General features: G+C 41.4%; 3 protein-coding genes and 1 long non-coding RNA gene across 6 annotated transcripts; 1 reads left to right on the top strand and 3 right to left on the bottom strand.

Moving 5' to 3' along the window:
• Nucleotides 1-35,866: 35,866 nt before the first annotated feature.
• Nucleotides 35,867-50,931, bottom strand: LOC115673940 (transcription factor MYB1-like). Its single transcript, XM_056320056.1, has 3 exons — nt 50,671-50,931; nt 49,364-49,493; nt 35,867-36,264 (listed from the first exon to the last, which is right to left on the bottom strand). The coding sequence occupies exons 1-3, from the start codon at nt 50,870-50,872 to the stop codon at nt 35,895-35,897; spliced, it is 702 nt and encodes a 233-aa protein (XP_056176031.1). The 5' UTR covers nt 50,873-50,931; the 3' UTR covers nt 35,867-35,894.
• A 2,760-nt stretch (nt 50,932-53,691) lies between these two features.
• Nucleotides 53,692-56,829, top strand: LOC115673904 (ethylene response sensor 1-like). 3 transcript variants are annotated; one of them, XM_056320058.1, is made up of 4 exons: nt 53,692-53,777; nt 55,132-55,542; nt 55,839-55,966; nt 56,497-56,829. In XM_056320058.1, exons 2-4 carry the CDS (start codon nt 55,381-55,383, stop codon nt 56,645-56,647), a joined length of 441 nt encoding a protein of 146 aa, XP_056176033.1. In that variant the 5' UTR covers nt 53,692-53,777; nt 55,132-55,380; the 3' UTR covers nt 56,648-56,829. The 3 variants fall into 3 exon arrangements, with proteins under 3 accessions (XP_056176033.1, XP_030452028.1, XP_056176032.1); XM_030596168.2 differs by having other exon boundaries at nt 56,409-56,829; XM_056320057.1 differs by lacking the exon at nt 53,692-53,777 and adding an exon at nt 54,018-54,672 and having other exon boundaries at nt 56,409-56,829.
• A 1,301-nt stretch (nt 56,830-58,130) lies between these two features.
• Nucleotides 58,131-58,752, bottom strand: LOC115673906 (uncharacterized). The gene is made up of 3 exons (XR_004004885.2): nt 58,621-58,752; nt 58,462-58,514; nt 58,131-58,381 (listed from the first exon to the last, which is right to left on the bottom strand). It is a non-coding gene; the product is annotated as an uncharacterized LOC115673906 (long non-coding RNA).
• Nucleotides 58,753-64,263: 5,511 nt separating this feature from the next.
• LOC115673905 (transcription factor MYB114-like) lies at nt 64,264-68,533 on the bottom strand. Its single transcript, XM_056320059.1, has 3 exons — nt 68,250-68,533; nt 66,825-66,954; nt 64,264-64,764 (listed from the first exon to the last, which is right to left on the bottom strand). The coding sequence occupies exons 1-3, from the start codon at nt 68,371-68,373 to the stop codon at nt 64,560-64,562; spliced, it is 459 nt and encodes a 152-aa protein (XP_056176034.1). The 5' UTR covers nt 68,374-68,533; the 3' UTR covers nt 64,264-64,559.
• Nucleotides 68,534-71,608: the final 3,075 nt, after the last annotated feature.

Here is a 71,608-nt window from a genome sequence, read left to right as displayed (position 1 = left end):
CGGAGTATTGATCTTTCAATAGCCTTGATTCGAAGAGTCCCCCTTGCTAAGCCATTGACCAAGCCCACATTACGGTCCTAACAAAGACCTCTAAAATTGGTAAGGTCGTACCGCGTGCGAGAGTACTCAGACCCTTGTCGACATGATGATGGTGAGATAGAGTGATTCTCATAAATCAGTTTTTTTTTTAATGAGAGTGAGTGAAAGCCCTTTCTAACTGAATGTCTCATTTAGTATTATTGAGAAATCCACGTTATGAGTGAAAATTGTCTTGATTGATGATTCTCCCTAGTGGAAATTTGGTGATGTAAATACGGTGAAACCATTATGCACGGACCTCAATTGGATTGATAAAAACTCTAATGAACTTTGAAATGTGTGTCCTGGAATAGCCTAGGTTGTCTATCTCCTTGATGAATGCATGCATGTTTGCTCTAATTGTGTCTGACAGGTAATGTTTCCATGAAGACCAAGTGAATATCCGACGTTCGAGTTGTTTCAAAGCCTCGAGATTCGTCCAGAAATTCTTGAATTTTCCTTCTACAAGGAATCGACCAAGCGTGCTCTCGTAGCCTAGAGTTCCTTTCATTGACAAGGTGTGCTTCTGTAGCCCGGAGTCCTTTTCATAGACACGGCGTGCTTCCGTAGCCTGGAGTCCTTTCATCAACACGGCGTGCTTCCATAGCCCGAAATCCTTTCATCGACACGGTGTGCTTTCGTAGCCCAGAGTCCTTTCACCGAAAAGGCGTGCTTCCGTAGCCCGGAGTCCTTTCATAGATATGGCATGCTTCCGTAGCCCATAGTCTCTTCCATCGACACGGTATGCTTCCGTAGCCCGGAGTCTTTTCGTAGACACGGCGTGCTTCCATAGCCCGGAGTTTTTTCATTGACATGGCGTGCTTCTGTAGCCCGAAGTCCCTCTTAATCGACACGGTGTGCTTCCGTAGCCCGGAGTCCCTCTTAATCGACCTGGCGTGCTCTCATAGCCTGGAGTCCCACTGACACGGCGTGCTCTCGTAGCCCGGAGTCCCTTCATCAACCTGGCGTGCTTCTGGAGCCCGAAGTCTCTTTACATCGATATGACGTGCTTCCATAGCCCGGAGTCCTTCCTACTTTCAAACAACAACATGAGACGTATCCTCATGAGTCAGAGATATTATCAGTTGTGTTGCAGTCGCTCGGCGTCTTTGACAACGTCCAGGCGCCTATCGATCCAGCCTTCCCAAATATCTCATCCGAGTGCCTGAGGAGAAATCCAGGTATATCATCCGAGTATCCGAGGAGAAATCCGGATATCTCACCATATTTCTCAATTGAGTGCCTGAGGAGAAATCTAGGTATCTCGTCCGAGTATCCGAGGAGAAATCTAGATATCTCACCATATTTCTTACCCGAGTGCCTGAGGAGAAATCCAGGTGTCTCATTCGAGTATTCGAGGAGAAATCCAGATATCTCACCATATTTCTCAACCGAGTCCCTGAGGAAAAATCCAAGTATCTCGTCCAAGTATCCGAGGAGAAATCTGGATATCTCACCCTATCTCTCAACCGAGTGCCTGAGGAAAAATCCAAGTATCTCATCCGAGTATCCGAGGAGAAATCCGGATATCTCACCATATTCCTCAACCGAATGCCCGAGGAGAAATCCAGGTATTTCATCCAAGTATCCGAGGAGAAATTCGGATATCTCACCATATTTCTTACCCGAGTACCTGAGGAGAAAACCAGGTGTCTCATCCGAGTATTCGAGGCGAAATTCGAGTATCTCACAATGTCCCTTTTCAGAACTCCTGAGGCAAAATCCAGGTAATTGAAGTCCTATCGGAAGTCCTTGATCCTGTCAAGTATGCGATTGTCCCGTACCTCGCGTTAACTCTACTACTCCATAGGTAAGTAGCTCAAGGTACGTTTCTCATTTTTGCCAGCATGCATCACATTCATTGCATCAACACTGTCAAAATTTAGGTATCATTTAGTCTTTGAATGCAACCTCTTCGAGCTCACCTTCAAAGAGGGGCAGCTGTTGACACCTAAATTTTGACTAATCATTTAGCGATTAATTGCATAGAAAATTAAGGATTAAATTTTAACCCCTAAACAAAAATATCAAAATCGCATAGCATATAGTTTAGGATCATATAGTTTAATTGCATTCAACATCGGACCGGCGTCCATGAGTAAATTGAAAATCCATTGCATAAATCAAGCTCGAGTACCGAACAAAGCTCGTCTCGCTCGGAAGACGGGGGCCGAAAATCACAAGTCTAAAAGGCCTTGGTTGTCTTAATTTGAGCTTAAATCAGCCCATCAAACTTAATTAGAGAAAAGCCCAAATTAATTCGGCCCATTTGGAATTAAATAAAATTAAAGCATAAAAGCTTAAGCCTAAGCCCATTAGGACTAGGAAGTCCGGCCAATTAACTTAGGGTTGCGATATAAATATGTGATTATACCCTTCAATCAAGAGGGCTCTTATAATTTTCAGAACACAATTCCTAAGAGTACGAGAGAGTTAGAGCGAAAAAGAGAGAGAGAGAGAGCTTGGCCTGATCCTCCACGGCCAAGCCCCCATCCTTTCGCAGCCAGACCTGTGACCGCACCCCCCAACAACTCGTCGCTGTTTTCCTCTCGCTAGACCACCAACAATCCCGGTGAGTTCCTCAACTCAGTCCCTGAAGGTTGCTGATTTCCCGCTGACGTTACCGCGGTTTCGCGGTACGCTATCCAACCCGGTCTCTATCAACACCAGCGAGACATTCAAGAGCCGAGAGTTCCAGCACCTGCTCAAAGAGAAAATTCAAAAGAAAATAGCACAGAGAGAGGGTCAAGTGGTGAAAATATGGTGAAAAGGTAGGACTTTAACCACCGCTTGAAGAGAAGAATCCTTGCTGAGACCAATAGGTGGCCTTGAGGAGAAAAAGAAACATTCGGCAAGCCCAGCTCCAACGAAGCACCATCGTTTGCATTGATTCGGTGACGTCCTCAGCAAGCTCTCCGTTGCGTCCTTTGTATTTTTATCGTGATTTGCACCCGCTTTGCTGGTGCCAGACGAGCCATCCTCACTGTCGACGCCGCCACTGCTGTGCCAAGCCAACGTCCTTGTCGTTGCTGTACCGCCCACGACAAGCCGAGCTGCTGCCGCTCGACCTGCCGAATCGACACCGTTCGGCCCGCCGAATCGACGCCGTTCGGCCCGCCGAATCGACGCCGTTCGGCCCGCCGAACCGACGCCGCTGCCGTTGGAGTGTCCGTGAGTCCAGATTAGCCGAGCTGCCACATCCGCAAGCCACCACCATTGCCGCCGGTCCACCCGCTGTCGGTCATCCCGATCCGCAATCCCGATCCACGAGTTCAAATTTGGAAATATCCCGAAATTAGGTAAGAACGTTATCCGATACTTTCAAAATATTTGGTTTCCTAGTTTTTCGATATTTCAAATATTTTGGTGAATATTTTGGTGGATAGCTAGATATTTTAGGATAATTTTGTGATATCCGCAACATTCGAAAATACCCAAAATTAGGAATTATTCCTAATTTGGCAACGTATCTGGACGACTATCCGATCTTATCCCTAAGGTACAATATGCGGCGATACGGAAAAATCGTTATCTTATCCATAATCACTTGGATGCGATAACAGATTTTATCTGTTTTCCAAATTCGAACAATCGGTTTTCCGTTGATATCTATAGCCCTATAGATATGACCGTTAGTTTGATTTCCTTTCCTAATCCAAACTTGATAAGAAGAATCTTGCGGATTGCGTGGATTGTTTGAGTGCGGTTGTTATCTTTATTTGATTGCTTTCTTTTTTAAATAAAGAAAATCCAAAAATATGTTAGTTAGAATTTAAATTAAAATTTTGCATGCTTAAAGAATCCTAAATATATCCAAGAGAGTAAGATAATTATTTGATTTAAATTGGGATTTAGAGTAGCATATTTCCTAGTTTAAATTAGAAATTGTTTTAATCTTTGTGGATTATGTAGGATATTTAGATTTCGAATTTCCATAAAAATCCCAAAAAAAATGAGTTACTTTAGGACAGATTAAGATAGATTGCATGTTAATTTAGACATTTTTTTTATTCCGAATTTTATGAAAAATACAAAAAATAAATCATTTGTCCGTCATTAGAATTAGGTTACGTCATCGCATGACATATAGTTCGCATGCTAGGTTGCATTAATCGCATGTCATTTTTGCACGTCATTGCATATAGGTTAGTTTGCATTTTAATAAAGCGCAAACCCTAAAGAACACCTTGAGTGCCTTACTTTGTTAATTAGAAATCATATTAGGATTATCTGTGTGATTTTCTACTAACAATGCAGATGCTTGCGTTGCATTAAGGTACGTCATTTTCCTAATCTTGCAATCTATTTATTGCTTTCTTGGGTGTTAAATTGGTGGTTTGCGCACCCGTATGAACACCTCACATGTTAGTGATTAGGTAATAAAATGGATCCGGACTGCCTGCATAAATATTTTTGAAAAGAAAAGGTACCGAAAGGGTGTTAGAGTAGATCTATCGTAACCAAGTCCCCGAGCTTAGAATCTCTGGTTCGTAGGAATAAAACATATCTCACTATGTTTTATTTAGGTTTCTAATCGACCTACCACAAATAGATTAGTGGCGACTCCAAGCATGAAAACTTTTGTCTGTTAAAAACTTAAACCCTAAGTTGCGAATTGGTAGGGCTTGGGAGGGCTCGACTTAGGCTTAGTCTTAATAATCAATTAGCCTGAGAAATTTAGGTCGCGACAGCAAATTAACCTAAACCAAAATCCTAACGATCGCGTTCTTCGAAACCAACGAGTGGACCTCACAGTTTCATGACACCAAGTCGCCACGATTCGATTAGTTCTTAAACGTGATTTTTAATCGCAGGTCGATACGCATAAAACCCTAAAAGCCACCCGTTAGTTCGAGACGCCCTGAAATTACTATTCACGAACTTTGGTCACGAATTGGACTTCGAAATAGGACGTCGATTATCTAAGAATTCCGACGACAAAATATTTTGGACGTCGTCTCATCGCGGTTAGTTTAACTTAGCGATCGTCTCGAGATTAATCGGAATCGGAGATTAAGTGCGCGAATCGGACATTTCCTTGGTACCCAATTTAATGCTCATCCTTAGGCTTGTATAGTATTTAAATTTGGTCTCTCCCTCCCCCTCTTAACCTAGATTAGTGTGCACTTTAGTCTTAATGTGCATTTGTGGATAAGAAGACAAGTTTGAGATTTTGTGAGCCCTCCCCTTGACTTTCTAGCCACCATCACCTCACTCTCTCTCTTCTTGTCTTTCCACCTCTCCATCAAGGTGTCATTCAAGCCATCCCCTCTAGCTTCCTAGCTTGCTTTTCCAAGACACCAAGCTTCTTGAGGAAGCTTCACCAAATGCTAGACCTCTCTCTCTCTCTCTCTCTCTCTCTCTCTCTCTCTCTCTCTCTCTCTCTCTCTCTCTCTCTCTCTCTCTCTCGCCATTCTCCTCTTCCCCCCCCCCCCCCCCACCCTCTCACACCATTCTCCCCCTCTCCTCCCTCTTGCTCCACCTTGCCGCCGCCGACCAGCCACCTTGTTGCTGCCGACCACCTCCTTTGCTGCCGACCAGCCCTTGCCGCCGCCGGAACTAGCCCTTGCCATGAGCCCTAGGAGGAGTTTTGTGGATTTTTCCTTGCTTAGACTTTTGGTAAGTCTTCCCTAAACTCATGTTAGGACTTTAGGCAACTTTTAGACATGTTTAGATGGTGAAATGAGGTGATTTAGAGGCTATTTCATGGCTGTGGATAGTTGATTAGGTGGCTGGAAATGTTGGTTTGTGTGTTGGTTGTTGTTGGATGTGTTCCCGGATTTCGTCCCTGCTGTGTCGCCGAGTTTTACTATTTTAACCGAGATTTGTGTGAGCCGAATATGGGGTTTTGTCCCTCATAGAAGTTGCTCAAAACATCTTGTAGTACAACATAAATTAATTTGGGAATTTTTGGAAGTCATTTGGGGCCATTCGGAAGTCCATCTTTGGACCGAAAATATTCTGCTGGAAACACTGTCCCTCCGACCTTCGGGTCTGTTCGAATTTTTATAAATTTTTCCAGACCTAATTTCATAATACTTCCTTCACAAAACTTGTTGGATACATCTGTGGCTATGACATATAAAAATTTCAAAGCTTTCTAACGAGGTTTGGGTACTGATTGAAACGTATTTTGAGGGTCGGATGGCTTGTCAGGATGGATTGTTTTCTGTCTGGATTGTGGTGGCACAAATAGATGTTTACTGTTGGAAATGGGTTTTGTGTCCTTCATGGAAAATGTTCATCAAGATATTGTCTAGGACATATCCAAATTTCAGAATTTTTGGAGATGAATTACCATTTTTTTAAAGGAATCCCAGAACGGCGCGTCAACCCAGTTTTATCCGAATTTTGTTAAATTTGGTCTTCCCTTTTTCCTTGGGGGCCGAATGCTTGCCGCCTTTGGTAATGAGTTTGGTGCTTGAACATGAGTGTTCTATGGTGATTTGGGGAATGAGTTGAATGCCATGTGGTTGTTTGGGCTTTTGGTGATTGATTGTTAAGTGCCGAAGTTGGATCATAAGGATCTCGGCTCTATGTGAGTGCATGGGGAATTCGTATATTAATGAGTCATGTATACTTGCTGAGAATGACCCGTGAGCCGTATATATGCGGGGGGTCTGGATAGTGGAGTGATCCGTGAGCCGTATATATATGCGGGGGATCCGAACAGTGGAATAGCCCGTGAGCCGTGAGAATGTGGGGGGTCCTGTCTATTACGTTGTGATTGATGTGATCCGTAAGCCGTATATATGTGGGAGATCCGGACAGTGGAATAGCCCGTGAGCCGTGAGAATGTGGAGGGTCCTGTCTATTATATTGTGACTAGTATGCTATGGCCCGAGCGCTAAGGCGCATAGTGAGGGTTGGATAGCGTGATTTGAGAACTTGAGGGATTGTGCCACGTGGGAGTTGTAGAATTGATTTTTATGCTTTAGTACGAAGCCTTGCCTTGATGCGTGTGGTTGTGAATTGGAGATTGTTTTGTACTTGAGTCGAGGTAATTGATGTTGTGCCGTGGTTTTACTAACTCTCTAGCCGTACCGAGGTTCATAGATAGAATTACATGATTTAAGTGTCTGGACGTGCTTTTGCCCTAGCGTAGGTTTGGCTTACTGAGATTCGTTCTCACCCCGTCGTGGGATTTACCATTTTCAGACCCTAGACCTTAGGCATGCCACCCATATGTTTTGGAGTGCCGCTGGATTTTGACACGGTGGAAACCGAGTACCCCCGTTCGAGGGTAGGACGTATATCAAGAAAGGGACTATAGTATAGGTTAATGAAGGGGAGCCGCATCTGAGCTTGCACTTCTACAAAGCGTGGTTCTACCGAGGCGAGGATGGAATTGACGTTGGACCCCTGCAAGGTTTTGAGGTGCCAACTTGCATGAACCCAGGGTAGGTCGTACCTCCGAATCCGGATGGTGTAGTGATCAACCCTCCCCGTTACGCTCTGGTGAGCCAGCCGCCTCTGCCAGTTCCCGTCATGGACGCTCAAGTCATGGAGCCTGTTGCCGCCGAGGAAGATCCCGAAGAAGATCCCGAGGAAGACCCTGAGGAGGATCCAGAGGAGCTCGATGTCTAGATGCATTAGTAGCATTTGTTTTATTTTGCTAGCCTCGTAGGGTGTCAAGTGTAGTCTTGAACTAGTAACCCTCTCCCCTCCGTCGACCTATGTTGCTGTATTTTCCTTAGTCGTACGCTTTTGTGTTTGACTGGCTTTGATTATGTTATGAATTCCTTTCGTCATCTTGTGTATCTCTTCTGCATGGTGTTGTTTCCGCTTCCGCATGCATTCGTTATTAAGCGCTCGAGTAGTGTGCCGTAGTTCCTGAGTTCGAGATTATATTGGGACGGCAAAGACGGGGTGTTATCGCGCTCGTATGGTTCGGGGCGTGACATCCCATTTGATATACCAAATCAACGGAGATGTCACGCCCCGAACCATACGAGCTCGATAACACCCCTTCTTTGCCGTCCCAATATAATTTCGAACCCAGGAACTACGGCACACTACTCGAGCGCTTAATAACGAATGCATGCAAAAGCGGAAACAACACCATGCAAAAGAGATACACAAGATGACGAAAGGAATTCATAACATTATCAAAGCCAGTCAAATACAAAAGACGTACGACTAAGGAAAATACAGCGACATAGGTCGACGGAGGGGAGAGGGTTACTAGTTCAAGACTACACTTGACACCCTACGAGGTTAGCAAAATAAAACAAATGCTACTAATGCATCTAGACATCGAGCTCCTCTAGATCCTCCTCAGGGTCTTCCTCGGGATCTTCTTTGGGATCTTCATCGGGATCTTCCTCGGCAGCAGCAGGCTCCATGACTTGAGTGTCCATGACGGGAACTGGCAGAGGTGGCTGGCTCACCAGAGCGTAACGGGGAGGGTTGATCACTACACCATCCGGAGTCGGGGGTACAGCCCGACCTGGGTTCACGCAAGTTGGCACCTCAAAACCTTGCAGGGGTCCAACGTCAATTCCATCCTCGCCTCGGTAGAACCACACTTCGTAGAACTGCAAGCTCAGATGCAGCTCCCCTTCATTAACTCATACTATAGTTCCTTTCTTGATATACGTCCTACCCTCGAACGGGGGTACTCGGTTTCCACCGTGTCAAAATCAAGCAGCATTCCAAAACGTATGGGTGGCATGCCTAAGGTCTAGGGTCTAAAAATGGTAAATCCCACGACGAGGTGAGAACGAATCTCAATAAGCCAAACCTAAACCTACGCTAGGGCAAAAGCACGTCCAGACACTTAAATCATGTAATTCTATCTATGAACCTCGGTACGGCTAGAGAGTTAGTAAAACCATGGCACAACATCAATTACCTCGACTCAAGTACAAAGCAGTCTCCAATTCACAACCACACGCATCAAGGCAAGGCTTCTTACTAAAGCATAAAAATCAATTCTACAACTCCCACGTGGCACAATCCCTCAAGTTCTCAAATCATGCTATCCAACCCTCACTGCACGCCTTAGCGCTCGGGCCATAGTATACTAGTCACAATATAATAGACAGGACCCCCCGCATTCTCACGGCTCACGGGCTATTCCACTGTCCAGATCCCCCGCATATATACGGCTCACGGATCACACCAATCACAACGTAATAGACAGGACCCCCTGCATTCTCATGGGTCACGGGCTATTCCACTGTCCGGATCCCCCGCATATATATATATACGGCTCACGGATCACTCCACTACCCAGACCCCCTGCATATATACAGCTCACGGGTCATTCTCAGCAAGTATACGTGACTCATTAATATACGAATTCCCCATGCACTCACATAGAGCCGAGATCCTTATGATCCAACTTCGGCACTTAACAATCAACCACCAAAAGCCCAAACAACCACATGGCATTCAACTCAGTCCCCAAATCACCATAGAACACTCATGTTCAAGCACCAAACTCATTACCAAAGGCAGCAAGCATTCGGCCCCCAAGGAAAAAGGGAAGACCGAATTTAACAAAATTCGGATAAAACTGGGTTGACGCGCCGTTCTGGAATTCCTTTAAAAACAAATGGTAATTCAACTCTAAAAATTCTGAAATTCGGATATGTCCTAGACAATATCCTGATGAACATTTTCCATGAGGACACAAAACCCATTTCCAACAGTAAACACCTCTTTTTGCCACCACAATCAAGACAGAAAACAATCCATTCTGACAAGCCATCCAACCCCCAAAATACATTTCAATCAGTACCCAAACCTCGTTTGAAAGCTTTGAAATTTTTATATGTTATAGCCACGGATGTCTCCAACAAGTTTTGTGAAGGAAGTATTTTGAAATTAGGTCTGGAAAAATTTATAAAAATTCAAACAGACCCGAAGGTCGGAGGGACAGTGTTTCCGGCAAAATATTTTCGGTCCAAAGATGGACTTCCGAATGGCCCCAAATGACTTCCAAAAATTTTCCAAATTAATTTATGTTGTACTACAAGATGTTTTGAGCAATGTCCATGAAGGAAAAAACCCCAGATTCGGCTCACACAGGTCTCGGTAAAAATAGCAAAACTCGGCGACACAGCAGAGACGAAATCCGGGAACACATCCAACACACAAACCAACATTTCCAGCCACCTAATCAACTATCCACAGCCACGAAATAGCCTCTAAATTACCTCATTTCACCATCTAAACATGTCTAAAAGTTGCCTAAAGTCCTAACATGAGTTTAGGGAAGACTTACCAAACGTCTAAGCAAGGAAAAATCCACAAAACTCCTCCTAGGGCTCACGGAAAGGGCTGGTTCCGGCAGCGGCAAGGGCTGGTCAACGGCAAAGGAGGTGGTCGGCGGCAACAAGGTGGCTGGTCAGCGGCGGCAAGGTGGAGCAAGAGGGAGGAGAGGGGGAGAATGGCGTGAGAGGAGGAGGGGAAAGAGGAGAATGGCGTGAGAGAGAGGGAGAGTGAATGAGAGGGAGAGAGAGGTCTAGCATTTGATGAAACTTCGTCAAGAAACTTGGTGTCTTGGAAAAGCAAGCTAGGAAGCTAGAGGGGATGGCTTGAATGACACCTTGATGGAGAGGTGGAAAGACAAGAAGAGAGAGAGAGTGAGGTGATGGTGGCTAGAAAGTCAAGGGGAGGGCCCACAAAATCTCAAACTTGTCTTCTTATCCACAAATGCACATTAAGACTAAAGTGCACACTAATCTAGGTTAAGAGGGGGAGGGAGAGACCAAATTTAAATACTATACAAGCCTAAGGATGAGCATTAAATTGGGTACCAAGGAAATATATGATTCGCGCACTTAATATCCAATTCCGATTAATCTCGAGACGATCGCTGAGTTAAACTAACTGCGATGAGACGACGTCCAAAATATTTCGTCGTTGGAATTCTTAGATAATCGACGTCCTATTTTGACGTCCAATTCGTGACCAAAGTTCGTGAATAGTAATTTCAGGGCGTCTCGAACTAACGGGCGGCTTTTAGGGTTTTACGCGTATCGACCCGCGATTAAAAATCACGTCTAAGAACTAATCGAATCATGGCTGTCGCGACCTCCCCGAACCGGCCCCGCCGCCTAAGGGGTTAGGCTAATGGATTACTAAGTTAAACCTAGCTCGAGCTCTCCCAAGCCCATACCAATTCGCGACTTAAGTTTAAGTTGTTAACATGCCAATCAATTTCATCTAGGAGTCACCACTAATCGATTTTTGGTGGATCGATTAGACACCCAAGTAAAGCACGGGAGAAATTATTTACTTCTACAAACCAGAGATTCAATGGGTAGGGGGACTTGATTACACTAATTGACTAATTAGTGCCCTTTCGGTACCTAATCTTGTTCAATCCACCACCTAACGTGTTCACACTAATCGGGAGTCTCAAAATTCCATTCCTAACTAAGCTAAGGGAAGCAACAATTAATATCAAAACCTAACATGCATAATTGACCACATGCGAAGTTAAGTTAAACACACAATTCAAAGTGTATGAATCAAGCAACATGCAAAAAATGACACTAATCATGCAAAAAGGGCAAGAAAAGCCAATTCCAAAGCCCAAATAACTTTTTTTAATTTTCGAAATTCTTTTTTAAAAATTAAAAAAATTAAAAAAATTTTAATATTAAAATAATAAATAATATAAAAATCGGATCTGGTCGGATCTCCACTTCCGACCCGGATCGGGACGGACCCGGACGCGCCAGCCCGGGTCCACGACCGGACTGGGTTCATTTATTGAGCCCGGTCTGGCAAAAAAAATAAATAAATAAAGAAAAAGGAGCCCAGCCCGAATTTTTTTTAAAAAAAAAAGAACAAAAGCCCAGCCCACTATAAATAAAAACCTAAACAACACTTCAGCCCAAATCCCAATTTCGGCCCATCCGCGAAAGGCCCAAGACCTAAAAAAAAAAAACCTAAAACCAAGCCCAACACCAAACAAAAAACCTATTCTAATCTTGAACTAAAAAGCCCAAAATCACATAAAAACTAATAGCCCTAAAAACTTAAGACCGGCCCGACTCGCAAACCCTACCAGGTCACGACCCGTGCACCCGACCTGGCCACCAGCCGCCGACCCGACTCGCCCTAGCCTCCACGCCCGAGCCTCCCTTGCTCCGAGGCATTTCACCTTCCGCGGCCGCACGTTGGCCTGAGCCGAGCACCGCCCGAGCTGCTGCCGCCTTCGGCTGGAAGCTCGGCCGACCATCACCTCGCCGGCCAATCCCTGGCCCCTTCGTCGCCGACCAACTTCCGGCTACTAGGTCACCAACCAAACACGAATAGCATGGAACGGTGGAAATAAGCTCAGGACGAAGACACGAACCACATCAAAGCAAGCAAACATAGGGATTGATACAGTGGGGGAATGTGAAACACGCCGTGAGGGTGGTGGGTCAATGCACACTCGAAACCACGACGAATCAAGAACGAACGCAAGGAAAGTTCATTTGGACATTTCATCGAACAGGTTTGGTGCATTTCAAAACGGAATGCTTCTGGCGCGATGTGAGACCCGTTTTTGGCTGAGGTTCATGACAAAAGACGCGTAGAGAATAGGGAGTAAGCATGAGGGCATCACGGGTCGGAACTCACGCGAGCCGGACGGCCGCGAGCTCCGGCCAGTGAACCCGTGAAACAGAGCACGGGAACAAGAACAAGGGGAGCAGATCCGATTGAAGGTATTGCAAAAATAGAAGTTTTCCGGCGCGATGGAGGCTCGAACAGATCAGGATTCTCAACACACGACACGCGAAGAAGCAGAAGCTAGCACGGGGACAGCACGGGCCGGAACTCGCGCGAGCTGGACGGCCGCGAGCTCCGGCCAGTGAGTCCAAAACATGGCACAAAGAAAAACAGGGGCGGCGGTTCTTTGCGGCACTCCTTACCCGACTCGGCGGTGGCGATTGGAGGACGAACACAGTAGATCGGGCTACATCCGCATGCCTCGCACACCTACGAGTCGGGATCCTCGGGAAACCGACCCCGAATCAAACCAGACGAGACCCGAAGATATCTCGGGGACGTGACCTATCGCTTGAAGTGAGGTGCGTGTCGAAGCTTCGTCGGCCACGGTGGAGGTGTAGCTGTCGCCGACTGGAGGCTTTCCAACCTCACTCTCTCGCTCCCCTACTCTCTGGAACTCTCTCGGACCTCTCTCGCTCCCCCGGAACTCCCCCTTCTCGCTCGGATCCTCCCACTTTTAATGCCCAGAGAAGGAGGAGGCTCCCCTCCTCTCCGCCTCCCCCGGCGACGCTCACCCTCCATTTCTAGCTCGGGGAGCCATGGATCGCTGTGCATTCCCCCATTTCGTCAAGCGTCGCGGCTCGGTCCCTACTCTCGGGACCAAACCAGACCCGTTTTCGGCTAAAACGGTTGCAGGACTCCCTTGATGCAGGTCGGAAGCGCTGCGCCGTCCTCGATGCGCCCACCTCCTGCTGCTTTGTCGTTTCTGGATGTCCGCTTCCTCTTCCATGTTTCTGCCGCATTTTGGCCTCTGCGCTCGCATCCCGTCGCTTCTTCCGCTTCCGAAAGCGTTGAAGGTCTTGGGGAAGAAAGAGGTCAAGGCGCGGCTGGTCTCGTGGGGAAGAGAAAGTGGGTCGGCGTTGAATAACGATCGCCTCGTCTTTTCTTCCCTTTTTTAAAAAAAATATTTTTTAATTTAATTTAATTTAATTTAATTTAATTTATGATAGTGGTGCTACGCTGGCCAGCATTGAATAATGATGGTCCCCCCCTTTTTTCGAAATTTTTTTTAAATAATTTTTTTTAATTTTTTAATTTAATTTTTTAATTTTTTTTAAATTAAACAAGGAAAGCATGTTCTAATATGCCTTATTAATGTAAATGCACCTAAAGTCTATATGCCAATTAATTTAATGAAAATATTTATGTTTAGGGGTTAAAAATTAATCCCTAATTTTCTATGCAATTAAACCCTAAATGATTAGGTAAAATTTATGTGTCAACAGCTGCCCCTCTTTGAAGGGGAGTTCAAAGAAGTTCCATTCAAAGACAAAAGACACCTAAATTTCGTTGGTGAAGGGCATGGGATGGTGCATGAGAGATGATTGGATTTTTTTTTTGATACCTGCCATACCGTGTAAGAATGGGCTTTTGGCTAAAGAAATAAACTCTGGGCTACGAAAGCTCGCCAGGTCAATAAGGTATTATGGGCTGCAAAAGCACACTGTGCAAAGAAAAAGGACTTTGGGCTACAAAAGCTTGACAGGTCAAAGGGTGTTCCGGGCTGCAAAAGCTCACCGTGCAAAAAAAAAAAGACTCTGGGCTGCGAAAGCTCGCCAGGAGGAAGGGGTGCTCCGGGCTGCAGAAGCTCACCGTGCAAAGAAAAGGACTCTGGGCTGCGAAAGCTCGCCAGGTGGAAGGGGTGCTCCGGGCTGCAGAAACTCACCGTGCAAAGAAAAAGGACTCTGGGCTGCGAAAGCTCGCCAGGTCGAAGGGGTGTTCCGGGCTGCAAAAGCTCACCGTGCAAAGAAAAAGACTCTGGGCTGCGAAAGCTCGCTAGGAGGAAAGGGTGCTCCGGGCTGCAAAAGCTCACCGTGCAAAGAAAAGGACTTTGGGCTGCGAAAGCTCGCCAGGTGGAAGGGGTGCTCCGGGCTGCAGAAGCTCACCGTGCAAAGAAAAGGACTCTGGGCTGCGAAAGCTCGCCAGGTCGAAGGGGTGTTCTCACCGTGCAAAGAAAAAGACTTTGGGCTGCGAAAACTCACCAGGTCGAAGCGGTGCTCCGGGCTGCAGAAGCTCACCGTGCAAAGAAAAAGACTCTGGGCTGCGAAAGCTCACCAGGTCGAAGGGGTGGTCCGGGCTGCAGAAGCTCACCGTGCAAAGAAAAAAACTCTAGGCTGCGAAAGCTCGCCAGGTGGAAGGGGTGCTCCGGGCTGCAGAAGCTCACCGTGCAAAGAAAAAGACTTTGGGCTGCGAAAGCTCGCCAGGTCGAAGGGGTGCTCCAGGCTGCAGAAGCTCACCGTGCAAAGAAAAAGACTCTGTATTGACATTTAGGGACAAACCCTGTAAACGTCGGAAATTCCACCTAAGGATTAAAACTCTATAAGCAGCTAGGATCCCGCCTAGGGACTAAAACCCTATGAACGGCAATAGGAACAACAGCTCGAAGGAACAACTAGGGACTAAAACCCTGGAAGTACGCCTAGGGACTAAAACCCTATGAACGGCAAATTGCACTCAAGATTTTGAAATACCTAATGTTTTTCACTCAGGATTTTAATGCCTAAGGTTTTCACTTAGGACTGTATGTGCCTAAGGTTTTTCACTCAGGACTTTATGTTATAAAAAAGATGGTTTAAAGATAGACCTGTGAACCTTTTGAAATCAGGGTTTAAGAGAAGACCCGGAACCTTTTGAAATCAGGGTTTCGGAAAAAACCCAGAACCTTTTGAAATCGAGGTTTAAGGGAAGACCCAGAACCTTTTGAAATCGGGGTTTCAGGAAAAGATCCAGAAGCTTTTGAAATCGTGGTTTAAGGGAAGACCCGGAATCTTTTGAAATCAGGGTTTAAGGAAAGACCTGGAACCTTTTGAAATCGGGGTTTTAGGAAAAATCCGGAACCTTTTGAAATCGGGGTTTAAGGAAGACCCAGAACCTTGTGAAATTAGGGTTTAAGGAAAAGATCCATAAGCTTTTGAAATCGGGGTTTAAGGAAAGACCCGGAACCTTTTGAAATCGAGGTTTAAGGAAAGACCCGGAACATTTTGAAATCGGGGTTTTAGGAAAAACCCTGAACCTTTTGAAATCGGGGTTTAAGGAAAGACCCGGAACCTTTTGAAATCGGGGTTTTAGAAAAAACCCGGAACCTTTTGAAATCGGGGTTTAAGGAAGACCCAGAACCTTTTGAAATCGGGGTTTTAGGAAAAACCCAGAACCTTTTGAAATCGGTGTTTAAGGAAGACCCAGAACCTTGTGAAATTAGGGTTTCAGGAAAGACCCAGAACCTTTTGAAATCGGGGTTTAAGGTAAGACCCGAAACCTTTTGAAATCGGGGTTTAAAGAAAGACCCAGAACTTTTAAAATCGGAGTGTTATGCAATAAATGCATAAACCTTTGCATTGCGTGGTTTAAGGACAAACGCACAAACCTTCAGAAAGCATGATCTCACATAGGGAAGACTTCTCATGTAAGAATGGTTTCGGGCTGTTAGAGCTCACCATATCTGTCGAATATTGAGGAAATTCCGAGGAGGCATCTGCACATCTAACAGGACGTGTTATAACAAGTGCTCTGGTAGTGAATGCGTACCAGGCAAGATAACGTCATGAGAGGCCATATCAAAATGGTATCATCAATGAGAAAGCATTGATTGCATGAGCAATTCAAGCTAGTTTCGATTGTTTGGAAAATATTTTGCATCATTCAACATAACAGGATTGCCATCAGGCTTGAAAAGTGTCATTAATCATCAAATTCCTTTAGGAGAAAGTCTTTTGTCAAAATGATCTTAACTCATGAAAGGGGCTTGTAAAACATGCCAAACAAGAGCTCTATAATCGGAAAAGGGCTTCTCACATACTCTCAAGAAGGCTGCTTGATCCCATCCATTAATGTGGGAAATAGTCTGATCACTCAATATACCTCACATGACCGCTGTCGAGGGTTTTGAGAATCATTCGTAATAAGTACACATTGACCGATCTAAGAGGTCTTTTAAAGGACCGTAATGTAGGTTTGGTCACGGTTTCAACAATGGATGAGCATTATCGACTAAGTAATGAAATAATTGTCAATCAGCATCTCTATCAGGTTTACAAGTCAAGAAACCTTAAGATGAGATAAGATAACTTTGCCCCTACTTCTTCAAGCGATAGCTTGTTTGGGAATCCAAATTTCTCCTTAGACCATCCCAATCCGAAGAGACTTTGGAGAAGGTTATAACATTGGTTTGGGTAAAGGCTTGAAAGGCTCAGAAATTTTCAAAAGGGATTTAAAAGTTGGTGATCACCATGGCATCATTACCATATCATCCAATCTTTTCGAGGACACTTGCCTTTTGAAATCCAATTTGTCTCGAAAGTCCATTGACTAATCATTTCAATACAAGAGCTTCACTCTTTTCTCTAATGACTTTTGCATTTGCAATGATTTTCTTTTCATGCAGGCATTTTGCTTTTGACACTTTTTCCTCACAAAAGAATTCTTCTCTTGATGCTACTTTTTCTCTCTCTTTTTTTCTTTTTTTAATGGGCATTGGCCTTGCTTTTACTAGGCACACTGCTTTTTCATGCCCCCTAATTTTCATTTGACTTTTGCTCTTTTGATTTTTTTTTGAGCTTTTAGGACTTTCGAGATGTTTTTCACATTGTCTCACGAGTATCCATTGTCTTGATAAATCACATGCTTTGTCCCAGTATAGGGAGATAATCACCACTTGGGCTTTAGAAATGAATATTCAGGCTCAACTTGGCTGAACAAAGGGTATGAGTGTTTGGGTAGAGAAATGAATGTTCTTCTTCATTTTGGGATGTTTCGAGCTTCCACAAGGATTCACCTGAAGTTACCACAAAAAGATTGATACCAGTGAGAGCAAAGAAATTTTTCTCATCTTTTCACCAAATGATGTTAACCAAATCTCCAAATTTGTCCCAATTGTGGGGTGGTTCTTGACAGTGGTATTTTGAGAATTCTTCACATTTAAAGGCTCAAATGGGCTTAACTATGATCACCTGTAGTGTATAGAATATAAGAAGGAAATGCTTCTTTTCATTTCGATCTGTATACTATTCACGAATGAATCTCTCGTCCTTAAACAACACAAGTTTCTCTTTTTCGCTCCTCTCAAAGTATTTACAGGACGTGTTTGGGAATGGTTTGCCTTTCCTCATCTTAAGTGTTTCTCACTTGGCATAATTAACATCTCCCTTTCATTTCGTTGAGATCATCATGAATTGATCAATCTCCACAGGGAATTTTGATTCAAAATGAATGATTTGTCAAGCATAAAGGCAATTTTTGGATGAAACGACATTCCAAACTTTTGCGCAAATTTGCTCTTTTAATTCCCACTTCAGCGCTTGTTGTTTCTAAAAAACATCAAAGATTTTTTATGCCATGAAAATTCTCCATTTGACTTCGCTTTGATTCTAGGAAGAAGGATACTTACCTGCGGTACGGCGACCTGGTAACTCTATAAAGAATAAGAAAGAATGTGTTAGTTAAAGACCCTTTAAGGATTGAAAAATTGGGAACGATACAACATTACCCCTCGTTTGCATTTGTCCTTCAGATCTTTGATGTTTCCCTTCATTTGAATTTGCATTCTTAAGTGTTTGACAACTCCTTTCATTTGAATTCACTTCCTTGTATGTTTGGCAACTCCCTTCATCTGCTTTCTTCATCTTGACTTTTCGGCACTGTTTCGATATTTGATGGCATTGTCCCTTGGATGCTTTGCCCCATCTATTGCATGTTTCCTTGGTAGGAGGTGTCGCCTCCGCGGTCAATGTGCGCCTTTGTCTAAGAGAGATGAGACATGTTAGTTCGATCCTAAAATTGAATTGAACTAATTTAGGAACGATACACCCTTTTTGTGTTGAATCGAATGACTCCACTTTATCATGCATCATGGGTGAGGGTTACTGTCCTTTCAGTGACATGCCCTGTTTATCACCTTGCAAAAAGGAAATGAAATATGTTATCTCTATTCTCGATTGAACTTAATTTAGGAACGATACATCCTTTTGTGCTAAATTGGATGGTTTTGTCACGATTTGTTGACGGGAGGCGTTGCCCCTATGATCAGATACACTCCCCTTCAATGTGTGTTGCCTCATCATGCTTGCTTGGTGGGGGAAAGGAAAGATTTTGCTCCTTAGTCAAATCCTTCACATTGAGTTAGATGACTTCACCATATTCAACTCCATTACGTTTGGCATGCAGTCCTTAATCCATCTCCCTTATCCTCTGTTTTGGCTAAATTATCTCCCAATTAAATGCTCTCTTTTTTGTGGGGGTAAATTGGCATTGCAATGACTTATCATGTTTGCTTGCAGAACTCCACTCATTTTTCATCATTCCTGCATATAGAAAGGAGAGTATCACATCTATCATGACTCCAATTAACATGAGGAACAAATCATGACATGAATTAAAATGAGGAACAAGATACGCCCTTTTATGGTTGGGCGATTGCCTGTCGTTTCTGTTCTACTGGAGTGATACACCTTCTCATTTGCTTGAAAGTCAGTTGCGCCATTAGAGTCCTTCAATTGTCATCTCACGCTTTGGTATTACCCACTTTGCAATTATCTACTTCATTAGAATCCATCAAAACTCCTTGTAAAGAGTGTTGAAGAAATTGTATAGCAATTGAAGAGAATGGACACTGGTTTCTTTTTCCAACTGGAGTTGAAGACTTGCTACCGCTCTCATTCAGTTGATCAAACAAGACTTCAAGTGCATAGCTTTAGCCTTTGGTCTGGGTCTAGAATCAGTTGTCAGCTTAGATAAACCAGCCAGAATTGGGAGCTGATAGCGCTCTGTCACATCAAGGTCATTCTGCCTCCTTCGGATACGCGCCATATCGTAATAATTGATCTCTCAAAGCTTTTGCATGGTGAAAACATGAGCTGGTGTTTATTTTAGTTCCTTAGCTAACACGCCACAAACAACATTAAAGAATTCTACAGCAGTGTCGCTAGGTAGCTTGATGCTATTTACGAATACTCGCTCGGCAGACTTCTCGGCCAAATCTCTAAAGGACCAAAGAACTGCATCCTTAGAAATATGATTGGACCCATCCATTACAGTTGCGGCTATTGATGGTATTGATGTTATGGTTTCAAGCCAAGAGGTACATTCACGAACTGCATTCCAAATTTCATGAAGAGAATGAGTCGCATGGAGCGAGCAATGTCTGCAATGTTTCTATATTCTCATTATGCATATCCTTTGGTGCGTGCAAGAAGGTATATCTAACCAGGGCGGTTAGGGACGCGTCTCGCACTATATCCATTGCAAGATCAAGAATAACCCAGATTTGTTATCCCTTTCCTCTATTGTAACTGAGAAAGCTACAAACAGAGGCCCTCCTATGGTTTCAACCAACTGGCTTCACGAGTTAAATTTTTTAGAGGAGTAAATCTCTCCCTTTTTATTGCAAAACATCATCGAGATTGTTCTGTTCTTTTGACTCCTTGCGTGCTTTAGACAAAACAATCGCCAATTTCAATTGATTTCACCATACGCCTTGCAAATCATCTTTTATACAAATGAGCACACAAGTGGAGACTCCCTATTTTGAGAGACTTGGTGGCATGTTTCCAACTCGTTCGTGGGCAACCTTCACTCTTTGCCCATTCACTTCATCAAGAAGTATTTCTCTTAACCTGTTTTGACAAAAATGGATGAACGAGTCAGTTGTTGCACAAAGAGTTCTTATTGGAACGATTACAGAGTTACCATCTCACGATGTCCTTTTGCAAATCAACCTGCAAAATTGGCCAGGTGAAGAGATACAATTTTATGCGAGTCATTCTTGAACTCAATTTCAAAACATTTTGAAGGTAAGGCATAAAAGCCTAACTCGATGACTCAATTGGAAATACTGCAATTACTTTCAAAGAACAATGCTCTGAATTAGAACCTCATTACTCAAAGACGTGAGTTGCGTGATTTACAAAAATATCGATTGGGTTCACAATTAAAACCCAAATCAGAAAACATTGGTTCCCAATAAGAATAAAAACAAGGATAAAGTTTGAAAAACTCTTGAATAGAGGAGTGCAAACAAACAATTCCCGTTCTAACTCTAAAGTACACTTCCTTGCATGATTAAGCAAGAGAATTCCAAGGGATGATCGTTGCGCATAACCTGTGAAAGGAAGACAATGTCAGTATGTGATGGAAGAAGTGATCTCTCACTGATGCCGCCTCTTATGACGAAAGCAAGGCGACAATACTTGCCCCCACGGTTCCTATTTGTGGGCATTCGGTATTTCACCAAGATTTCATCGTAAAAGGAGATATCATTAAAAGATCAAATTGCGGTCATCAATCGAACGCCCCTTTTATTACAAAAGCTTCATCGCAAAATGCGTCATATCAAATTTGAAAGACTGATTTGCGATTTCATTTTTGCAAACATGAGGTGATTCCTATTTTAAGAAATTAATACACAAAAGTGATTTTAATTTTGATTCTGAAATGTGAACAAGAAAGAATTTTGTTGAAAATGTGATTTTAATTTTATGCCCCAAAATACAATCTTGACTTGGAAGAATTTCTATACAAAATGTGATTTTAAGCCCATCATTGAAAATTTAGACAAGATTATCTGTTTTGTAGGGCCAAATCGGAGATATTAGAGATTTATACTCAAGGATCACTGTCAAGAGTGATTGCCTGAAATTTTCAATCATAAGCTTAGATCACTTAGGGTATTCGATTGATTTCCACGAATTTCAAAAATGAAAGTTTGAACCAAAAGTGAACAAGTAAAGAGAGAAACTATACTTACATTGGATGACAAACTTTTAATCACATAAACATGCGAATGTAACGTGTGGCTGATTCCTACTCTAGACGGCTTAACAAAGTGAAGCTAAGAGGGTGATTTGACCGTTGCAGTCTCGCGTTGGTGTCAGGTCCTCTTAACTCTGGCTTAGTCGAAAGAGATATCCTATAGTCACGCGGTCTCGCGGACAAGGATAAACACTTACGACACCAAGAAAGAATTTTTCGGGGAAAAGAAAGGCAACCTCTACATCGCAGTCTCGCGTTCGAGGTTGTATCTTTCTTAACACCATCCTAACGTATCCTATCGCAGCCCAGGTCCGGCAGCATGGTTGTGTGTGCAATAGTATAGTGCTAAAACATCTAAAGCATGCACAATAGTTTATAAGCAAACAATACTCAGGCATCCGAAAAAATAAACATTCATTCCCCAAATCCCAAACCTGCAAAACAAGGGATCAATGGTAAGAACATTCACGTTAGGGATGTATTTGAACAAGATAAACGGCCTAAGTCCACTAAGAAGTCCCCAGCGGAGTCGCCAAGCTGTCGCGACCTCCCCGAACCGGCCCCGCCGCCTAAGGGGTTAGGCTAATGGATTACTAAGTTAAACCTAGCTCGAGCTCTCCCAAGCCCATACCAATTCGCGACTTAAGTTTAAGTTATTAACATGCCAATCAATTTCATTTAGGAGTCTCCACTAATCGATTTTTGGTGGGTCGATTAGACACCCAAGTAAAGCACGGGAGAAATGATTTACTTCTACGAACCAGAGATTCAATGGGTACGGGGACTTGATTACACTAATTGACTAATTAGTGCCCTTTCGGTACCTAATCTTGTTCAATCCACCACCTAACGTGTTCACACTAATCGGGAGTCTCAAAATTCCATTCCTAACTAAGCTAAGGGAAGCAACAATTAATATCAAAACCTAACATGCATAATCGACCACATGCGAAGTTAAGTTAAACGCACAATTCAAAGTGTATTAATCAAGAAACATGCAAAAAATGACACTAATCATGCAAAAAGGGCAAGAAAAGCCAATTCCAAAGCCCAAATAACATTTTTTAATTTTCGAAATTTTTTTTTAAAAAATAAAAAAAATTAAATTTTTTTTAATATTAAAATAATAAATAATATAAAAATGATATAAAAATCGGATCCGGCTCGGATCTCCACATCCGACCCGGATCGGGACTGACCTGGGCGTGCCGGCCCAGGTCCACGACCAGATCGGGTTCATTTATTGAGCCCGGTCTGGCAAATAAAATAAATAAAGAAAGAAAAAGGGGCCCAGCCCGAATTTTTTTTTTAAAAAAAGAACAAAAGCCCAGCCCACTATAAATAAAAACCTAAACAACACTTCAGCCCAAATCCCAATTTAGGCCCATCCGCGAAAGGCCCAAGACCTAACAAAAAAAAACCTAAAACCAAGCCCAACACTAAACAAAAAACCTATTCTAATCTTGAACTAAAAAGCCCAAAATCACGTAAAAACTAATAGCCCTAAAAACTTAAGACCGGCCCGACTCACAAACCCTACCCGGTCACGACCCATGCACCCGACCCGGCCACCAGCCGCCGACCCGACTCGCCCTAGCCTCCACGCCCGAGCCTCCCCTGCTCCGAGGCATTTCACCTTCCACGGCCGTACGTTGGCCTGAGCCGAGCACCGCCCGAGCTGCTGCCACCTCCGGCTGGAAGCTTGGCCGGCCATCACCTCGCCAACCAATCCCTGGCGCCTTCGTCGCCGGCCAACTTCCGGCCACTAGGTCACCAACCAAACACGAATAGCATGGAACGGTGGAAATAAGCTCGGGACGAAGACACGAACCACATCAAAGCAAGCAAACATAGGGATTGATACAGTGGGGGAATGTGAAACACGCCGTGAGGGTGGTGGGTCAACGCACACTCGAAACCACGACGAATCAAGAACGAACGCAAGGAAAGTTCATTTGGGCATTTCATCGAACAGGTTTGGTGCATTGCAAAACGGAATGCTTCCGACGCGATGTGAGACTCGTTTTTGGCTGAGGTTCATGACAAAAGACGCGCAGAGAATAGGGAGTAAGCATGAGGGCATCACGGGCCGGAACTCGCGCAAGCCGGACGGCCGTGAGCTCCGGCCAGTGAACCCGAGAAACAGAGCACGGGAGTAAGAACAGGGGGAGCAGATCCGGTTGAAGGTATTGCAAAAATAGGAGTTTTTCGGCGCGATGGAGGCTCGAACAGATCGGGATTCTCGACACACGACACGCGAAGAAGCAGAAGCGAGCACGGGACAGCACGGGCCGGAACTCGTGCGAGCCGGACGGCCGCAAGCTCCGGCCAGTGAGTCCGAAATAGGACACAAAGAAAAACAGGGGCGGCGGTTCTTTGCGGCACTCCGTACCCGACTCGGCGGTGGTGATTGGAGGATGAACGCAGTAGATCGGGCTACATCCGCACGCCTCGCACACCTACGAGTCGGGATCCTCGACTCCGAATCAAACCAGACGAGACCCGAAGATATCTCGGGGACGTGACTTACCGCTTGAAGTGAGGTGCGTGTCGGAGCTTCGCCGGCCACAATGGAGGTGCGGCTGTCGCCGACTGGAGGCTTTCCGACCTCGCTCTCTCTCTCCCCCGCTCTCTGGAACTCTCTCGGACCTCTCTCGCTCCCCCGGAACTACCCCTTCTCGCTCGGATCCCCCCACTTTTAATTCCTAGAGAAGGAAGAGGCTCCCCTCCTCTCCGCCTCCCCCGGCGACGCTCACCCTCCATTTCTAGCTCAGGGGAGCCATGGATCAGTGTGCATTCCCCCATTTCGTCAAGCGTCAGCGGTCGATCCTATTCTCGGGACCAAACCAGACCCGTTTTCGGCTAAAACGGTTGCAGGACTCCCTTGATGCAGGTCGGAAGCGCTGCGCCGTCCTCGATGCGCCCACCTCCTACTGCTTTGTCGTTTCCGGATGTCCGCTTCCTCTTCCATGTTTCTGCTGCATTCTGGCCTCTGCGCTCAGTATCCCGCTGCTTCTTCCGCTTCCAGAAGCGTTGAAGGTGCTGGGGGGAAGAAAGGGCTGAAGGCGCGCTGGTCTGGGGGGAAGAGAAAGTGGGTCAGCGTTGAATAACGCTGGCTTCGTCTTTTCTTCCCTTTTTTTTTAAAATATTTTTTAATTTTTAATTTAATTTAATTTTTTTATGATAGTGGTGCTGCGCTGGCCAGCATTGAATAATGATGGTCCCCCCCTTTTTTCGAAATTTATTTTTAAATAATTTTTTTTAAATTTTTTTAATTAATTTTTAATTTTTTTTTAAATTAAACAAGGAAAGCATGTTCTAATATGCCTTATTAATGTAAATGCACCTAAAGTCTATATACCAATTAATTTATTAAAAATATTTATGTTTAGGGGTTAAAAATTAATCCCTAATTTTCTATGCAATTAAACCCTAAATGACTAGGCAAAATTTAGGTGTCAACAGTGGCGACTTGGTTGTCATGAAATTGTGAGGTCCACTCGTTGGTTTCGAAGAACGCAATCGTTACGATTTTGGTTTAGGTTAATTCGCAAATTACACTATGGTTAAACGGGATCACCCGCGAACCAATCTCATAATGCTAGCAAATCGTTCTCAAACCAAATCTTAGATCGGCCTCTAATAACTCGAGATATTCCTCAACAATCTTTATGGTCAAGCCGTTAATCCACAGTCGAATTCTTTAGTCCACGTACTAATTCCTCGCTAGCCATTCCCTTTTGGTTAGTTAATTCAAGAGTGATCAATTCTGAGCGAGAATTACTGAAATACATCGATCGACATTTTATTCATTCATAGGCTTCAAAATGAGTCGAAAATTGATAAAATACAAAAAATCACTTAAGCCACGTGGGAGCCATGTCAACACTGTTTGCTTTTTGGCGTCCATGTAGGCAGATTTTTAACGGTTCTCATTAACAGACCTTTGATGAAGGGTAAATGTGTCATACAGATAGAAGTTTGGGAGTTTTTGTGTCATAGAAAAAAATTGGTAAAAGTACACCACAAGTGCCATAACTTGTGTACGGCGATCACTTTGGTGCCATAACTTTTTTTCGGATCACTTTGGTGTCAAGTCGGAAGAAAAGAGATCACTTTAGTGCCAATTTGGCCGGAAATCCGACGTGGCATTTTTTATTAATTTTTGACGCTGACGTGGCTCGCCGAAGGCTGAGTCAGCGTGTACAGTCAGCATTTTTTATTTTAAATAATTTTTTCCAGCATGTACAGTCGGCATTTTTAATTTTAAATATTTTTTCCTTTTTTTTTCTTCTTTCCTTTTTCTTTTCTTTTCTTTTTTTTTTTCTCCCCTCGCCGGCCGGTTGCCGGTGGCCGACGGCCACCGGCTAAGCCCGGGACGGGCTGGGCGAGGGCGGCCTTGCCCATGGCCGGCGAGGGGTGGCCTCGCCAGATCTGGGCGAGGCGACCCTTGCCGGCGACAGGCGAGACCGGCCCTCGCCGGCCCAGGAGTGGCCGCTCTCGCCGGATCCGGGCGAGGCGACCCTCGCCCGGCGCCGGCGAGGGCGACCCTCATCGGCGTAGGGCAAGGGAAGCCCTCGCCTAGGCGGGCGAGGGTCGCCCTCGCTGGGTCGGGCGTGGGCGACCCTCGCTGGGTCGGGCGTGGGCAACCCTCGCCGACGCCGGCGAGGGCGACCCTCGCCGCCCGGGCGAGGGCTTCCCTCGCCGGATCTGCGAGGGCGACCCTCGCCGACGTCGGGCGACCCTCGCCGGCGTCGGGCAAGGGAAGCCCTCGCACGGGCGGGCGAGGGTCGCCCTCGCGGCGTCGGGCGAGGGTCGCCCATGCCCAACTCAGGCGAGGGAGACCCTCGCCCGACGCCGGCGAGGGAGACCCTCGCCTGACGCCGGCGAGGGTCGCCCTCGCCTGGGGTGGCCTCGCCGGCCATGGGTAAGGCCGCCCTCGCCCAGCCCTTCCCGGGCTTCGCCGGTGGCCGGCCACCGGCAACCTGCCGGCAAGGAGAGAAAAAAAAAAGAAAAGAAAAGAAAAAGGAAAGAAGAAAAAAAAAAGGAAAAAAAATATTTAAAATTAAAAATGCTGACTGTACACGCTGGAAAAAATTATTTAAAATAAAAAATACTGACTGTACACGCTGACTCAGCCTCCGGCGAGCCACGTCAGCGTAAAAAATTAATAAAAAATGCCACGTCGGATTTCCGGCCAAATTGGTACTAAAGTGATCTATTTTCCTCCGACTTGGCACCAAAGTGATCCGAAAAAAAGTTATGGCACCAAAATGATCGCCGTACACAAGTTATGACATTTGTGGTGTACTTTTGCCGAAAAAAATTTAGAGTAAATGTGTCACAGTTGGCATAATTTATAATTTTTGATAGCTTTTGCCCTTATACATACGCGATTTCCCTCCGCCTAATTTTTGAATTTCCAAGTGAGAATGCCTCCGCCTCGTATGATATTGATCATTTTGTTGGTGCGGTGGACCCGCGGTCTCTCTAAAAATTGATACCAATCCTAATTCATTTGACCTTTCATGCAAGTAAGGAATGAAAGTGTTAGGAAGCAATAACCTTCCACAGGCTAAGTGAGATAGGAAATCTACCAACCAAAGCACTCAACAACAACAACGATAACACCATATAAGCAATAAGAGAAGATTTACATGAAAACCTTCTCTACATATAAGAACCACAGGACGACGAATCCATTAATCTACTTCAATCAAGAATACAAGAGGTTCAAACTAAAACACCACCAATTCCGAACCACTCTTCTCAAGAGCAAACACAGTTTGGAAGCTTGGACAATCTTGTAGAAGAACAACTAGTGTAGACACCTTACTTTTGACTTAGGGTGTGACAAAAAATGATCGTGAATGTTACTTCCTTAAAAGTTTGATCGTATGATACAAATGGGTCGGGCTCATAAAGATTTTTGAAAATGAAAATGCCCCCAATAACCCCAAATTAGATTCCTAGATCTTAAGATATCGAATCTTTTAACGGGAAAATTGCCAAAAAAGTCATAAATCTATTGCAATTGTGATAATTCAATCTTAAACCTTTTTTTGTGTCAATTCATTCATAAATATTTTGCATTTGTGCAAATTTAGTTTATTTGACCAATTTTGATCGGGCGACACTGATGTGGATAGTTTTTAATAATATTTTAATTTTTTTCTAATTTTTTAATTATTATTTTTTCTTTCCTTCCTTCTTCTTTTGGCCAGTTGTTGGATCAAGGTGATTGGCCAAAGGCAAGGGCCGGAGAGCTAGGTTGGCGAGGTACCTCACCGTCACTGGGCGAGGTACCTCACCCTCATTGGGCAAGGACGAGCTCACCTAGCCACTAGTGAGGCGAGCCCTCAACAGATCCGGCGAGGGCTCTCCTCGCTTGTGGCCGGGCAAGGTCGACCTTGCTCGCCCTTGGCGAGGAGCTCGCCCAACCACTAGTGAGGGAGGCAAGCCCTCACAAGATCCGGCGACTGGCTAGAAGAAGGATAAAAAAAAGAAAGAGAAAGAAAAAAAAGGAAAATTTTAAAAATTAGAAAAAAATTATATATTATTAAAAAAAATATCTACGTCAGTGTCGGTCGGCCAATATTGACAAGATAGAATGAATTGGTACAAATGCAAAAAGTTTAGGACTCAATTAGCACAAAAAAATATTTAGAACTGAATTGGCACAACTGCAATAAGTTTAGAACTATATTGGTAATTTTCCTATCTTTTAACACTTGCCATCCAATCAAGGGTTGTTTGGAACTTATGATTTGACCCAATCGATCAATTCCAACTTGAAAATCAAGTCATAAGCTTTCCAACATCACAAGAATCACGAGGATTGAAATTTTAACGAAGACAGTATCATGACTTTTCACCACGATTGTCTATTCGGCATAATTTCCAAGAATTCGAGTTCTCAACATTTTCCGATGATCGAGCCGCTTTTTTCAGAAATTTCTGTTCACAAGCTTTCCATGGGTATGAAAATTGAGTCAAAACTTATATTTGATCAAATTTTTTGTTTAAGATTTTGAAAAAAGAAGGACAAGAAGACGTGGATAATATCGAATTTTTCAAAAAGACAGAAAAAAGATCCGGTGCTATGCAGAGTGCAGCCCGCACTAGAAACGGCCTCATTGTGCAGCACAAGTTTGGTCTTGTACAAAGGTCTCCTTTTTTTTTTGTCAGAATACAAAGGTCTCCTTCATTGCGAAAATTCCTCTTGTGATCTTTTTTGGCGAGGGTAAATTCCGAAGAGATCCGAGGCGAAATTCTGTCCCATTCCAGACATGTAGAGGTTGAAAAAATCGGAGCGACGTCACATGAGATTTTACATGAATAACAATTTTTTGTCGAATGCTAAGATTAGTCTTTGAAAAGTACATAACAAATGTCTTTATTGTCATCCCTCTGCTGAATTAAATCTAGAGAATTTTATAATTTTTTTTCTAGATCATTATCCTGCTTGCTTAAATACCGGCACTAGAAACAGCCATTGCATGTAACCGACCCATTAAGTGAAAATACTGAGACCATTGTCCGGGTGGGCTAAAGATGGAGGGCCAAGGGGCTCGAGCTATTGAGCCGGGCCCCACGCGTCATAATTTTCCCAAAAATTGATTTTTAAATAAAAATTCTTATTTTCTATAACGATAATTTCAACTTTTTAAGCCAATATCATACGGTCAAAACGATAGAGCTAATTATGTCTAAGTTGGCTAAAATTAAGCGTGTATCATAAAACATAATGTCTGAGTGAATTGCACTTACATGCACATCACAATGAGGACTGATATACTTGCACGACATTTGAATCTTTTTAAAACACAAAGCATACATGGTACACGGAGTCGTGATGGGGCATAATATGACGAAAGAAATACCCTGATTATGTCTATGAAAAAAACAGAGGAATTACATCCAATATTTTAGGAAACAACTTTGATGATTGCATTTATAGACTTGATTGAAAAAATGTGGAGATTGTGGGGGACGCTAAGCCCTCTCCAGATCAATGTTTTTCAAGTTATATTCCTAGGCAATCCCAAGATTAGACAGGATTAAGGAACCAATTTAATCCTTTTGGGTCTTACTCTTTTGGTAATCAAACGGTCTTAAAGCCAATCAAAGCTACAAATCTATACTCATCCATGGAGCTAAATCTTGAGGAGGACAGGCTCCGAAATTATTAATTTGAGACGCTTCTATAAGAGAAATTTATAGCCAGTCCACACTTGCACTGGCTTCCTTGTATGTATGACGGATAACGACTTCCCCAGACAGATGGACCGTCTTAGAAGATCTGCACAAGCAAACTCTCTTGAATTTCAACTTGCTTCCACCATAAAAAAAGATTAGAGAAACTACAGACTGCAAATGAACTTCAAAAATCAACCGGTTCACCCCAAGGGAGTGCGCTAGCCCGAGACCTAGATAGGCTACCCATTGTTCAGCTTTGAAGCGAATTGCAATAACCGATCGAGCAAGCAAAACCACCTAACTAGATCCTTGTGTTTTATTTAATGAAGCGAATCGTCACCCGGTAGGTGTTTTTGTTTCTTGCTAAAAATTCGATAACGGAGTTAGCTTAGCTGTGTTGGGATGCGTGCGTAAATTTATCAGCCACACAGTGCAGATTTGACTTTTCGTGTTATGAATTGCACACGGTCTCTTTGAAAGGGATCCCTCATTAAGATTCGTCTTGTCTCTAAGCTATAATCCACGAAGGTAGCGTGCGTTCATGGTTAGGGTCATACATAATCCAATGAAATCATCATTCAAAGGATTAGAGAACCTACAGTTTCCAAAGCGTAACAGCAGCTGGGGTCACTAAAGCTACCGGAAGAGCTACTGCTGTCAAATCCAGAATGCATGGTCTTCAGTGATGATTGATGTGGCTACTTTTGAGCTGTCAAATAACACAAGCCGTAGTGACGATAAACAACGAATCGTACGCTTCACTTCTTGTGTACATCAAATCTTCTCAAGGAATCACAACGTGGGTTGGCCTCCATTCGCTGCAGCCTGCGAAAAGGTTAGAAAAGAAGCGACAAGTCGTAGGGTTTGCTTTAAACGCCTCGAGGAGGCTGTCTCCTCACCTAAAGACGTATTAAACATTGCAATCTCTTCCATTATTGCAGCTTGTTTCTTATACGGAAAAATGACATAAATAGTCTTTAAATTTTAATTTAATATGTAATTTAATTCATGAATTTTTTATTTATTCAATATAGTCTCTGAACTTTAGTCTAATGTTCAATATGGTCCATAAATTTTTAATTTGTCCAATATAGTCTCTATACTTTTGGTACATGTTCAATTTAGTCCTTGAACTATATGAAAATGTTCAATGTAGTTATTCCATTAATTCAAGTTCAGGAACTACATTGAATATTTTTATATAGTTCAGGGACTAAATTGAACATGTACCAAAAGTCTAAGGACCACATTGAACAAATTAAAAGTCCAAACACCTTAAGACCAACACTGTCTTTTTCAAGATTACAAACTTTGAGTTAGCAAGCAAATTTTAATGATCAATTTGTGCTTTCGGCTTTTTACTGCATACCAAACATAAACCGGTTTATTACTTATCATTTCATGGATGGTGATCAAACACAATTGAGAAATAACGTTGAATGGGATGTTGGCGATGTTAAAATCAGAATGCATGATGATATTATGAAGACCTTGACTTGGAGTGACGCACATTCTAGAGTTAAAGAAAAGCTTAATTTCCTTGAGTGTCTTTGATCCAGCTGGATGTTGATATACTTCAGAATATGGAATTCTAAAAGTTATTCAATATGCTTTGGTGATAATGAGAGCAATCAATCACCATGGTCTATATGATCTTCAAGGAGAGACAATGATGAGCTCGCCAGAGAAACGTTCGATGCATGTGTTCGAGAGTCCAAATAGTGACATATACTTTTGGGGCACACTAGCAAGAGAAGCTTGAAGGTTTCGAGTGAAAGAAATCTGCTATGTGGTTATGTAGTTGAGAAACTGATTGTGTATAGGTGTTGTGACTTACACAAATCGCGAAAAGTGCAATTTAGTACCATTTTAAAAAAAACTACAAATATTGCAAAGTTGATTCACTTAGATATTTGCAAGTAATCAAGATTTCCTTCAAGAAAAAGTTATAGATTTATGCTAACGGTTGTGGATGACTACTTGTGATGTACCTGAGTGCTTGTGTTTGGGCACAAGTTTGATGATATTGCTGAGACCACGCAGTTAAGAGTTTTAATCGAAAAGGAAACTAGTAAGACGATCAAGCACGATAGCATGGAGTTCTAGTTATAGTTGTGAAACGAATTTTGCATGGAGGAAGGCATAGTGAGACTCCGCACTAATACCGTTAAACCATAATAGGTTGTGAGCGAATCAGCAAAACATTATAAGAGATTACCCATAAAATACTTTATAGTGCTGAGATGGTTAGGAAATTCTTGACATATGTGCTTAGTACGAGAGTTACCCGGTGAATAGATTTTCATCAATCGCGATCGGATGTTTGCCTCTCGAGGAAGTGTGGAAAGCTAAGGTTAATGATTATTCTATTCTTAGAGTATTTGGTTGCCTGTGTTATGTTCAAGTAAATGATTATAAACTTGATTGGAGGACAAAAAAGTTCATATGCTAGATTATGCACAAGGAGAGCGAGGCTATCAGTTGTGGTGCCCATAGTTTAACTTGTTATCAATAGAGAAATTACATTTGATAAGTCTTCAATGCTTCTAGGTAGAAGTGTTTATGGCAGTGTTTATAAAGGATTTGGACGGTGTTCAGTTCAAGATAGATTTGCAACCATAAACTCCTTAGATAATGGATATGAGCAGAATAATCGGCATGGATGGTGCTTATAGAGAGCTGGAACTTATGGAACCAACAATTACCGTAACTATTGAGTTTAACAAGGTTGGTGCTTGATCTCTAATAGATTTAGATGCAACGATAGTTTTACTTTATCTATTTGCATCAGAAAATCCTTGTAGAGCGGTTAAAGGTGCGGATGGAGTTGATGTTAAGATGAGGTCCACGATTATGACAAAGTTCAAACGCGGGTTGAATTTGGAAGTTGTCTACAGTGGTTGAGCCGACAAGGGATTGTGGGAGAGTAGAAATGAAGCTCGGATTCTAGCGAAGCGCTTGTGACTTGGCCAAAATGTCAAGTCAAAGTAAAGATTGTTGAGAACATGTCTCGAATTTGAACCCATACAGTAAATTAGAAAACTTACGGGAGAGGGAGGTGAGGCCAACTGCTAGGCCATGACTGTTGATGTATGGAATCGAGGGCCTGAGGCGGCTGCAGATCGAGAGGCGAGAGAGAGCTCAGCTAGTGTGACCGTGTGAGAAAATAGAGCATGAGAGGGAGGCAATCGTGGACGAGACGGAGATTAGGCAAGAGGAGAGATGGAGAGAGTTAAGAGGCGAGAGGAGAGATGAAGACAGCTAAGAGGCTAGGTTTATTTTTCGAGAAAGCATGCACTACGGCGTGCGAGCCTCGCACAGGGAGTTCAACTTTGGTGAACTGAGAGAGCTCAAATATATATATACCAGTTCGGTCCGGGTGGGCTGTTCCATCTTGGAATCATGAACCGAACTGGTACTCATCGGTTCCAATTTATTAGAACTCAAAACCGGATCGGTTCCCATGGGAACAGCCCAGAATTGGCCGGTTCAATTCAGTCCCATTCGGGCAGTTCTCGATTCTTTTGCACACTCATAATCAGATCAAGTTAAAAAGTGTGGGCAAAACATCTTTTGAACGTGGACCGATATAAAAATCGACGAAACATGTGAAGCATCATTTGTCAATTTTGGACACAAAATGCGAACTGCCGAGAAAATTAAAGGTACAAAAAACTGGAGGTAATCGTGGCCGGCCATGTAATAGAGTAATGGAATGCAAAGATAATAAGAAGATAAAATTCAGTGATTGATTAGCAGTCCCTTGCTCAAATTACAATTCCAATACTTATAGCTACTACTGACGGTTAACAATAGTTATAAAAAAAAAACAAATAATTTCTTACATGACTCCTAGAATTTAACAATATGTATGGGCAAAAGGACACTATAAGTGCCATAAATTGTGTACGACGCTCACTTTAGTGCCAAAAGTTTTCGCCAGCTCACTTAAGTGCCAAAAAAAAAATTTTGGATCACTTCAGTGCTAAAATTTTTGAAAAACGATCACTTAAGTGCAAAATTTTTTTAAAAACGATCATTTAAGTGCAAAAATTTTTGAAAAACGATCATTTAAGTGCTAAAATTTTTGAAAAACGATCACTTAAGTACCACTATCTGGCGAGCCACGTCAGCTTCAGAAATTAATAAAAAAAAAGCCACGTCGGATTTCTGGCGAAAAATTGTGTACGGCATCGGAGTTGGCACTTAAGTGATCGTTTTTCAAAAATTTTAGCACTAAAGTGATAAAAAAAAAAAACTTATGGCAACAAAATGAGCGCCGTACATAACTTATGGCACTTGTAGTGTTCTTTTGCCAATATGTATGTACAATCGATTATCAAAAAACCCACTATTCGACTATCATGACTTTATCACTCATCTCACGTTGACCGTTTCTTTTGTAGCTCACAACTCCTCTTCCTTACGCTTGTAACAACCTGTACTTGTATGCTGCTATCATTTGTAGCTTTCGAGATTTATGACCCCCACGATTTGATGATCGCGTGCTGGCTTCATGATTGAATGGGTCATTATAAATGAAGCTGAAATTATTTTTATCCTGACTTTAACACTTAACTTGTTCTTCATCCATCGATCTTTATTTTAACTTCGGTTTCCTTGCCGACTGAGCCAAATCTCATTTACCAACACTCGTGGCTCACTACTTAATAATTTTCTCTTATATATCACTTATCAGCAACTTCTCATCGTCTTTGTCGATCTTCTATAGTTGGCGACCTAGAGGATTTAGTAAATTTTACCACAACCATGTCTTGCTCCGTGAGTTAACGTTCGGGGACTCGGGCAATTTTTTGTTTCAACAGAAACAAACCCACCTAAAGACAGTCATAAACAACTAGACTCCCATCAACAAGGACGTAAATTAACTTGTGTATGTGTGTGTGTGTGTGTGTGTGAGAGAGAGAGAGAGAGAGAGAGAGGTATTATTGTTGTCCGAGGTTTGGATTTTCTTCTCACTATAATCCGACTCTGTTAACTCGGAACAAGAACATGGGTTCAAAGTCAGCATGCTATAGTGTCCAGTCATGCCAAGAACATGATTATGGGAGCAAATCCAATTGTTCTCAAAAGAGCAACAAACTACTTATGAAATTTAAAATATTCAGCGGCGGCACTTGCATCCACTTATTATAATCGAAGCGCCATCCCTGATTATAGTTGTAGAAATATAAAGATGATGAAGACAGACAAAATCGTTTGGCTAGTTTTACTACTATTTCCTCCTACTCATCTGTTCTTCTTTTTCCCTTCTGGCCCCTTTAAATCCTACATTGTTTCTCCTACTTTCTGCACAAAATGTTTTGTTTATCAGCATTCATTCAATGTAAGGCCCCGCATTACCATACAACCAAATCATCGGAACGACAAACTCAACTAAGAGCAAAACAGACCATCCTATGTTCTTCTCAAACTATGAAAGCAGTTCAACAAGCTTATGACTGTCACTTCTCCTGTTTTTTTGTTTGCATGTTTAGTACCAGCCTTCGGATCATTTATACCCTTGAGCACCATAACGGAAGCCGAAACCAGATTCTTTATGAACATTTTTTTTCTATTGCGGTAGAAATCTGGTCACCATAATTCCTCTTCTTTGTTCGGCCAACTTTCACGTCATTTTTTCTTGAGAAATTGCGTCCTTCAATGCCATTCGAGACAGACCAGAAACTTAAATGCAGATGAAGGGTTTTAATTATAAGTTTCTACTTATGTTACGGTGGAATTTGGTAGTCTCTTACCAGAAGAATATCGAGATTATGTTCTCAAACGTTAAAAATCACAGTCGATATTCTGAAAACCATGTAATTGCATGCATATGGGACGCTTTATTCGAAACGTCTCCAAAGATAGTAAGTTTTCGAAGGATGTAAAATTCACCATTAATGTTCTGGAAGTCATTATTCTCCCATGTACGCAGTTAAACAGACCACAAGCATATGAAGGGAACAAGTGCATAAGTGCAGGACACACACCACTTGCTTCTCCTACATACGCAGTCATACAAACCACAAGCATATGAATGCAACACATGCATAAGGAATATCCAGGCACCCGGCAAGAGTCTGTCATATTGTTTCCGAACCGAACCCCACTAGGTCACCATCACTTCTTACTAGCTTTCAGCAAGCCCAGTCCCAGATGCTTTCTGCGTCGAAGAAGAGTCCGCTCCAACAATCCAACGATGCCTCCATCGTCTCCAAACGCGGTTCAAAGTCATCATCGATCCAGAGGCTTCTGTTTGGAGGCACGCCGTGGTCGCACGGCTTTCGGGACTCATTCGGCTTCCTACAGGCTTCGGCCCCCAAGGAAGACAGGTTCTTTGAGATGGTCCGTGGGCGAGGCTTTATGACTTCAACTTTCACCAAATCTTGGGGTTTCTCGTTCTCTGGCTTCCCTTGGCAAGTCATCATTTTCCCGGCATGGGTGTTCCAATAGTTCTTCACATCGTTCGCAGTTCGACCCGGGAGTCTCCCCGCTATTAGCGACCACCTACATGAATAATTTCGACTGAACGAAATGTTACATTTGCAGGAAAGAAAGTTTGGCTCGATAAAGGATACCGGTTCATGTGCTTATCTTAGCAAATGCTATGAAAAGCTCTCGTTAGGTGCTTGTGTGTATACCTCACTTTATTTTAATATTTAAGCATGCTTACTATAATAAGTGGAGCTAAGGATGAGAATTTGCTACTCAGCACCTTTCCACCATCTCTTCTACTAAATTTATCTTCCTTCGAATTAAGGTTCCCCGAAGTCTAATGAACCAATCCATGGCAGTACTTTCTTTTTCTTTCCATAAGTGTTCAATCCCGATAGAATGAGCGTTTCCATAAAACATGGAATGGGAATTTTCATAAGCTCTCTCCAATCTGCGAGTTGCGCCGCTATTAGTTTCTTTCTCTTCTAATATGTTAGCAGGAGTACACCATTAACACCTTTATATTAAATTCTTTAAATTTCAGAAACTAAGTGCCAAAATCAAGCACAAAAAAAATGAAATTGAGGATACGATTCACCTATTATTACTTTTAAATGTGGAAAAAATGACCTTTCAGAGCCATAACTAATCAATATGTTGGTGCCTGATTTTACTCCATATCAAATGCAACCATGTTAGTGAAGTTGATAAAATGACTACGATTTGGGTCTGTTGGGTAAACCAAAATTTTAAGTGTTCATAATCTTAATGATGAAACTAGAATTTGTTTGATGATAATTAAAAATTGATTGCTCTTACCAAACATAGAAAAAAGACGATTATTGGTAGGTTTTATAAGTATATTTAGCAACATTCTAATTTCCATAAATTAATTTTCTATTGAATGAACTATGTAATCATCTACCGGGCACGCGACCCAATGGTAAAGGAATTGAGTGGGGTCGAGACGTTTAGTTTCAGATGTAGAGATAGACTCACATGCTCTGCAAAGAGGTAGAACAAAAGTCTAAGTGAGAGAATAGAGTTAGAGTGGGACAGATAAAAAAGAAAATTAAGTAATCCCTCCGTTACTTACCGGATTAATAGATGTATGACTTAATTGAATAATTATAATAAGTCCTAATTAAGATTATTAAACAAGTTTAATCTTATTAAGTGCTAAATTGTTAGTTTTCAGCATATAATTCGGTTACCAAAGAGGCACTAAGTAAGAATCTTCATGATTATAATGCTCACCTTGTCTCAGATGCAAGAGTGAACTCAATCTACTGCGGTAAAACTAACTTTTCCTGTAATATGATAGTATAACTATTAATTGGCGGATTGCAAAATGATAGGTTAGTTCCTGCTTTTGTTTTCTGCCCTAAGAATGAAATGCATTTTAGCTCAATCTACTGTTTTTTGGTCTACATAAGCAGAATCTACATAGACAAATAATCTCTCGAGTTTCTTATACCTGTAACCATGTTCGGGAGTGACTAGATCTAAGAACAATATATAAACCACCATGCAACTAGTAAGCAATCCCTCCCGAAGTCGACGACTAATGAGCACCATTGCTAGTACTCGGTTAATGATCGGTGAATGTGTGATATATACTAAACAGTATCTAGACGGTTGGATCTAATGGGTCACATTTCACTGGCAAGATCAATTATCGAACGTACCTAATCCTTTGAACATTTCTGAAATAGAGAAATTGTCTCTTCCCACATAGAGAATCCTATCAGATAGTTTGTGGTAGTAATTCTTTCATAGACTTTATTGGCCTTGTATCAGCCTTTGTCCTATCTAGTGGTGGTCATCAGACACAAGACGCACTCTAAATGGTTTTGCATATGTATGAGAGACTTAACATTGTCCAAACATAGGCCAAAGTTGGAGACACATCTCCCTTTTCAAGTAGGGTCATTCATAAAATCGGATGCCTAATCCTTAACACAGTTTATACTTGCTATTGTCGTTTGTTTCCATCGATGCAACCCTTAATCAATTTTTGGAGCGGGAAGAGAGTGAGGCTGTCGTGAATAACGTAGTGTCGCGACCTAAAATTTCTCTCAAGCTAATGGATTGTTAAGACTAAGCCTAACTCGGGCCCTCCCAAGCCCTACCAATTCGCAACTTAGGGTTTAAGTTTTTAACATGCAAATGCTTTCATGCTTGGAGTCGCCACTAATCTATTTGCGGTAGGTCGATTAGAAACCTAAATAAAACATAGGGAGATATGTTTTATTCCTACGAACCAGAGACTCTAAGCTCGGGGACTTGGTTACGCTAGATCTAGTCTAACGCCCTTTCGGTACCTTTTCTTTTCAAAAATATTTATGCAGGCGATCCTGGATCCATTTTAACTTAGTCACTAGCATGTGAGGTGATCATGCGGGTGCGCAAACCACCAAAGTAACACCCAATAATCAAAACATTAAATAAATTGCAAGATTGGGAGAATTACTTACCTCGAAGCAACGTAAGCATCTGCATTGTTAGCTAGAAAATCACATCAACAATCTAATATGATTTCTAATTAACAAGCGCTTCACTCAATATTTTTTAGGATTTTCACTTATTTAAATGAAAACTAGCCTATATGTAATGACGTGCAAAAATTAACATGCGATTAATACAGCCTAACATGCAAACTATATGTCATGCGACGACGTGACCTAATTCTAATGACGGACAAATGATTTATTTTTTAATCAAATTCGGAATTAAAAAAATGCCTAAATTAACATGCAATCTATTCTAAAAAAAAAGATAATTTAATCTATCCTAAAGTGATTCTTTTTTTTGGGATTTTTATTAAAATTCGAAATTATTAAATATCCTAAATAATCCACAAAGATTAAAACAATTTCTAATTTAAACTAGGAAATATGCTACCCTAAATCCCAATTTAAATCAAATAATTATCTTATTCTTTTGGATATATTTAAGATTCCCTAAGCATGCAAAATTTCTAATTTAGATCCTAACTAACATATTTTTTTGATTTTCTTTATTTAAAAGGAAAATAATTAAACAAAGATAACAACCAAGTTCAAACAATCCACGCAATCCGCAAGATTCTTCTTATCAGATTCAAATTAGGCAAAGAAATCAAACTAACGGTCATATCTATAGGGTTATAGATATCGACAGAAAGTTGATTGTTCAAATTTGGAAAGCAAATAAAATCTATTATCATATCCAAGTGATTATGGATAAGATAACGATTTTCCGTATCGCCGTGTATCGTACCTTAGGGATAAGGTCGGATAGTCGTCCAGATACGTTGCCAAATTAGGAATGATTCCTAATTTTGGGTGTTTTCGAATATTGCAGATATAACACACATTATCCTAAGATATCTAGCAATCCACGCAATATTCACGGAATATTCAAAATATCTGAACTAGGAATCTAAATATTTTGAAAATATACCGGATAGCTTTCTTACCTAATTTCGGGATATTCCCAAATTTGAACTCGCGGACCGGGATTGCGGATCGGGATGATGGCGAGTGGACCGGCGGCGGCGCGGCCACGAGGATGCTTGGCTCAACGACTGTCGCGGCGGTGAATCGAGAGACTTGCGGCTTGGGACGCTTCGCGGTGATACTCGGTCAGCTGGTCATCTCGGTTCACAAACTCGCTGAAGAAATTGTATGTGAATGGGTGTTGTGCTTTCCAGCTTCTCCCTTGCAAATTTTCTTCACGGTTAGTGGATGATCAAGAGAAAAAACAAAAACTCAAAGTGGGGTCATGATGGTGCAAGTCTGAAGGCGTGGATCTCTTTCAACGTGGGTTGTGAAGATCGTGATTTGGGAGAGCGGTCTTCCTCTTGTGCCTCCAACGTGTCACTCGGGATAATCGTCGATGCTTGGCGAGACAAGGAAAGTTGTGACTGGTACAGGGACTTCTCGGTTAGGTACGGCGTCGCAGAGCAGGGAAGCAGCAGATCGGTGGTGCAGCTTTGTCACGTCGGGCAGAAGCGGCAGCGGCAGGAAGCGCGGACACAGCGGAGAGGCGACGCCGACGTGGCTGTTGTGCACGTGCGCAACCGACTATCTCTCTCGACCTCAAGTGTGTCTCTCGTGCTCTCTCTGAAAATTCTGATCTCCGAAAATTATGAGAGCCCATTGATTATGACACATAACGACATATTTATATCGCAACCCTAGGTTAATTAACCGAGCTTACTCGTCCTAATGGGCTTAGACTTAGGCTTTATCGTTTAATTTTATTTTAATTCCAAATGGGCTAAATTAATTCGGGCTGATTTAAGCTCAAATTAAAACAACCAAAGCCTTTTAAACTTGTGAATTTTGGCCCCCAATCCCTTGAGTGAGCCGAGTTTCACTCGACGCCGAGCTCGGTTTATGCAATGGATTTTCAGCTTACTCACCACCGTCGGTCCGATATGGAATGCAATTAAACTATATGATCCTAAACTATATGCTATGCAAATTTTGATATTTTTGTTTAGGGGTTAAAATTTAATCCCTAATTTTCTATGCAATTAATCACTAAATGATGTGCCAAAATTTAGGTGTCAACACGCCCTCTTTGAAGGGGAGCTCGAGGAGATTTCATTCAAAGACAAAATGATACCTAAATTTTGACTATGCAAATGCAATGAGAAAAATTAGTCTTTTTTGTCGAGTAAATGGGATCTCAATGAGCCCACACCCATTTTCTGATGTGATATGAAAATGCAAATGCAAAAATAGAAAACATACTTGCATTTACTTACCTGAAGATTTGGGAAAGCAAAATTGGGGTATGGAACAGCTTTCGAAACCCGCAAAGTATCTGGAATTCCTAATAGTATTTGAAAGCTCGAAAATTCCCTTTGGATTTTCGAAATAAGACCTGAAATAATCTTGAAAATTCCCTTCGGATTTTCAGAGGAGATGCTTGAGATGAAATGGGCTCGAAAATTCCCTTCGGATTTTCGATAAAAGGTATCGAATAATTCCCTTCGGACTTTCAAGAAAAATTCCCGAAACTCCAATCAGGTATTTGAATGGCCTCAAAAATTCCCTTCGGATCTTCGAGAAGATATCTGAAACTGCAATCAGATATGATTAATACGATCGAAAACTCCCTTTGGATTTTCGGAAATGATATCTGAAACTTCAATCAGATACTTGAATGGGCTCGATGATTCCTTCGGATCTTCGAGAAGATATCCAAACCGCAATCGATATGATTAATAGGATCGAAAACTCCCTTTGGATTTTCGAAATAATACCCGAAACTTCAATCGTATTTGAATGGGTTCGATGATTCCCTTCGGATCTTCGAAAAGATATCTGAAACTGCAATCAGATATGATTAATAGAATCGAAAATTCCCTTCGGATTTTCGGAAATGATACTTGAAACTTCAATCAGATATTTGAATGTTGAAAAATATTTAAACAAATTCGAAACTTCAGATAGCAACTCAAGCGTCAGGAACTCTTCAGTCTTCGAGGAAACATTACCTGTCGGACATGACTAGAGCAAAAACACATATGCGTTCATAAAAGAGATTAGCAATCACGGCTACTCTAGAACACACATTTCAAAATTCATTAATTCAATTGAGGTTTATGCATGATGGTTTTACCATATTTGCATAACCAAATTTCCACTAGGGAGAATTATCATTAAGACAATTTTCACTTATAACGTGGATTTCTTAAGAATGCTAAATGAGAGACTTTCAGTTAAAAAGGGCTTTCACTCACTCTCATTCAGAAGGGCTATTTTATGAGAATCACTCCGTCTCACCATCATCATGTCGACAAGGATCCGAGTATTCTCGCAAGCGGTACGACCTTACCAATCTGAGAGGTCTTTGTCAGGAACGTGGTGTCGGTTTGGTCAATGGCTTAACAAAGGAGACTCTTCGAGTCGGGGCTATTGAAAGAAAATACTCTGCAATCATCTTCGGGTTTACAAGTCAAGAACCCTGCAAAATGAGATAAAAATAGACTTGCTCGCACTTCTTCGAGCTAAGCTTATAAACATCTGAATTCTACGTTAATTCAAGTGCCCTAATCCGAAGAGACTTTGCAAGGGACGTAACGTAGGCTAGGTTCATGGTTCAAGAAACGAAAGTATATATCAGGCTAAAAAATGTGTATAAGGGTGAGAGTTGGTGATCATCTAGGCATAATCACCGGTTTTCGTCTTTGCCTTGAAGAATTGTCTTCTTGATAGATGTACTATCAGTCTTGAGTTCACCACTTGATTCCTTCGAGACTTGTAAGACCACTGCTCCACTGGGATTCACGACTTTGACATGTCATATCTTGACATTTTTTCTCTAAAGTTCTTCCCTTTTTTTTCGACTTTTCTTTTTTCATGGGCATGGCCTTGCTTTTACCTGGCACACTGCTTTTTTATGCCCCTTAGCTTTCATTTTTTTTTTAACTTTTGACACACACTGTCTACAATGCATACATTAGCCAACCACACTTTGGCTTATTTTGACCGAATGACTAACATTTGGACTCTCAGGGTCTTCGTCTTCTATTGGCGCTCCGGATATGCTGCATGGACAATGATGGCTTTTACCTTGCCCCAGTGTGGGGGATGATCACCAACTGGATTTTTATGAAATGAAATTGCAGGCTCAAGTGGGCTAAGCAATGGATAAAGTGTGTAGGATAGAGAAAGAACCGCTCTTCATCATTCTAAGGCGCTTGAATTAATGTTTGAGTTCATTTGCAATAGCAACACTTGAAGATTGATGCAAGTGTGAGTAAGAAAATTTCTATCCATTTTTCTCACCTTACGATGTCGACTTACCTCCAGTTTACCCCAATGTGGGGTGGTTCTTGACAGGGGTAATTTGAAAAAACTTCTCCAAGTGTTTGGGCTCAAAGTGGCGAAACAATGGATAACCTGTAGTATTTGGGATAGAGAAATGAACCGCCTCTCGTCATTTCGGTAGTCGTACCTTTCGCGAGATAACCCTTTACCTTATGGACATGCAATTTTTCCACTCATCTCACAAGTGTATGAATAGGGGAAGGTGTATAAGATATGGCTTGCCTTTCATCATCCCAACATATCTCATTTAGCATACTCAAGCAATTCCACATCATTCATTGAATTGTCCATCTTGACAAATTTCAACATAAAATTGATGAGTCAAATAGGTAAACTTACCAAGCAAAATTTCTTTTCCTTGAAAGATATGATCATTTCACAAGCTTATCAAGTTCAAGCACAAAAAGTTTGCAACTTCCGAACATATTTATCATACTAAAAAATCTCATCATAAGCATGAAAAATATGGCATTGAGCATTCAAAATAAATGGTTCCTGCAAAAAGTGTGAGAACATCAACACAGAGAGACATTTTTGGAATGGGAGCCCTTTGATTGCCCCTATTTAGAAGGAATGGACACATGAATGCTCCATCGTTGCTTTTGCCCCTGCACAAGAGAACGTGCATGAATAGGATTCTATGTAACGCAAAATGAGACTTAGTAAATTTCGATTGTCCAAGGAATTATCTCAATGGCCGCTACAGGAGTCTGTCATGCCCCCGATTTGTCATCTCCTTTTCTGGCTTTCCAGATATAGCACCAAACCAAATCAAGTTATGATTCATTGCCCCTAGATAAGTCTTTGCAAGCTCACTTTCCTTCGAAGGCTTTGTTAGCTCTCAATTGAACCAATGGGTTCATTATCATTGAACTGGATGTGTCATTTTCTTATCACAACAAGCTAGAGTATTATGCTCTGAGACATGAAGTAAATGAGTCAGACGAACAAACAGGGTTTATTTGATGCATGATTTGGAAAAAGGTTTTTTTTTTTTTTTTAAAAGCAATGAAATGCTTTTTATTTTCGGAAAGTCTTTTTTTGGAGGGAGCATGAGAAAGCCCAGCCCTCAGAATTTCTCCTTGGATGATATTTTCTTTTCATGGTTGGATATCATCACCGGGCTAGTTTAATATACTTTAACATGTCCTCAAAATGAAAACAAACTTGTAATTTCATTGAATAGAATCAAATGAATTACATTATTGGAAGGGAAATGCAAATAATCAATGCCCTACGAATCAAAACATAAACATGAATTGAAATCCTAGAAAGCAGGAAATCCTAGAAAATACTTGAAATCCTAGAAAGCATGAAAGACTCCTTCGCAGAGGAGTATAAAAACAGAAATTTCTCTACTCAATAACAAGATCCGTGCTTCCAAAGATGGTTGGGTAGAGGGTTCCGCTGGACATTTGGTTGATCACTGCGGAAAGAGAATGCCTTTGTGTCCAAGAGGTCTTGAATTCTATGCTTCAGTACGTAACAATCATCAGTAGAATGACCGACCTCCCCCATATGATACTCACACTTCTTAGAGGAGTCATAACTAGAGAACCGCTCGGGGTTCGGGCGTTTCGGCTCACTTGAAAGCAAATTTTTCTTTTGGAGAACAAAGTGAACTTTGGATAACGGCCCAGGCAGAGGCGTGAAGTTCCTTTTAGTACCTTGTTGCCGACTAGTGAATTGGCGTCCACCTTGTTGTTTGCCAACAGACTGTATTGTCGAGGCAGTGTCACGGTTTTGTTGAGAGTAAGCTACATTCACTTCAGGTGTCGGTTCCTTATCCTTCTTGAGGGTGAACTTCTTAGCAGAGGTAGCCTGCTCAGTGGCCCAACCATCGCGCAGAGCGATCTCAATGCGTTCTCCCACTGGTATCAACTCAGCTAAAGAATTGAAATTAGAACCCAACATTCGATTACGAAACTCGAACGGTAAAGTCTTCATGAAGGTATCAAGCATCTCCTTCTCAGTCAACTCGGGGGTAATTTGCACAGCTAAAGCTCTCCACCTAGTAGCATAGGCCTTGAAGGTCTCAGTCTTTTTCTTCTCAGTACGAATCAAATCCTCACGTGACGGGGCCACGTCAATATTGAATTTGTATTGACGAATGAAAGCATCAGACAAATCCTCCCATGTCTTGAGCGAATGAATCTTTTTCAAAACGAACCATTGTAAAGGGGGTCCGGTTAAGCTATCTTGGAAAGTGTGGATCATGAGTGGCACATTATCAGCATACGGCGCCATCCTCGTCGTGTAGTATTGTAAATGGACCTTAGGACAGGAAAGGCCATCAAACTTATTAAACTCAGGTGCCTTGAACTTCTTAGGGACTTGAACCTTGACAATGTGAGCAAGACCTCGTGAGAATTGATCATCAAAGCCTTGCATTTGACGGAATTTTTCTTCAAGCTTATCAATACGCTCAGCCTCATCACTCTTTGGTGGCTTAGAAGATGCATCGCCCCCATCTGTAATGATCGGACGAGCTTTGTCAGTTAAAGTTGCACCATTCTCGGTCGAGGAAGTACCAATGGCAACCGTTTTTCCCTTATCTTTTGACTCAACAGGAGGAGAGTCATCGGGCAGTACAATCTCTACACTCGGTTGAGCGGGTGCAGACAGTGTGGAAATGCTTGTCTGTAGAGAAGCAACTTGTTTGGTGATATTCTCGAGCACATTCAGGACTTGCTTCATCTCGGTTTCAAGGACAAACCACACGAGTCTGTTCATTTTGGTCAGTCATTTTTGCTCTTGAGCGAGTACGGATTGGGGAACGTTGACGGTCCGTAATAACCTAATTAAAAAATAGAGCATGGTAAGTATACGTCCTCAAAACGATCAATCCATGACTCAGTCTAATTGTCCCTTTTTATTCCCATTTTTCGTGACATTTTTCATTACTCCATGTACTTGTGAAAATGATGGCAAATTTCTCAGGAAATAATGACCTATGACACATCCAAGAAAATAAAGACATAGATTGAAAATAATTCTCCAAAAGAGCTTTCTTTTTTCTTCTTTTTTTTTGTTTTAAAAAAAAGGACTCAATGATTATTACTTTCAAATTAAAAACTGACCTATACCTATCATGGACCGACCCGAAAGATGCAATAACTAAATAAATTGCAAAAAGGAGAGTTCAGAAGACTTACTTTACCCGGTAGGACCATGGCAATCACATAGACACGCGCATGAAATGTGAGGTTCGATTTCTATCTAGACTCTGGCTTACAAAATGGAGACGCGAGGATTACCGGGCTAAACCAGTCATGGTTGTGGTTAGGCCGAGGTTCCCCTGACTCTGGCTTAGTCAAGGAGCCGACCCGGGTTGCAAAGGGTGCAACCGTGGTGGGAACTCAATGACACCGTGAAAAAATTTTCGGGACCAAGGAGAGCGACCCATACCACGCGGGTGTGGTCGGGGTGTCCACTGTCTCGGTACCATCCTAAACCTGTGCTGCCCAGGTCCGGCAGCGGGTAGTGTGTGCGGTGTAGTGTAAATGCGAGGCATGCGCAGCAGGTTATATCATACAGCGCTTCGTACATAAATTAAACCATACATCCAAACACCTCCCTGCAAAACAAGGGTTAACAATCACGCCTCCCCTTATACCACCCATTCTCGCAAAACATTTAACACCTAAAATATTAGGGACGTACTGGATCCTCATGCCAAACAAAAATATTTTTTAAAAAGGAAAATTGGCCTAAGTCCACTAAGAGTTTTAACTCAAGTCCCCAATGAGTCGCCAAGCGTCGCGACCTAAAATTTCTCTCAAGCTAATGGATTGTTAAGACTAAGCCTAACTCGGGCCCTCCCAAGCCCTACCAATTCGCAACTTAGGGTTTAAGTTTTTAACATGCAAATGCTTTCATGCTTGGAGTCGCCACTAATCTATTTGCGGTAGGTCGATTAGAAACCTAAATAAAACATAGGGAGATATGTTTTATTCCTACGAACTGAGACTCTAAGCTCGGGGACTTGGTTACGCTAGATCTAGTCTAACGCCCTTTCGGTACCTTTTCTTTTCAAAAATATTTATGCAGGCAGTCTGGATCCATTTTAACTTAGTCACTAGCATGTGAGGTGATCATGCGGGTGCGCAAACCACCAAAGTAACACCCAATAATCAAAACATTAAATAAATTGCAAGATTGGGAGAATTACTTACCTCGAAGCAACGTAAGCATCTGCATTGTTAGCTAGAAAATCACATCAACAGTCCTAATATGATTTCTAATTAACAAGCAGTTCACTCAATATTTTTTAGGATTTTCACTTATTTAAATGAAAACTAGCCTATATGTAATGACGTGCAAAAATTAACATGCGATTAATACAGCCTAACATGCAAACTATATGTCATGCGACGACGTGACCTAATTCTAATGACGGACAAATAATTTATTTTTGAATGAATTTCGGAATTAAAAAAAATGCCTAAATTAACATGCAATCTATTCTAAAAAAGATAATTTAATCTATCCTAAAGTGATTCTTTTTTTTTGGGATTTTTATTAAAATTCGAAATTATTAAATATCCTAAATAATCCACAAAGATTAAAACAATTTCTAATTTAAACTAGGAAATATGCTACCCTAAATCCCAATTTAAATCAAATAATTATCTTATTCTTTTGGATATATTTAAGATTCCCTAAGCATGCAAAATTTCTAATTTAGATCCTAACTAACATATTTTTTTGATTTTCTTTATTTAAAAGGAAAATAATTAAACAAAGATAACAACCAAGTTCAAACAATCCACGCAATCCGCAAGATTCTTCTTATCAGATTCAAATTAGGCAAAGAAATCAAACTAACGGTCATATCTATAGGGTTATAGATATCGACGAAAAGCTGATTGTTCAAATTTGGAAAGCAAATAAAATCTATTATCATATCCAAGTGATTATGGATAAGATAACGATTTTCCGTATCGCCGTGTATCGTACCTTAGGGATAAGGTCGGATAGTCGTCCAGATACGTTGCCAAATTAGGAATGATTCCTAATTTTGGGTGTTTTCGAATATTGCGGATATAACACACATTATCCTAAGATATCTAGCAATCCACGCAATATTCACGGAATATTCAAAATATCTGAACTAGGAATCTAAATATTTTGAAAATATACCGGATAGCTTTCTTACCTAATTTCGGGATATTCCCAAATTTGAACTCGCGGACCGGGATTGCGGATCGGGATGATGGCGAGTGGACCGGCGGCGGCGCGGCCACGAGGATGCTTGGCTCAACGACTGTCGCGGCGGTGAATCGAGAGACTTGCGGCTTGGGACGCTCGCGGTGATACTCGGTCACCGGTCATCTCGGTTCACAAACTCGCTGAAGAAATTGTATGTGAATGGGTGTTGTGCTTTCCAGCTTCTCCCTTGCAAATTTTCTTCACGGTTAGTGGATGATCAAGAGAAAAAACAAAAACTCAAAGTGGGGTCATGATGGTGCAAGTCTGAAGGCGTGGATCTCTTTCAACGTGGGTTGTGAAGATCGTGATTTGGGAGAGCGGTCTTCCTCTTGTGCCTCCAACGTGTCACTCGGGATAATCGTCGATGCTTGGCGAGACAAGGAAAGTTGTGACTCGGTACAGGGGACTTCTCGGTTAGGTACGGCGTCGCAGAAAGAGGGAAGCAGCAGATCGGTGGTGCAGCTTTGTCACGTCGGGCGAGCGGCAGCGGGAAGCGCGGACACGGCGGAGAGGCGACGCCGACGTGGCTGTTGTGCACGTGCGCAACCGACTATCTCTCTCGACCTCAAGTGTGTCTCTCGTGCTCTCTCTGAAAATTCTGATCTCCGAAAATTATGAGAGCCCATTGATTATGACACATAACGACATATTTATATCGCAACCCTAGGTTAATTAACCGAGCTTACTCGTCCTAATGGGCTTAGACTTAGGCTTTATCGTTTAATTTTATTTTAATTCCAAATGGGCTAAATTAATTCGGGCTGATTTAAGCTCAAATTAAAACAACCAAAGCCTTTTAAACTTGTGAATTTTGGCCCCCAATCCCTTGAGTGAGCCGAGTTTCACTCGGCGCTCGAGCTCGGTTTATGCAATGGATTTTCAGCTTACTCACCACCGTCGGTCCGATATGGAATGCAATTAAACTATATGATCCTAAACTATATGCTATGCAAATTTTGATATTTTTGTTTAGGGGTTAAAATTTAATCCCTAATTTTCTATGCAATTAATCACTAAATGATGTGCCAAAATTTAGGTGTCAACACGTAGGTAGGCTCAACACCATATAAGTAACTTTATTAAAACAGACAAATGCATTTCACATGTGACCTTTTCTTAGCATGTGTACTCGCCTGTTCCCAAGAAGTTTGTGAAGCCTGATGATCATATCGACCTCATCGTCTTGGAATTTCCCTCTCTTGATGTTAGGGTTCAGATAGTTCAACCACCTCAATCTGCAGCTCTTCCTGCACCTATTCAAACCTACAAGCTCAAGAAAAATGAACGTGAACTGAGCAATCTCTTTCTCTCTCTCTCTTTGCGTGATGTGTATACATAGTACCGGGAAAAAGTGTCAAAAAAGTTCTAAACCTTTTGTAATGATGCCAACTGAGTCCTAAATCTTTTTTTTATGCCAATTGAGTCCAAAACTTTTTTTGGTGCCAATTGAGTCTTAAACCTTTGTCTTTGTGCCAATTCAGTCATTCTGGCTAATTTTGGCTGGATTTTGTTGACGTGGAAGCCGGCCGGCCGGCAGCCGATCGCCGGCGCTGACGTGGACAACTTTTAAGAATATTTAAATATTTTTTTGAATTTTTACCTTTTTTTTCCTTTTTTTTCTTTCCCCACCCTCCCTCCTCCGGCCGGTCACTGGCCTCTGGCGAGTCTCACCATGGCTGGGCGAGGCTCGACCTCGCCAGATCCGGCGAGGTTGTGCCTCGCTTAGCTACCGGTGAGGCTCGAGCCCTCGCCGTCGCCCTCGCCCTCGCCCTCGCTAGAGGCCGCGACCAACCATAGCGAGGCTCACCTTCGCCTTCGCTGGTGAGGGCGAACCTTGCCAGTGGCCGACGAGGCTCAGCAGAGGCAAGGTTGTCCTCCTCGCTGACCTCTGGCCGGTCGCCGGTCCAACGACCGGCTGGAGGAGGGTGGGTGGGAGAGGAAAAAAAAAAGTAAAAAGTAAAAAAATTTCAAAAAAATATTATTAAAAGTTGTCCACGTCAACGCCGGCCGGTTTCCACGTCAGCAAAATCAGGCCAAAATTAGCTGGTAGGACTAAATTGACATAAAGATAAAATATATCGTTTGCAAGCAAGGATCGCTCTTCTTGATACAAATCGAGAACTCAAGAAGTTTCACTTAGAGAAGTCAAACTTGATTTGACCTGATGCTATCATCTCGAAACTGATCGTATGAGACATCCACTCATTTTAACGAAAGAAAAACTTTGCACTCCAGTAAGAATATTTTGGTGATAACACGAATATTCGACAAAAATCAAATATAATGACCCGACACGAATTGCCAAGCTTAGATCCAAGTGGGCTATACGGATTCGGATGCTCCAAGAAAATAATGGTCTCCATCCTCATACAAACTTATGCGTGCACACATATATGCAAATAAAAAGCAAGAATAATCTTCAAATACAATGATACAGTACCTGCTCTATGAGGAACTCGATGCCACGCTCCTTCTCCGTACCTTTGGATACAGCTCCTCAAGAGAACATCTTCCTCTTCCGTCCACGATCCTTTCCTCACTCCGAGCAACGAACCTTTCTGCATCCCTCTCTCTCTCTCTTTCTCTCTCTCTCTCTCTCTCTCTCTCTCTGTGAAGCTGTCCCTGAACAGTTTGCAGATCATGTTTTTAAGTACACTCGAAGTCCAACGTTGCCATCGGTTCTTTTAGGAGCCACGTGCCCCTTTGCTTTTCACAAAAACGCAGATGTACGTCGGTGTCTAATACCGAGGAAAGAATGCAACCGTTCTCTTCTCTTTGTCAATCATTATCATTTGCGATAGTACAAATGGATCTCCATTTCAATATGATTCTTTTCGCGTGGCTGCGTCCATTCAATCCACAGGATCGAATCTTGGAACGAAAATCTTTTTAAAGAGCTAGAAAATCGATAGGGGACTTCGAACGATTCAAAGAAATCATATTCCTTTTGCAATGAAAAGAAAAATATAAAATAGCTCGTATGGTACTCCCGGCTTGATCGTCCTAGCATTGCTGCGGACCACCATTTTGTATGGATTGTTTCCTAACTTACATTCTTTGAGCTAGTTAACGCTAACCATCGAGTTTTGCCATTTTACATAAATATAAAATGGATAAAGTTCGCATGAGGCCGAATCACCTATGATTTGCTTTGATGTCACTTGGCAAACCTCATTTGCTTATTTACAAGGGCCATTGCTTTTGGTCAAAGTATCTTAATAGTGTCCTTTCGCCTGTAAAAGCATCTTAAATAATGACGCGATCCTTTATGTCTAGCGATCATTGTAGTAGCGTGCTTGAATTGTTACAATTTTACCTTTGGCTCCGCCTATATAAGAGCAACTTATTTCAGAAGTTGGAACAAGATTAGTGTTTTGAAAATCTCTTCTATATACAATTTCCTCTTGGCCTTCTAAGCACTTTCTCTTCAACCTCGAAGTTTGATGTTATTAAGAAGCTTAAGGTTACACATTAGTTCAATACAATAAAATTGGTTCCGCAAGTGTGCTCTCTACTTGCCACTGGATCAGTGAAGTAGGATATTTCGAAACTGAGAGGCTTATAATATAGATTAATGATTTCTAGAGACTAAGAGACAATTCCTTTGAAAAACCGAGAGAAAGGCCGTATATTGTGGGATAGCATAACTGTCTCAGAAATCATTAGCTTATTCTATGGCCCCATCATTGTTTCAGAGCTAGCATCATCTAGATTGAGCTAAGATAATAAGTCAATGCCTTATAATGTGTCAGTATTAAGAGGAAGATCCATTCCATCATGACCGAATCTATAGAAAGTACTACTCCTGTATATGTCGATGCCCCTGTTATTTTAGACTCTCCAATCCCATTCCGTAAATCTACTTCCTCTAAGATCGATTATTTTTATGAGGTTTCCTACCTCAACGAAGATGGAAGATCTCCACTACTCAACTTCCTCTCGTAAATCTATACTCCGCCTTTCCTAAGCCTGCTTCCTTCTCTCCCATCAAATCCATTAGAAAACCGATCCACCTTCAAAGGACATTGAAGAATACATCGAGTCAACCCACTTTGACCGACACTCCATTCCAGTTTATTAAAATTATATCTCAACTTTGAGCCTATCGAATAGACATGATCCAAAGCATATATACGAATAATTTAAGTCCATTTTGGACTTTCATGAGGTCTTCGATTTTTTTTTTGCTTCCAACTTTGATTCTATCTGCATACGTAGAAGAAAGAAGCAGTATAAGGGTTACAACATTAATTTCTTTAACTCTCACAAACTGCGAATGGGTTTCATTTAAGTTTGGCCATAGGAGAGAGATTTGTTCTTCAGCCACATATCATGTGAGAGATTTGTTGTTTTCTGTTGAAAATAAATGAGATGGTATACTTTTACAAGGCGCAACGGAGACAGCTATCCCCTTCACCCTTCACGCACGGTGGACATCCAGACCATGGCATTTATTGAAGGGGGCCTTCCGGCAATGATGAGATACCTTGTCTCACCTTTAGGAGAAAAATATTGCCCCGAGTGGAACACTCCACGTAGGCAATACATAACTTCACGGAACGCGTGACACGTAGGAAGCGAGCCCCACAGATCAAATTTATTAAAAAATCTGACCTTTTTCCTTCTCTCTCATCCTCCGTTAGCTTCGCCGCTACTGCTCAAATATTCACTTTTCACCTGGTTGCTCTCTCCCTCACTCCTCCCGCTCAAATTTCTCCCGCTCCTGACCTCCTCTTCCTCTGTCCGCGACTTTGCCTCCTTCGGTCGTGAACCCGCCGCGCCTACGCCGGTTGCCTCCGCCGTCCCCTTCCAGAAAGCCCATCTGCTTTCTCTCACTTTCCTTCGTGAAGCGCGGCTCTTTTTGTGGACCGCACCTCCACCTCCGCCGGTTGCCTCCGCCGTCGCCTCCCGGGGCCCATCGGTGGCTCAGATCCCGACCACGCGGCCGCCTCCGCCTACGCCGTCGCCTCCGAAGCCCCCCAATGGCGATTCGTCCTCTGCCCTTCTCTCTCTGTCCCGAGAAACGGCTCCGCTCGGCTCTCTGTGACGAACCGCGCCTCCGCCGTCTCCTCCCGAAGCCCCTTTGGCAAGCCCTCGGCGGAGGAGCTGGCGCTGGTGGTCGTGCTGGTGGGGTCAAGGTGTGCGCGTTCGACAATCGCGGCACGGGCCGGTTCTCCGTACCCGCGGACAAGTCGGAGTACACGTGAGTCCGATGGACGCATACCGTGAGCTTTCTAGTTCGTTTGAGTGTGTTCTGCTTCGTGGAGTTTCTTGAATCGGGAGCGTATGCACAGGAGAATGGTTGCCAGTTGGTGCATAGCTGAAATGGAGCTTCAGCTTTCCTTGGACTAATCGTGGACATTGGATGGCTTTCCTAGTCTTTTAGTTTGATGATAGTTTGGTGCTGTTCCAAAAACTTTTTAACGAAAATTGACTTTGACTTTCGATGTGATTTCTGGAGCAGGACGAAGATTATGGCGAAAGATGCGATTGCTGTACTCGATCACATGGGAGGGGAAAGAGCCCATGTCATTGGCCATTCAATGGGTGAGTTTTGAATGACCCAAATTTCATGGATGCTTATTTGGCTCTGTGGTTCATATGAGAAACTGAAACAACCATTCTGATTGCAATTTCTGGATGCCTGGATTTATCTAGCCAGTTTTTTAAACTTAATAACGAACTAAAAATCGCATCCATGACATGTCTGCCTGTGAGTCCAGATCGGGTTCCTGTTTGTTTCAAGGTGACTAACTGCCCTCTTTGGCTGTCAAAACAGGAGCTATGATTGCTTGCAAGTTGGCTGCCATGGTGCCCAACAGAGTTTTATCTTTAGGGTTGCTCAATGTGACTGGTGGAGGTTATGAATGTTTCCCAAAGGTATTGCATCCATTTCAGTATGCGATGGTCCTTCCTTTGAATAGAGATTGACATTTTTCTCCATGCAAACTAAAAGGGGAAAGAATGTTCTTCCCGGTTTCTTTTATCACTAAAAGAACTATTTGTTTGTGTGGGTGTTCGCTGTTCAGTACTTTACAGACAGGTTGTTCATTCATCACATTTTCACGAGGACCAACCAAGATATATAGGTGATTCGAAAGAAGCAGTTATCACTGTAAAGAAGTATTAGTTCCTGATTTAGTGGAATGGTTTGAGTGTCGTTCTCTCAACTCTAAATTTCCTCCGACAGTTACAAATGCTTGTTGCAAACAGTGTAATTCTACTTCAGAGATGATTAAGATTTCTCTATTATATTCGATTGAAATCAGTGTCATTTGGCAAAATGTTGGCGATTTTGCTGTATGTTTACCTTGTTGTATGCAGGCATGACGTTGTTGCTCAAATATGCCATGCAAGGAGTCTGGTAGAGAAATTAAAGCCTGTTGCTAGAATGATAGAGCTTGATGGAGGGCACCTAGTGAGTCATGAGAGGACTAAAGAGGTAGTTTATTTGAACAATAATTGGAAAGCTAGATACTGTTTTTTTAGAGGGCAGTTTTTCTGGCACTACTACATGCTTGCTCCATGATAATTTATAGAGGGCAATTAGGTTTTCGGAGTGCACTGGACAAACATGTGAATAAGTTGGATGAAATCATTCTAGACGGTTATCTTAGTGCTTATAGGTTTTGTGCTAATTATCAATGAAATGGATATACTTTAATTCTTTCAATTGACTTGTTGTGTGTATGAATTGAGATCAGAAGGAATTCGTAAAGTTTATTCAGACTTGAGAGGTTTTTAGATGCGGCTTTTGAACATATTATTGCAGTCCAGAGTTTCTCAAAAATGAGGGAATCACATCAAACTATTTCGGTATTTTGGTCATACAAGTTGATATAATTGTTTGGGCTTGATTGTTGAACTGCAAAAGATGGATTGAAGCTATGCTCATGTTCAGGTTAATCAAGCTCTTCTCGAGCTGATCAAGGTATCAGAAATGAAGGTTGTCCAGCATTATTGGACTGACTTGCCTAACAATAGCCCTGGTGAGTATTTCCATACTCAGAATGATATGCCGGTCTCATTTATTCATTCTCTGAAGCATTTGTGCACGTTAGAGAATCCCGAGATCGACCTTGTCTTCAAACTTTTTGATGAAAGGATGACTCTAAAATGACGAAAGAATTCATTGTCTTAATGACGCCTTATGCAAACTGTGCTAAATATAATTGGGAATGCGGTGAAGTTCACAAAGCAAGGCTACGTATCAGTTGTAGCTTCCATTGCAAAACCAGAGTCATTAGCGGAGTGGCAACCACCCGATTTCCATCCAGTCTTTAGCAATGCCCACTTCTACCTGAGAGTGCAGGTTGATGGCTTTTGCAGTTTAACTTCATTTAGCATGTATAGATTGTCCTTTTGAGCAAAACTCCTTATCTTCATCTCTCTCTCTCTCTCTCTCTCTCTCTCTCTCTCTCTCTCTCTCTCTCTCTCTCTCTCTCTCTCTCTCTAGGCTTGCTATATATTGCTCTGCTTCACGTTCTCTTGCACTGATAAATTTGAATTACAGCGCATACCATATCAGAAAACATGGCTATCTTTTGCAAAAATCGATCTGTCTTATCATTGTCTTAATGACGCAACTGACTTGGATTCTCATAACAGGTTAAGGACTCTGGCTGTGGCATACAGCCACAAGATATTTCTCAAATATTTACCAGATTTATTCATCCTCGAAGTGGATCTAATCGAGGTAGTGGCGGTGTAGGACTTGGACTTGCCATTTGCAAAAGGTAGATTGCACACTGCTTAACGCTTTTGCTCAAATTGCAACTTTCTTTTCTTGTGTAAGCATATATGGTCCTTTGGACGCTTTACTGATTGCTAGTTCCTCAAGCATATGAAGCCCTATTGTCTCATGCACACTGAACCGTGAGTCAGAATGTCCAACCTTGGGAGGGCTTCAAATGAGTTCAGTTGAGTCAGGAAAGATCTATGGATCTTTGAACCTTAAATTTTATGCTTCTCGAAGCATAATATCAAATAGCAACCTGCGAGGTTGTGGATTGATTTATTTGCAGTGGTTACTATTTTAGTTTTCTGACCCCTTTTGGACACTCAGAGATAATTTTCTCGACCCTTTTGTCTACTAAAGTTTGCAAGCCACCGGATGAAATTGCATTATCTTGGTTTTGTGATATGAGATCTCGCCCACTCTCCTTTTCATGATTTTAGATTTATAAATCTCATGGGAGGTCACATATCCATCGAGAGTGAACGCCACGACAAGGGCACCGACGACACTTTTATTGGCAAACTACAGAAATGCAGCAATGCAAATGACTCGGCAGCACACAAGATCACACATAGAGCTCAGTCTAGTCATGGTTTGTGCCAATTTTGCTCGGCACAAACCTCACAGAGATACTGACAGAACGGTCCCCTCTAACTCCCAGTATCAAAGAAGTTTTTGAAGTCTCGAATGCAAGTTGGCATATCCCAACGAGGTCTTCCCAAGATATCGTTCAGGTGAAAAATGGGTACTAACTGCGTAATCTCTCTTCATCTTGGAGGCATGCACATCTTATACTTGAGTGATACTTCAAAGCATCAACTTTATGTCTTGATTAGAGAGGTCTCGAGGTTGCGAGTAAGAAGTCGTATTTGTATGATCCAGTAATTGTTCAGGCCCTTCTATTTTTTTGTAAGTAAAAAAGTTTTTGTATGATCCAGTAATTGTCATATACTAACGTAGGCGGATTGGGATGAATTCGCTAGAATGCGAGGGACCCGACGCAAGTGTCCAAGCAATCTTGTGAGTATAACTTTCGACTGTTCCAGTAGAATATCCGTTGATCCCTGCACTCTCAGTTTTCTTGCGTCTGCATTGGCCCTGCATAGTCCTAGGAACCAGGTCCTTGATGCACTCTTGTATAGTTTGGGATGATTCCCAATGATGGAAATTCACATTCTCTATGTGCGGAGCAATGATTAACATGCGCTTTAAGAGTTATTAGCAAGATGTATTACCAAATCACTCTCATTCTGCAAATTTGTTAGTATTATAATAGCAATAACTATTATTATTATTGTTGTTCTTTGCCTTTTTCTTTCCGGGCGGGGGGTTGGGGGACGGCAGGATTGAAGGTAGCACGAGCAGCTCTTGGAATTACTGGCCTAATTTTTGCGAATGATATCTCAAGCTTTTCACAAGAGCCTCTCACTCAATTTATATGCGATGGAAGCTTTGTTTAGAGGAACTCTCCATTTTCTGGGCAAAATATGAATTTGACGAAGTCCAGAGTTTTTTTTGCAACAAATTTGGATTGATTAACACAACTTGATATCTGCCAGTAGCTTTCTTTTGCTCAAGAAAGCATTTGAGACTAGTGCAACCCTTGTTCATGCGACCTTATTCAAAACTAAGATTTCACCTATGCTAGAGATTAGGCGAGACGATGCTCTAACTTGTGGAAACAGACCTCCTTATCCCGAACAGGATGCTAAATTTTTCATCCAGCTGGTCATTTTGTTAAGTCCCAACAAAGAATTTCCCATCTTCCACTCTAGATGCGGACCTTAATTCAAAACATAATCGTTTTTTGGGTCAATTTTCTTGATAAACAAGATTAACACACGGTGCTTGCCTGTTTTAAGCAACATAACGCTTTTTACCTGAAGTATGCCAAACAATATCAGCTTTGCTTATTCTGACGCAAGATAAACCCCCACATGGTCATAGAACACCACGAATTGTGATCATTTTCGACTCTGGTCATGACAAATGTAACTGTTATAGGTAATGCACCATTCTACGACATATGGGTGTACCGGCTTCCAATCCTGCCACTCTCTCTTTTTCAAAAGAGAAACTTCATTCATACAAATTGATAATGCGCACAGATGGATCTAACGAAGTGAGTAAGGATGAATCAGAGAAAAACAGCTATACCCAGGTATTCAAATTAAGTGCAACACTAAAAGAATGAAATCCACGATAATAATTGGAAAGACAAGGATCTAAATAGAACTTTGAAAATCATCAGACTCCGTCTTTCTACCAGATGAAACAGTAAGTTCCAGAACAAATAGAAAGAAGTAGCCAAAAATAATCTAACATAGTTACTAAAGACACAAGGAACACCAAAATTTGTGTTCTCTTTGGTGTTCTTCATCATGGGTCTCACTTCTTTGCCTTCTTCGGTACCCTGAAAGCCAAATAAAATTCTCTCAGATAAATCCAACTGTGGATAAAGAGAAATCTGCCCATTTTGTTGCATATACTTACTCGGCTGCAGGTGCTGTAGCTGGTGGTGGTGCTGCTGGCTTCTCACCAGGTCCCTGTTCAATTAGACAAGGGAATCAATTTAGAATCCACCTATGATACATAAATACATTTTCAGTCTAGTATAGTAGAGCTTGTAATTTTGCTAGCTTGAATCAAAACCAATCATGTTCAATAAATGCACGAGTTCATGCATTCTGGACCCAAATACTAAATTGTGAGACAACGCCATACGAACTTGTTCCTTCAGATCAATCTTGAAACTTCACACTAATACTTCATACCAGTTGACAACTTCAGATCATTCTTGATCTGCACATCACCGAACAAATATTATAGGTGAATGAGCCTCCAATCACTAAATGGTAAGTCAAAATACCAATGATTTCATTATAAGTAGTAGCCCAAAACAAATGGTAAGTCGAAATACCTTCAATCATGAATGAGCCTCCGATCACTAAAGCTGCATATTGGATATTTTCCAAAGGCTAAAGAAGACAATGACCTTATATATCAAAAATAACTTTGCCCATTTTATGAACTGGCTAAGACAATGGTAAGTCGAAATACCTTCAATCATGAATGAGCCTCCGATCACATTGAATATTGGCTTTAACCACACTAACCATAGCAGAAGTGCTCCCCAACCAACACAAACAATCAACTATTGATTCATTAGATTAGATATCCAATGATTTTCAATTGGACAAAGTAGCAAAGCCAGCCACCCAGACAACACAATTTACAAGTTAACATCTAACAAATTCATTGTGGCTACTATTTCTAAGCTTTGAGTTCCACTAAGATGCGACTCTACTGGTACATCGGTACATCCACTCAAGACTGTGTATTGTTTGCAGATAAGCCCAACAAATAAACATAGTAGCCCAAATAAGTTGTAGTACATTGCTCGCAAATACATCCTATATTTTGGATTTCTCACTAGAGAAATGATCAGGATATTGAACTTTGGCAATAAAAGGAAGAGTAAAAAATTGCCTGTTTCTCCCGCGACAAATGAGCACATTCAACAGCAGGCATTTCTTCCCACCTCGAAACCTAGTGTTACAGAGATATCACACCAAGGAATTATTAAGTTTTTAGTGCAAATATTAGTGGTACTAAACATTGGAGTTTGTGTTATTGTCCACAAACTTCCGATGATATCTTAATGCTAATTAAAGAAACGATAAAAGTACTCGCATATTGTGCATAGTGAATCGCATCATTAGACTTCGAGCAACATTTCAATGCATGCAGGAGATCCTGGATTATCATGTATGAAACATTTCAGGGACAATGAAAGTAAAATCAAAGAAAGTAGATGGGCAAACTTACATATAGGAAATTTGTGATGTAAGCTTTACACCCAAATTTACATATACAAGAGAAACGGAAGGCATAGTTCAAGTGTATCCTATCCACATCTACATTGATTCAATGGATACACTTGTCTTATCAGATTGAGTGAAAACTCTAAGATTCTCATTTTTGCTTGTTAATTACAAAAGGCATAATCACCCTGTAAAAGTTGAAGAAATGCGTTGCTGAAATGTCTAGCTAAATCATCATCTACTTAAGTTGATCTTTGTTGACACCTGATTTTTAGCTCATTTTTCAAAAAATTTCAAAAATCACAAAATTAGGATTAGGAACCTTGGCCAAGGTTAGGAACCTATTTCTAAACCAAAAATAAATTTTTTAAAATTTTCTTGAAATTTTTCTTTAATTTCTTTTGGTCAAAATAAGAGAGAAAATCAAGAAAAATAGCAAATGGAGTACAAAATTCCATAAAAATAGTCATAGTCTTCTTTTAAATCTAATTTCATTAATACAGTGTCAATTTTAGAAAATTTCAATTGGGAATGTGTTTTTCCCAAAATTGGGTAAAAACAAGCCCAAATTGAATAAAAAATTCAATTGAGTCATTTCTAGTCATTTCTAGGCTATAATGTCTCACAACATATGATCCTAGTACCTTGAATTATATAATGGTCGGTCCAATTGCACAATTTACCAAAGAAATCAAAAAGCCCCAAAATCCAATTGAAAATTAGGGATTTTTAGCCCAAATTAGGGATCATTATTAATTTGAAATTGTCGAATCATGAGACCATCATTTCTAAGGTTAATCAGTAATGGGTAATCCAATTTTGGCATCAATTTTGCTCAATCAGGTCATTTAAGTACCGGATTGAATAGACCCCAAGTGACCCAGATTTTAAAATTTGGGAATTTTTGGTTTAATTGTGACAAAAATTAGGGCAAATCTCATGTTTTGATGCAAAATGTTCCAAGGAATTCAATTTTGAGATTAAATCTGAAAAATTGGGTCAAAATTAGGCTTAATTTGTGATTTTAGACCAACCCGGGTCGACCCGACCTGACCCGGGTTGGTTTCCTTCCTCACCCGACTCCTTAAGGCATTCTAAACTCAAAAAAATCAGCTCGTGCCCTCCTCTTCGGCAACTTAATCCAGCCAAATGAGCACATGTTAATCTCCGATTCCAGCTGGAAAATCTTCAATTGGCATCGGAGATTCGATCTAACCGATTTGGAATCGTTGATAACCAACTTTGGGCAAGAAATCGAACTACAAATAGAGGAAAAAATCATTATCCGTGGAGGCCAGATGTTCGACGATATTCTAGAGAGAGAGAAAGAGAAAGTTAGAGAGAGAAAGAGAGAGTCTGAGCGACGGAGGTGTGTTGAGGTTCGAAGGACCAAGTGATCAGTGTTTTTCCGGCGAGAAAAACGTCGGCAAATCGGCTCCGACGGTGAACCTCCTCACCTGGAAAAATTGTGCCGGAGCTAGTTGCCAACGCCAAAATCAAGCTCGGTCGGCGTGTCCAGAGCTACTCCGGCGAAGCCAAAGCCACCGTCTTGAAGTTCAGGTGATAGGGAAGAACTCTACAGTTGCCGTTCGGTTTGGAAATTCAAAATTAAGCTCAAACAAAAGAGGTAAAGTTCAGTCATGATCACAGTTTTTACAAAATTCCATATTATGCATTTGAGCTTTACCATGCTTGATCGTGTAATTTTTTTATGATTTTGAGTTTCTTAATGCTCAGAACATGTTTCTGATCACATTTTGTGTTGTTTGATTGCATTTGAATTGTTAAATGGGATAAACCGAGTCAATCCAACATTGAAACCACCTCGCCGGAGTTCCTGATCTTCGCCGGAGCTCCTCCTGTGATCATAGATCACCCAAGTTAGTAGTTTTCTCACTTTGATTGATATTTTGATAATGATTTGGGTCGAACTAAATGGTTAGGGCGATTAATCTAGTGAGCTGAATACCTTTAAAACAGAGTTGATCATTTTTTTAGGTTTAAGCTTTTTAGGTCAGTTTTTCGCCAGTCGGCGATGGTCCGGCGACGAACTGAATGAGTTGAATGGCTAGAGGACAATATGGAGTTAGTATATCATCAAGAATTGATGTCGGAAATGATCGGAAGGTTGTCGAAATTTGGTTCAAACCGACGGCCTTGATAACTCAAAACCCAAAATCACGTTGACCACCTGTTTGATGAAACACCAAAGCGAAATACCATGGAAACGACGTCGTTTCGGCGCTGTGCTCGTCGGAGCACCGGCCGGTCTAGTTTAATCCTCGACGGGAAAATTTTAAAAAATAAAAGAAATGAAAAATATTTTAAAAAAATCTAGAAAATTTAAAAAAATTCAGAAAAATTCAGAAATTCATAAAAACTAGAAAATTCAGAAAATTTCTAAAAAATTTGAAAATTCAGTAAAAATTTCAGAAAATTCAAAATTTTTCGGAAATTCAGAAAACTTAATAAAATTGGAAAATTTCTGCAAAATTCATAAAAATTCAAAAATTTTCAGAAAATCTACAAAAAATGTAAAAAATTCAGGAAAATACAAAAAAATATGAAAATCCAAAAATCCATAAAAAAATTTCAAAATTTCAAAATTAAAAAATATTCAAATAATAAAAATAGCTCTTAAGAAAAGAAATTCTCAGAAATTTTTCCGAAAAAAAAAATCAAATTACAATTCCAATGCTTATAGCTACTACCGATGGTTATAAGTAGTTAAAAATAAATGAATAAATAAATAACTTCTTGCGTGACTCCTAGAATTTAACAATATGTATGTACAAATGGTTATCAAAAGACCCACCGTTCGACAATCATGACTTTATCACCCGTCCCACGTTGACCGTTTCTTTTGTAGCTTGCAACTCCTCTTCCTTACGCTTGTAACAACCTGTACTTGTAGGCCGCTATCATTTGTAGCTTTCAAGATTTATGACCCCACGATTTGATGATCGTGTGCTGGCTTCATGATTGAATGGGTCATTATAAATGTAGCTGAAATTATTGTTATCGTGACTTGAACACTTATCTTGTTCTTCATCCATCGATCTTTATTTCAACTTTGTTTCCCTTGTCGACTGAACCAAATCTCATTAACCAATACTCGTGGCTCACCACTTAGTAATTTTCTCTTATATCACTTATCGGCAACTTCTCATTGCTTTTGTCGATTATCTATAGTTGCCGACCTAGAGGATTTAGTAAATTTTACCTCAATCATGTCTTGCTCGGCAAGTCGACGTTCAGGAACTTGGGCAATTTTTTGTTTCAACAGAAACAAACCCACCTATAAACAGTCATAAACAACTAGACTCCCATCAACAAGGACATAAATTAACTTCTCTGTGTGTGTGTGTGTGTGTGAGAGAGAGAGAGAGAGAGAGAGAGAGAGAGAGAGAGACGTATTATCGTTGTCCGAGGTTTGGATTTTCTTGTCACTGTAATCTGACACTGTTAACTCGGAACAAGAACGAGGGTTCAAAGTCAGCCTATTAAATTGTCCAGTAAGGCCAAGAGCATGATTATTAGAGAAAATCCAATTTTTCTCAAAAGAGCAACATACTACTTATGAAATTTAGAAAATTCAGTGGCGGCACTTGCATCCACTTTCCATAATTGAAGCGCCATCCCTGATTATAGTTGTGGAAATATACAGATGATGAAGACGACAAAATCGTTTTGCTAGTTTTACTACTATTTCCTCCTATTCATCTGTTCTTCTTTTTCCCTTCTGTCCCCTTTAAATCCTACATCGTTTCTCCAACTTTCTGCACGAAATGTTTTGTTTATCGGCATTCATTCAAAATAAGATCAAGACAGACCATCCTATGTTCTTCTCAAGCTATGAAATCAGTTCAACAAGCTTATGTCTGTCACTTCTTCTGTTTGTTTCTTTGCATGCTTAGTACCGGCCTTCAGATCATTTATACCCTTGAGCACCAACGCGAAAGCCGAAACCAGATTCTTTATGAACATTTTCTCTTCTGTTGCGGTAGAAATCTGGTCGCTGTAATTCCTCTTCTTTGTTCAGCCAACTTTCACGTCGTTTTTTCTTGAGAAATTGTGTCCTTCAACGCCATTCGAGACAGACCAGAAACTTAAATGCAGATGAAGGGTTTTAACCAAAAGTTTCTACTTATGGTACGGTGGAATTTGGTAGTCTCTTACCAGAAGAATATCGAGAGTATGTTCTCAAACGTTAAAAATCACAGTCGATATTCTGAAAACCATGTAATTGCATGCAAATGGGACGTTTTATTGGAAACGTCGCCAAAGTATGTTTTCAAAGGACGTAAATTCACCGTTAATGTTCTGGAAGTCATTATTCTCCCATGTACGCAGTTATACATACCACTGGCATATGAAAGGAACACGCGCATAAGTGCAGGACACACACTACTTGGTTCTCCCACGTACGAAGTCATACAAACCACAAGCATATGAAGGCAACACATGCACGTACGAAGTCATACAAACCACAAGCATATGAAGGCAACACATGCATAAGGAATATCCAAGCACCCGGCAAGAGCCTGTCATATTATTTCTAAACCGAACCCCACTAGGTCACCATCTCTTCTTACTAGCTTTCAGCAAGCCCAGTCCCAGATGCTTTCTACGTCGAAGGAGAGTCCGCTCCAACAATCCAACGATGCCTCCATCGTCTCCAAACGCGGTTCAAAGTCATCATCGATCCAGAGGCTTCTGTTTGGAGGCACGTCGTGGTCGCACGGCTCTCGGGACTCGTTCGACTTCCTACAGGCTTCGGCCCCCAAGGAAGACAGGTTCTTTGAGATGGTCCGTGGGGCGAGGCTTTATGACTTCAACTTTCACCAAATCTTGGGGTTTCTCGTTCTCCGGCTTCCCTTGGCAAGTCATCATTTTCCGGGCATGGGTGTTCCAATAGTTCTTCACATCGTTCGCAGTTCGACCCGGGAGTCTCCCCGCTATTAGCGACCACCTACATGAATAATTTCGACCGAACGAAATGTTACATTTGGAGGAAAGAAAGTTTGGTTCGATAAAGGATACCGGTTCATGTGCTTATCTTAGCAAATGCTATGAAAAGCTCTCGTTAGGTGCTTGTGTGTATACCTCACTTTATTTTAATATTTAAGCATGCTTACTATAATAAGTGGAGCTAAGGATGAGAATTTGCTACTCAGCACCTTTCCACCATCTCTTCTACTAAATTTATCTTCCTTCGAATTAAGGTTCCCCGAAGTCTAATGAACCAATCCATGGCAGTACTTTCTTTTTCTTTCCATAAGTGTTCAATCCCGATAGAATGAGCGTTTCCATAAAACAAGGAATGGGAACTTTCATAAGCTCTCTCCAATCTACGAGTTGCGCCGCTATTAGTTTCTTTCTCTTCTAATATGTTAGCACGAGTACACCATTAACACCTTTATATTAAATTCTTTAAATTTCAGAAACTAAGTGCCAAAATCAAGCACAAAAAAAATGAAATTTAGGATACGATTCACCTATTATACTTTTAAATGTGGAAAAAATGACCTTTCAGAGCCATAACTAATCAATATGTTGGTGCCTGATTTTACTCCATATCAAATGCAACCATGTTAGTGAAGTTGATAAAATGACTAAGATTTGGGTATGTTGGGTGAACCAAAATTTTAAGTGCTGAATTTTAAGTGTTCATAATCTTAATGATGAAAATAGAATTAATAATTGTTTGATGATAATTAAAAATTGATTGTTCTTACCAAACATAGAAAGAAGACGATTATTGGTAGGTTTTATCAGTCTATTGAGCAACATTCTAATTTCCATAAATTAATTTTCTATTGAATGAACTAAGTAATCATCTACTGGGCACGCGACTCAATGGTAAAGAAATTGAGTGGAGTCGAGACGTTTAGTTTCAGATATAGAGATAGACTTACATATTCTGCAAAGAGGTAGAACAAAAGTAGGACAGATAAAAAAGAAAATTAAGTAATCCCTTCGTTACTTACCAGATTAATAGATGTATGACTTAATTGAATAATTATAATATGTCCTAATTAAGATTATTAAACAAGTTTAATCTTATTAAGTGCTAAATTGTTAGTTTTCGGCACATAATTCGGTTACCAAAGAGGCACTAAGTAAGAATCTTCACGATTATAATGCTCACCTTGTCTCATATGCAAGAGTGAACTCAATCTACTGCGGTAAAACTAACTTTTCCTGTCATATGATAGTATAACTAATAATTGGCGGATTGCAAAATGATAGGTTAGTTCCTGCTTTTGTTTTCTGCCCTAAGAATGAAATGCATTTTAGCTCAATCTACTGTTTTTTGGTCTACATAAGCAGAATCTACATAGACAAATAATCTCTTGAGTTTCTTATACCTGTAACCATGATCGGGAGTGACTAGATCTAAGAACAATATATAAACCACCATGCAACTAGTAAGCAATCCCTCCCGAAGTCGACGACTAATGAGCACCATTGCTAGTACTCGGTTAATGATCGGTGAATGTGTGATATATACTAAACAGTATCTAGACGGTTGGATCTAATGGGTCACATTTCACTGGCAAGATCAATTATCGAACATACCTAATCCTTTGAACATTTCTGAAATAGAGAAATTGTCTCTTCCCACATAGAGAATCCTATCAGATAGTTTGTGGTAGTAATTCTTTCAGACTTTATTGGCCTTGTATCCTCCTTTGTCCTATCTAGGGGTGGTCATCAGACACAAGATGCACTCTAAATGGTTTTGCATATGTATGAGAGACTCAACATTGTCCACACATAGGCCAAAGTTGGAGACACATCTCCCTTTTCAAGTAGGGTCATTCATAAAATCGGATGCCTAATCCTTAACACAGTTTATACTTGCTGTTGTCGTTTGTTTCCATGGATGCAACCCTTAATCAATTTTTGGAGCGGGAAGAGAGTGAGGCTATCGTGAATAACGTAGGTAGGCTCAACACCATATAAGTAACTTTATTAAAACGGACTAATGCACTTCACATGTGACCTTTTCTTAGCATGTGTACTCGCCTGTTCCCAAGAAGTTTGTGAAGCTTGATGATCATATCGACCTCATCGTCTTGGAATTTCCCTCTCTTGATGTTAGGCTTCAGATAGTCCGACCACCTCAATCTGCAGCTCTTCCTGCACCTATTCAAACGTACAAGCTCAAGAAAAATGAACGTGAACTCAGCAATCTCTTTCTCTCTCTCTCTCTCTCTCTCTCTCTCTCTCTCTCTCTCTCTCTCTCTCTCTCTGCTGATGTGTATACATAGTACTGGGGAAAAGTGTCAAAAAAGTCATAAACCTTTTGCATTGATGCCAACTGAGTCTTAAACCTTTTTTTGGTGCCAATTGAGTCATAAACCTTTTGTCTTTGTGCCAATTCAGTCTTTCCGGCTAATTTTGACCGGATTTTGCTGACGTGGCAGCCGGCGAGCCGGTTGCCGGCGCTGACGTGGACCACTTTTAACAATATTTTTAATAGTTTTTTTGAATTTTTACTTATTTTTTATTCTTTTCTTTTCTTTTTCTTTTTTTTTTCCTCTCCCACCCTACCTCCTCTAGCCGGTCGCCGAACCGGTGATCGGCCAGAGGCCTACGAGGTTAACCTCGCCGACCACTGGCGAGGCTCGCCCTTGCCGGCGACGGCTAAGGCGAGCCTCACCATGGCTGGGCGAGGCTCGACCTCGCCAGATCCAGCGAGGTCGTACCTCGCCCAGCCACTGGGGAGGCTCGACCTCGCCAGATCCAGCGAGGTCGTACCTCGCCCAGCCACTGGTGAGGCTCGAGCCCTCGCCCTCACCAGAGGCCGCGACCAGCCATGGCGAGGGCGAGCCTCGCCAATGGCCAACGAGGCTCACCAGAGGCGAGGTTGACCTCCTCGCTGGCCTCTGGCCGATCGCCGGTCCGGCGACCGGCTGGAGGAGGGAGGGTGGGAGAGAAAAAAACAAAGAAAAAAATTCAAAAAAAATTCAAAAGAATATTAAAATACTATTAAAAATTGTCCACGTCAGCGCCGGCGACCGGCCGGCTTCCACGTCAGCAAAATCAGGCCAAAATTAACCGGTAGGACTAAATTGGCACAAAGATAAAATATATCGTTTGCAAGCAGGGTCGCTTTTCTTGATAAAAATGGAGAACTCAAGAAGTTTCACTTAGAGAAGTCAAACTTGATCTGACCTAATGCTATCATCTCGAAACTGACGTATGACACATCCATTCATTTTAACGAAAGAAAAACTTTGCACTGGAGTAAGAATTGTGATAACACGAATATTCGACAAAAATCAAATATAATGACCCGACACGAATTGCCAAGCTTAGATCCAAGTGGGCTATACGGATTCGGATGCTACAAGAAAATAATGGTCTCCATCCTCATACAAACTTATGCGTGCGCACATATATGCAAATAAAAAGCAAGAATAATCTTCAAATACAATGATACAGTACCTGCTCTCTGAGGAACTCGATGCCACGCTCCTTCTCCGTACCTTTGGATACAGCTCCTCAAGAGGACATCTTCCTCTTCCGTCCACGATCCTTTCCTCACTCCGAGCAACGAACCTTTCTGCATCTCTCTCTCTCTCTCTCTCTCTCTCTCTCTCTCTCTCTCTCTCTCTCTCTCTGTGTGAAGCTATCCCTGAACAGTTTGCAGATCATGTTTTTAAGTACACTCGAAGTCCAACGTTGTCATCGGTTCTTTTAGGAGCCACGTGCCCCTTCGCTTTTCACAAAAACGCAGATGTACGTCGGTGTCTAATACCGAGGAAAGAATGCAACCGTTCTCTTTGTCAATCATTATCATTTGCAATAGTACAAATGGATCTCTATTTCAATATGATTCTTTTCGCGTGGTTGCGTCCATTCAATCCGCAGGGTCTAATCTTGGAACGAAAATCATTTTAAAGAGCTAGAAAATTCATAGGAGACTTCGAACGATTCAGAAAAATCATATTCCTTTTGCAATGAAAAGAAAAATATAGAAATAGCTCGTATGGTACTCTCGGGTCGATCGTCCTAGCATTGCCATGGACCACCATTTTGTATGGTTTGTTTCCTAACTTACATTATTTGAGCTAGCTAACACTAACCATCGAGTTTACCCATTTTACATAAATATAAAATGGATAAAGTTTGCATGAGGCCGAATAACCTACGATTTGCTTTGATGTCACTTGGCAAACCTCTTTTGCTTATTTACAAGGGCATTGCTTTTGGTCAAAGTATCTTAATAGTGTCCTTTCGCCTGTAAAAGCATCTTAAATAATAACGCGATCCTTTATGTCTAGCGATACTAAACGTGCTTGTATTATTGTAGTAGTGTGCTTGAATTGTTACAATATTACCTTTGGCTCCACCTATATAAGAGCAACTTACTTAAGGCTCCGTTCGTTTGGCGGAAAATATTCTCCTTTTGGAAAATATTTTCCCGGAAGTCATTTTCCTGGAAAATGTTTTCCCGGAACATAATTTTCCGGTATTCGGCGACCAATATGAAAAATTTTTGGAAAATATTTTTCGCCGGCGCCGGCGACCGGCGGCGGCGGGCGACCGATGGCCAACGTCCGGCAACCGGCGGCGGCGGCGGCCGGCGACCTTAGTGAAGAAGAAGAAGAAGCTCCGGAAAATGATTTCCGCTTTTGAAAAAGCAGAAGTCATTTTCCATAGACTTATGCTATTTTGTGAGGGGGGAAGGAAAATATTTTTCCACGGAAAACGTTTTCCGCCCCCCGAACATCGGAAAACCCGGAAAATATTTTCCGGAAGAATATTTTCCGCCAAACGAACGGAGCCTAAGAAGTTGGAACAAGATTAGTGTTTTGAAAACCTCTTCTATATACAATTCCCTCTTGGCCTTCTAAGCACTTTCTCTTCAACCTCTAAGTTTGATGTTATTAAGAAGCTTAAGGTTACACATTAGTTCAATACAATAAAATTGGTTCCGAAAGTATGCTCTCTACTTGCCACTGGATCAATGAAGCAGGATATTTCGAAACTGAGAGCCTTATTATATAGATTAATGATTTCTAGAGACTAAGAGACAATTCCTTTGAAAAACAGAGAGAAAGGCCGTGTATTGTGGGATATAGCATAACTATCTCAGGAATCATTAGCTTATTCTATAGCACCATCATTGTTTCAGAGCTAGCTTCATCTAGATTGAGCTAAGATAATAACTCAATGCCTTATAATGTGTCAGTATTAAGAGGAAGATCCACTCCATCGTGACCGAATCTATAGAAAATACTACTCCTGTATATGTTGATACCCTTGTTATTTTAGACTCTCCAATCCCATTCCGTAAATCTACTTCCTCTAAGATCGATTATTTTTATGAGGTTTCCTACCTCAACGAAGATGGAAGATCTCCACTACTCAACTTCCTCTCGTAAATCTTTACTCCGCCTTTCCTAAGCCTGCTTCCTTCTCTCTCATCAAATCCATTAGAAAACCAATCCACCTTCAAAGGACATTGAAGAATAGATCAAGTCAATCCGCTTTGACCGACACTCCATTCTAGCTTGTTAAAATTATATCTCAATTTTGAGCCTATCAAATAGACATGATCCAAAGCATACAAATAATTTAAGTCCATTTTGGACTTTCATGAGGTCTTCGATTTTTTTTTTGCTTCCAACTTTGATTCTATCTGCATACGTAGAAGAAAGAAGCAGTATAAGGGTTCCAACATTAATTTCTTTAACTCTCACAAACTGCGAATGGGTTTCATTTAAGTTTGGCCATAGGAGAGAGATTTGTTCTTCAGCCACATATCATGTGAGAGATTTGTTGTTTTCTGTTGAAAATAAATGAGATGGTATACTTTTACAAGGCGCAACGGAGACATCTATCCCCTTCACGTGCAGTGGACCAGCCAGCCATCCCAGACCGTGGCATTTATTGAAGGGGGCCCACCAGCAATGATGGAGATACCTCGTCTTTGGCACTACAAAATGGGAAGCACCGTCACAAGAGAAGACACTTAGGGGAAAGACAACACGAATAAAATAAAAACAACAAATCATTGTGCTTTTGGAGTGGTCCATGGTCCTTTTGTTAATTTATGTTTTATTGAAAAAACGACATAAATGATCTTTAAATTTTGATCTAATATATAATATAATTTTTGAATTTTTAATTTATTCAATGTGGCCCTTAAACTGTGGCCTAATGTGCAATGTGATATCTGAATTTTTAAGTTATTCAATACGATTCCTGAACTTTTAGTACATATTCAATTGAGTACCTGAACTATATGAAAATGTTCAATGTTATTTTTTAACTTGAATTAATGAAAAGCAATTAACATTTTCATATAGTTCAAGGACTAAGTTGAACATGTACCAAAAGTTCATGGACCACCTTAAATAAATTTAAAAGTTCAATGACCACATTGCAAATTAGGCTAAAGTTAATAGACCACATTGAACTAATTAAAATTTCAAGGACTACATTACTCATTAGATCAAAATTCAATGACCATTTATGTCATTATCCCTTCTTCTATTTATCCGACCAGAAGGGACCCCCTCCTTGGGGTACAGTGAGATTTGTGATAAAAACATTATGGGTATCAGATGTAATTTTAGAATTAGAAACACTCGAGTGTGTGAGAGATTGTACTCATGTATTTCCCCAATTGATTAATGTATTATTTACAGCTGGCTCCGTGGATGAAGATATCGACACTTGGATCGAATCATGTATATTTCTCATGTCCTTTATTGTTCCTCATTTTATTTCTCTCTCAATTTCTCTCGCTCCTGATTTAATTGCAAAGATTTGAGTGACTTCCACGTCAATATATT

This window comes from Syzygium oleosum, unplaced genomic scaffold (assembly GCF_021117445.2).
Source record: "Syzygium oleosum isolate NSW1041296 unplaced genomic scaffold, Sole_v2.1 Sole_v2.19, whole genome shotgun sequence".
NCBI lineage: Eukaryota > Viridiplantae > Streptophyta > Magnoliopsida > Myrtales > Myrtaceae > Syzygium > Syzygium oleosum.
Note: the sequence above shows the minus strand (reverse complement) of the source record. Positions and strands in the feature narration are given on the sequence as shown.

Excerpts from the sequence above, each read along its gene's own strand:
- LOC115673940 (XM_056320056.1), bottom strand. The coding sequence starts at position 50,872 with ATGATCTGCAAACTGTTCAGGGACAGCTTCACAGAGAGAGAGAGAGAG. Across the intron at positions 49,494-50,670 it reads TCGAGTTCCTCATAGAGCAG|GTTTGAATAGGTGCAGGAAG; the intron begins GTACTGTATCAT and ends TTGAGCTTGTAG. Across the intron at positions 36,265-49,363 it reads CACAAACTTCTTGGGAACAG|GTGGTCGCTAATAGCGGGGA; the intron begins GCGAGTACACAT and ends TTATTCATGTAG.
- LOC115673904 (XM_030596168.2), top strand. The coding sequence starts at position 55,381 with ATGCAAACTGTGCTAAATATAATTGGGAATGCGGTGAAGTTCACAAAG. Across the intron at positions 55,543-55,838 it reads ACTTCTACCTGAGAGTGCAG|GTTAAGGACTCTGGCTGTGG; the intron begins GTTGATGGCTTT and ends TTCTCATAACAG. Across the intron at positions 55,967-56,408 it reads GGACTTGCCATTTGCAAAAG|ATTTATAAATCTCATGGGAG; the intron begins GTAGATTGCACA and ends TCATGATTTTAG.
- LOC115673905 (XM_056320059.1), bottom strand. The coding sequence starts at position 68,373 with ATGCAGAAAGGTTCGTTGCTCGGAGTGAGGAAAGGATCGTGGACGGAA. Across the intron at positions 66,955-68,249 it reads TCGAGTTCCTCAGAGAGCAG|GTTTGAATAGGTGCAGGAAG; the intron begins GTACTGTATCAT and ends TTGAGCTTGTAC. Across the intron at positions 64,765-66,824 it reads CACAAACTTCTTGGGAACAG|GTGGTCGCTAATAGCGGGGA; the intron begins GCGAGTACACAT and ends TTATTCATGTAG.